The following is a 56690-nucleotide window of genomic DNA, read 5'->3' as shown; positions in this document are numbered from 1 at the left end:
TGTTGCCTGGGGTTATCGATGCTGATTACACAGGGGAAGTTCACATTATAGTATACACTCCGTTTCCTCCATTACACATTACCAAGGGCCAAAGGATTGCTCAGTTAATTCCGCTGGAGCAATTAACAAAAGCCCTGCCTCCGCGTTGTCAGCAAGCGCGTGGAAACCAAGGATTTGGCTCCACGGGGGGGCTTACACTATTACTGTGGATCTAAGTAACCAACCCAGACATGACATTACATTGGAGTTTTGGGGAGAAACAATAACTTTCCGAGGTCTCCTGGACACGGGGGCTGATGCCAGTATAATCTCTCCAGAGTGCTGGCCAGAGACCTGGCCCCTACAATCAACTATGACTACAGTAACAGGTGTAGGAGGTCTGACACTGGTGCAAAAGTCGCCATCCCTATTGGTCACTATAAACGGCAAATCACTACAAAGTGTCTTTTCTGTGGTACCACTGCCTCCCACCGTGCAGTGCCTAATAGGTCGTGACATACTTTCACAACTGGGGGTTGTACTTACCAATTAACACCCTTTGGGCTAACCGCCATTGCTTGGGCTTTCCCTATCCCACTCACTTGGACTACTACATCTCCAGTGTGGGTTAAGCAATGGCCTTTGAAAAGGGAAAGTCTCGCACAAGCCCATAGGTTGGTTCAAGAACAGTACAACGAGGGGAACTTAAAGCTTTCTACCAGCCCATGGAACACCCCCATATTTGTTATAAAGAATAAGTCAGGTAAATACCGGTTATTACACAACCTAAGGGCGGTTAATAATCAGATGGAGCCCATGGGGGCTCTGCAACCAGGTTTGCCCTATCCCGCAAAGTTGCCACGTAACTGGCCCTTGCTGGTGTTAGATCTGAGGGATTGCTTTTTTACCATCAAGTTACATCCACGGGACACTAAGAGATTTGCGTTCACACTACCAGCCCTCAACAGGGAAGCACCTGACCAGYGCTTTGAGTGGGTAGTCCTGCCACAGGGGATGCGCAATAGTCCAACTCTGTGTCAACTTTATGTTGATAATGCGCTACATCCCATTTGCAAGGCCTGGCCAGATATGGTAGTGTACCATTATATGGACRATGTCCTGTTTGCTCAGGAACAGCCATTTTCCGATGCCYAAATAYAGACCATCCATGAGGTATTAAAAGCACAGGGTTTAGTAACTGCCCCGGAAAAGGTCCAGCTTACGCAGCCATGGCAGTACCTGGGATGGTCCCTGACCAACAGTATAGTCACACCACAGAAACTGTGCCTAAAGACCRAAATAACTACTTTACATGAGGCCCAGARGMTACTTGGGGACCTGCAGTGGCTAAGGCCAATGGTAGGGATCCCTAATGAATTATTGGATAAGCTGMGGCCTCTTCTMAAAGGTACAGACCCTACTGCACCAATAACTATTACTAAGGACCAACAGGTGGTCTTAAGCCAGGTTGTGGACTGCGTTATAACTGGAAGGGTACACAGAAGGGACCCTGACTTGCCTATAAGCCTCACCRTATGGTGTGGGGAAAAGTATCTATTAGGGGCATTAACGCAACATCATGAGAAAACAGAAAAAACATGGGTATTGGAATGGTTGTTCCCACCATTACAGCAAAGTAAAACACTGCTCCAGAAAATTGAGATGTTAGCAGAGCTCATTAAAAAGGGCAGAGAAAGAACACTGCAGATAACAGGTGCGGAACCGTACAACATCTGGGTTCCTATGAAAAAAGACACGTTAACCTGGTACCTTAATAACAGCATGGAGCTGCAAGAAGCTCTACTAGGAGCAGGATGTGTCTTAACTACGAATAGAATTCCGGATCCACCACTGCAGTGGATGGGGCAGTGGGAGTGGATGGTTGCTAGTCCCACTGCCAAATGCGACTACAGTATTTACAGATGCGGGAAGAAAATCAAGAACTGCTGCAGTGACGTGGAAACAACAGGGACAAAGGGAACAACATATCATCGCTGCCACCGCAGAAGACTCCCTACAGACCATGGAATTAGCAGCTATGGTATGGGCTATACTCCATATAGCTGAGCCCATCAACGTTGTTACTGACTCTTTGTATGTCGCCAGTGTGTGTGAGAGAATAGAGGATGCTGCCATCCGAGAGGTGCAGAATAAAAGGTTGCAAGAACTGTTCATAATTCTGCAAAGGACRATCAGACTAYGGGAACAGGCTTTCTCCATCATTCCCATAAGAAGCCATAAATGGGACTTAGGACTGGGAGAGGGTAATGCTAGGGCCGACAGTTTGGTTTCGGCRGCCCAGGTGACGCCCATACCCCAGCAGATGCAAGCCAAGGAAGCACACTCTRTATTACATCAGAACGCCAAAGGACTACACCGAGAATTTCAGATTCCCATCAGTGARGCCAGAGCCATTATCAGAGCGTGTCCTATCTGCAGCCACCACAACGGGGGCTGTGGATTAGGACTAGGAGTCAATCCTCGCGGTCTAAAGAGCAACGAGCTCTGGCAAATGGATGTCACTCACGTGTCCAAGTTTGGAAAGATCAAATATGTTCATGTAACTATTGACACATACAGTCACTTTGTATGGGCCACAGCGCAAGCTGGTGAGAAGGCTGTCCATGTCGAGCGACATCTGTACAGTTGTTTCGCAGTCATGGAAACACCCAAGAAAATCAAGACTGACAATGGACCAGCCTATACCAGCAGGAGATTGGAGCAATTCTTGTGCCGTTGGGGGATAGAACACACGACGGGTATCCCTCACTCTCCAACCGGACAAGCCATCATCAAGAGGGCTCATGGCACCCTAAAGAAATACCTGAGGAAGTATTCCRACGTGGGAGACCCTCAGGGAAGACTATYGAAATGTCTCTTCRTTTTAAATTACTTGTGCATCTTCGGTGACAAYGAGATGCCTGCTGTCMTTAAGCACCATYGTTGGACTGATAAAGAGRAGACACYGGAAGTTTGGGTRAGATACCRAGACCCTAAGACAGGCCTTTGGCAGGAACCAGCAAAGGTGYTGTACTGGGGTCGAGGGTACCTTTGTGTTTCCTCACCCGCAGGACCCCTTTGGGTGCCTGTGAGATGGACTAGAGTAGCGATCCCCAAAGTGACTGCGCCTACATCTGCCGATAAGGAAAAGGATAAGGAARWGGATGCCACTGGTATTCCCATTTGCCCACAAGATCTACCGGATTTGTTAAAGGACTAGCAGAAGAGAYAGATGAAGAAAAGGCTGTCGACAAACCCGATAAAGTGTTGAACTGTCTTGTTAAGCTGTTTTGTTGTTCTGTTCTTGTTGCTTATCTTGCTGTTTTATTCCTGTTGTTGTTGTTGTTATATATATGTATATAGGATTTTTACTGTTGTTATATATAGAGTTTGCCTTCTGATGTGTTTCACAGTTTTGCTCTCGCAGGTTTTCGGGCTGACTTGACCCTTCCTTCCCTTTCTTTTTAAGAAAAAACAGGGGAAATGCCGTAGGCCTATGTAAGGCCTAGGCCTGGTAAGGGGAGAGAAGACCCGTGAAGGTTCTGGAACAGTCTGCACCGTTGGCCATCGTTGGCCAGCAGCCAGCAGATGCAGTAACGGTTCCAGTAGGGCCTGTCTCGAGTTCCCTCGTGGCCATGAGAACCACCAATGTAACTGTATGGCAAGGGGAGTCAGCACACGCCTCCTGCAACGGCAGAACTGCCATGTAAGGAATTATACATCGTTAGTAGAAGCCTATGAATGTTAAATTACTGTTATTCCCGTTAGAAAAAGCGTTAAGCCTAACTGCCGTCACCGTTAGGAACCGGGGGTATAAAAACTCTCCAAAGTGCGCAATAAAGTTTGAGAGCGTGCACGTTCTACCACGTCTACGAGGTCATTTCTGTGTCTCTCCCGTCTCTCGGCAAATGGTCGCTCCGACATTTACCTACTTCTTATCCTCACTTTTTTATMCTGTATTAAACAATTTTTGGTTTGTTCCTACTATAATTTATATTTTTATAGACTATGTAATTCTGCTAAGCCACCACCAAATCAACTTCAGCATAATCTGTGGTGACAGTACATTTTCCATTTAACCTATTGATTCACCAGACTCTCAAACAGAATTTGGAAACAATCCAAACACTCCAATGAGCCATCACAGTCTTCTTCTACTCTTCAAGGATCACAGACGGTCATTTGAATTTGCAGATAAAGCATTGSTTACTATATCCAGCATATTTCTCTTACTAATGCTTAATTTTATTCTCCTTGTTATTTATGATGGGTGTAAAGAAAATTACATGTCTTGTTTGGAAAATGTTGAACAACTAATGGTATCAATAGCTTGTTACTGAAATCTCAACCACCAGAATTATATTGCACATGAAACTCAGTGTTCTTATTTTTCTACATTTTCCCCTTAGATTTCATGGTCCAAATGCTTACTAATTTTAAGGCAAACTTAAAAACTAACAACTGGACCACATATTCCTAAAAGTTTTGTTGGTTTTAACTGTGCTTTTGAATTTCTCCAGTTTGCTATGACTGCAGAAATTAGTTTCCACTGGTATGGCAATTTTCAAGGATTCAGTTTCTAGGAACAGCACGGTGCCTTTTGAAAGGCTGATTTCAAGAGCAAAACACTGTAATATCAAAAGATGAAGAACAGCAAAGGTGCAAGCTGAAATCTGGCCTAAAAGATTTGAAAGCCACACTCTAATGTATGTTCAAGGATATATGAAAAAGGAATTATTCATTAACTTCTTCAGCTTGCAACCACTTCAGGCTATTTTGTTCTTCCAGTATCTGCTGTTTCAAAGGAAAGTAGAGCTGATGGGGGAGAAAAGATCCTCACATGCCCAGCACAAACACATTCATCAGAAACAGACTAGCTCCTGAGATGAAAATATGGTACGTAGCTGGCTGCAAAGAAAGGAATACCTTGTGCACTGACAGGCTGCACATGGTTTTTCAGCCTGTGGGTGCTATTTAATAGTAGATGCTTAGTTGCTATAGCAACTGTCATAGCCTATGGTATTTATGCTTAGATACAGAACACATATTTTAAGCAGCACCAGATAACATGGCACTCCAGTGTCCAAAATGTATGCTTAAAAATCCCTACTAAGAAGCAGGTGTGCTCCTGTAGTTGTTAAAAATCCTTYCTAAAGGCAACACTTGCAACAACAAAAAAAAATCTTGTCCCTCACAAATGTAAACCACAACTATTGTGATGAGCTACCTTAAAATAAAACCCCAAACAACATTCAGCACTTTAAAATCCATCTTTGCTGATGCTGGTGCATCATCTGGAGACTTTTGCTGTTTAGTCCAGTRCTTTGTCACTAGAGGTTCCTGTTGTCATTAACTTGGTATCATCCAGGCTTTGTTTCTCCCTGCTGATGTCCACAACAACACACTTCTCACCTGCCGTGGAGAACAGCTTCTCTGAATTGGCTGGAAATTGTAAATCTTCCTGAAAACACTACTTTTGCTAAATCCTGCTGGTTGAAGAGCATTAACAAATATTGTAGTGAGGGCTTTATTTTGGGGCCTTTTCTTTAAGAGGAAACTGATGGTCWCTGACTTCAACAGCTACCTGCCTGAGAAGGGTCTTTAATTCCAACAAAACCACTTCAACCAGGCAAGCTAAGAGAGTTATTGGACTAGTGAAAGCCTAGCTGCTTCCCTGTGTCCTGTTTCCACTCTATTTCCTGCAGTCAAAACATACTAATACCTCCTCTTAGCAATTTATTATTGGTTCCATAAAGCCACTAGCTAGCTTGGGTAAACACTGCAGTACTGCTTTAAGCTCATAGAGTATCTCAGTTTGTACAAGTTCTTACAAAGAACTCATTTCTTGGCTCATGTCACTCCTAATCCCCATGGCCTCCTAGTAGATAGATCAGATACCCACAGCCATAAAACCTAAGGCCTGAGGCTTGGTGGCCTGAGGCAGACAGATTTCTGCCTAAGAACAGAATGCTTTGCCATTGTTGTGCTGACAGCCACACCCCCCCCCCCCCCCATCACCTGCCTGCTCCCACTGTTCAGATTTTCAAAGCCACAGCTGAGCCAACACTGCCATATTCAGACAAGTATTAGCTGGTGCTTGGATTAGYTGGGGTGATGAGTGCTCTGACTGTGCTAATTCCCATTTTGTAAGCCGCTAACATTTGGTGCCAGCATCATTATCATCCAAAATCAAGCTACAGTTAGTCTGCAAACTTCATTCACTTACTACAAGCATTTTGGTTTGTTTTACAGGCACCAGTTGCCCTCTGTTCTTTGTCTAACCCCTCCTACAGATAGGAGCAACATCCAGGCTCAGAGCAGTGAAGGAGAAGCTTACCCACACTGTAGGCTGAGCAGAACTTCCAGCGACCTTTGGTGATCCACAAATCAACATATTGCAACAATACAAACACACTTTCTCTTACATTCAGTGCAYTGTGACTGCAGACTGCACACAATGAAGTTGTATCCTGTACCTGGCTTATGGGGCCTAGCTGAGCTGCTACTACAGGCTTWTTTCTTAAGGAACAGCCACATTTAATTATTCTTCAGCTTTTTTTCCATCCGCCTCAGGATTTTTCAGGCAAGCTCTGCTGCAGGAATGTGCCTGWCTGCAGAACGACTCAGGATTGATTCATAATAGTGCCTATCTCAGAGGTAATCAGAATTTTCCWGGTTGGGTTTAAGGGAAACAGTATACTAGGTAGGAGTGGGCCTCCTGCCCTACTCTAGAGCCAAATTAAAAAGACARACATATCTTAAATGCTTTAATCAAACAGTAATTATGAGAGAAACAATACAGACTCAGAACAAGTCCACGTTGTCTTTAGCAGGCTGAGGCAAGCAAGCTCTGTCCCCGTCCTGAACCAGTGGGATCACAGCCAAAAACTCTTCCAAACCACAGGCAGTTGTGCTGGAAAAGCAGAGCTTGAGCTAACACACCTTGTCTCTCAAAAAGACTGGCTAACCAGAGCCCAGCACTGCATTGGCGACAGCTCACAGCTTCCAGTTCAGGGCTGAGTAATGTCTGGTTTTGTTGGCGTTGTTTTGTGGTGTTTTTTTTTAATTTTTGTCTTTCAAAAGGGTAGTTTCAGCCCTGCTCCTGGACACTGAGTTTCTCTTAATTTCTGCGGGTTTATAAATATTATCCAGCTCTAAACAGCCTTCCCGTCGCAGCCAATGTGTGAAAGTCTGGCCAGCACAGCAGGGGCTGAGCAGCTTTGAGAAAGSAGCAGCAAAGCTCCCGAGGCATCAAGCACAGCCCAGCACAGGCTTGCTCCAGAAGGGAAGGAAGGGGGCTGGGCGGGAGGGAGCAGTGGCTGCTTTCCAACGCCCGTGGCACGCAGGTCACACACCAGCCGGTACCAGCCACCGCCGGAGGAAGAGGCAGGCCGGGCTCCCGGCAGAGCAGGCGGGCGGTGCGATGGCGAGAGCCGGAGCACAGCTCCCGCAGCCGCGGGTGCTCCGCYCGGGGAGGCGGCACGGCTGGAGCACACGCAGCTCGCAGGGACTGAAGCCAAGCCCGTCCTTCCACCGAGCCCAAGGCAGCTGCTTCCTAACCAAGGGAAAGGGCTCAGGGCAGGAGCTCCCCTCGACCCGGCCCTCCTGCTCTGGAGCTGGGGCTGCAGCTCAGATAACTCCCTCCATGTGCTAAGGATGGATCTGCACCTCGAGCCTGCTTGGAAAGGTCGAGACAATGCCTTCTCCTGTTAAACCAGCTCGGTGYCTCCTGTTTCAGACAAAGAGAGCATCCCATTCTTATTTTATACAGGCTGCCAGTGCTTTTAAATCCCTTCAGAACTTCCACTCGTTCTGAAGATCTTGCTGCGTGTCAGTGGGGACCCGGCTTYCCAGGAGAGATCTGCTGAGCTGATTTGCACCATTCTCCGTGTCACCCATGTTATTCATSTCCTCAGCAGGCAAGCTGCTCTGCGGTGTCTTACTAGGGGCAATGCTTCCCCATTGTCTAGGAGCTTTGGGTACATACTCTGAATTATCTTTTGATTTAAAGCTCTCCTGACGATCCTGTCCYGTAATTCCCTCACATTTTTCCTTATTTTTGTATGCAGTTACTTTCTTCTTTTCCATTTCCTTGTAAGGTTGTTTTGTAGACATCTCTTTCCAGCTCTCTTGTAAATACTTTGGGCTGTATTGTTTTGCAAAGATCTGTCCAGATTTTTGCATTTTGACTTTTCAAATTTTGTTTCTCACATATGTGAGGTGTGAGAGTTGTTTTCTGCTGAAAACAATCAAATGATGAGACATTACTAGTTTCTCAAATTTTCAAAGATCTATATAGATGATGCTATCATTAGAAAGAGCAATGCAAATGAACCTTTCGAGCTGTGATCCTCGAGGGAACAGCCTCCACAGTGTCTGGAAAGGGGCCTCCACGGTGGCTCAAGGGTTCTTGCAGGATTTGTTGTGGGAATACCTATTTGAATTCCTGCCGAGCTGGGGCTGCCGCCGGGGAGGGGCCCGGGCATGGGCTGACGGTCRGGCTCTGCTGCCTCCAGCTGTGACAGATGGAGGCCTGCGGGAACAGCAGAGGTGGCCGAGCCCAGATCTGCTCCAGGAAGATGCTGAGTGTCTGGAGTGACGGCTCCTGGAGTGACTCTGGCAGTTGTGATAAACCAGGCACTGCTTTAGGACTGTGCCCAATGAAAATGTACGTTTTCCGGATACTTTTCACACCAATCATCTTTTGTTTCATGAGCAATTTGGAGATTACCAGGATTACATCTTGGCTGACTGCATGTTAGGGATTACATTACATTTACTTATAGAATATTAGAAATTAATTGTMTAGGGTTAAGTTTAATTGTAACTTGCTTACAGTTTAGCATGAGTGGGGTCCTGCTCAAAGCTTGATGTAAGGGAACTTTAAATGAACTGTTTGTTTGCCTGGACAGCTACGCAGGGGAGTAAACAAAGACTGGGTATCTTCAGAATAAGGGTTGAGATCCTGAAGGGCCCCAGGATGGGAGAAAGGAGAAAATTAATGGCCTGTCCATGTGGACATGAGAAAGAATCCCATGAGGTGTTAGAAGGCTCCTGACCGTAGAACACTACGGGGCACAGGAAGAACGCATGAAGATCAAGTGCACAGACTATGAGGATATAAAGGCCCAGGGATTTTTTTGTTTGGGATCCCTCTCCAGAGGCACCAGCTTGAGCTGAAATAAATCTACCCTGCATCAGAAATCTTCCTTAATACTGCAGAGCTTCTAAGGTGACACAATTCACAGCTGAGTGCCTGGACAAGGTCCTTGTACCATGTGGAGGCATTTGTATGTGTGGCATACAAATGTGTTTGAGGTTCGTGTTGGGGTGGTTGGTATGGAGTACTCAGCTCTGAAAAGCAGTTGTACAACTCAGAGTCTTTTCCATGTGAGTCATGGGACAGCAGGAACCCTTGAAGCTTAAGGGACACCAGATAGCACTGTGGGAGCTATGGGTCACACATAATGAATCAGGACAATTCCACCAGACAGCACAAACTGTAGAGCATGTCAGTGCACCTGGAGGACTGGGACAGGGGGAAGGAGAAGGATGACTTGAATTACTTTGTGTAATGTGTTGAGCCTTGACTGAGGTTGCATTCTGAGAGCTGAGAGCATGTTGTGATTCTGGGCTTGTAGCTAATTGTGGTGCCGTGACTCGGATTGAGAAAAATCAGGTTTTAAAACCACGACAGGTCCGTTGTGGGGAAACCACCCTGGAGAATTGTTTGTTTCAGTGTGAAAGCAGAGGCATAACAGCACAGACATCACCCAAGCTGTTAATGAAAAACTCAGATCTATGTGATGCCAATGGTGCTGGTGTGGAAATATATCCAGGTAGCGCATGCACTCTGTTGAACAATGGCATGCACTGCTGCAAGGAGGGAATACTTTTTAAATAACTTCTTAGATGAAGATCATGATACTCCCAAAGTAACCATGGTCAATAATGTGATTCATAATAATGAAAGATGTGGTGTGGTCCTGGTTTGACCAGCGATGCTCTCTGATGTAAAGGATGCTTCAGCAGCCAGAACAAAAGGGAACATACAAGCCACCCAGTCAGGGGATGACCAGCCTGTGTAGAGGCTTCAGGCATGAACTACCTGAATGCACAGCTTCATGAGTGAGCTGAGATTTCTGAGCAAACTGAAGGCAACTATGAAATTGCAAATGAGCTTGGGGCTACTTCTACATAGAAGAGCCAGATGAAGTGACAAGAAATGACTGAGTGAACTGGAGTTACAGAAGCTGAGACAACACCACATCAAATGTTTGTCTGCTGAGGGCACCTAGTTCAAATGGAATGAGAAAGGAAGTTTTGGTACCTTTCTTTTGTGACTCCTGACTCCTACTGACATTGCAGTAACAGATTTGCACAAGATGTTCATTTCACTGCTGCTTTCCAAGGACTTAACATGTTCCAGCAGCTTTCCAAAATGTTACTAAAATGTGACAAATATATATTAACGGGATATATATTGCACGTGAAAACTTGGCTGCCTTGCTGCAAGTGTGCGTAATATAGTAGAGAACACCTAAATGCTTGCCACACAGGGACTTTTAAAGAAAAGCCTGTCAAGTGAAAGCCTAATGCTAAGACTAGTTGCAGTTGAGTCCCAAGTTATTTATCAGATCCCAAATATTGTAGTTTGATATTATGCCTTTATTTCTCAAGTGAAATACTTAATAAAGACTGGAGTTTAAATATATATATATGTATATATAAAAGAAAAAAACAATAACAAAAAGATCAGCACCAGGATCGACAGAGTTCAAGGAGCATTTGGATAATGCTTTCAAACACACGGCTGATTCTTGGGAGTCGTCCTCTGCAGGGCCAGGAGTTGAGACCTCCATAATTCTTGAGRATCGCTTCCAATTCTGGACTTTTAATGTTAAGCTGAATAGAGAAAAACATCTCTGTAGCATCATTCTTGCACAGCTTTAACTTGTGGTTTTGATCACGATGCCATGAGACTAGTAAAAAAAAAACTGTAAACGAGGAGAAATACTGCGCTTGGCAACCTGTCTTGTCCCAAAATCACATCTTGCTTTGCTATGGAAGTATTATTTCCTCCTGCTTTACTGTATGACGCCACAGCTCTGCCGTTTCCCAGCTTTTCCAACATAACTTCAGCCGCAAGCCTCGCCGATCTTCCAGCTCCAGCTGCCTATCCCGCCCTTTCTCCATTTCCTTCCCCTCCCGTTCCCGCCGCGCCCCGGTGGCGGGAGGCAGCAGCTGCCGCCTCTGCGGCTCTCGGGGAGCCCGGAGCAGCCGCCCCTCCTTCCCTCGGGCTGCTCGGAGCAGCCGGCACGTAGCTGCACGGCCGGGAGAGCGCCCGWCAGACGCTGGGGCGGCCTAAGTGGTTGCAGATGTGCGGCTGCATCGGGCTGGGGTCACAGCGGCGAGGCTTGGRGAGGGGGCTTGGCTCAGCGGGGCGGCAGCAGCTTTAGGACAGAATCAATTAGGTTGGAAAAGTCTTCTGAGATCATCGAGTCCAAATTGTGACCAAACAGGCCTTTTTCTTCAACCTTCAGTGACGGTGACTACAAGCCCATTCTCGTGCCTGATCACTTTTTCTTTGGGAAGAAATTGAATTGAGGGGCCCAGAACTGACGCAGCATTTCRAGGTGGGGCCTCACCAGTGCCCAGTATAGGGGGACKATCACTCCTCTGGTYCTGCTGGCCACACTATTTTCGGTAAGAGGCCAGGATGCCACTGGCCTACTTGCCCACCCGGGCACTCACTACTGACCCGTGTTCAGACAGCGGCGCCCTGCGGGGTGTGMGCCATCACCTCCGCCCCAAGCATGCGGCCGGGCTCGAACAGGAAATGCCACAGGCCTTGCTAATGGAGTCCTGAGGACTCCTGCCACTCCCGGGCAGCRGAGCGCCGGGGCTCCCTAGCCCTGAGGGAAGTGGCGCCTGACGGCATGGAGCACCCGAGCCGGGGMGGCCAACACTCCCTCTCCTCTCCYCTCCCCYCCCWCRCTGCAGCTGCCCGCGGGCTGCAGCGCGGCCAGGTCTAAACATGCTCCCGCCCGAGCTCGTGGCCGGGAGCCCAGATGCGCCGCAGGGCCTTGGCTGCCGTTTAAAATCGGGGCGGCCCCGCCCCGTCCCCGCCCCCGCCTCCCTCAGCCTCTCACAGCCGAGGGGAAGGGCCCGGCCGCCTTGGCAACCCCACAGCCTCCGGGGGCGGAGCCCGGGGGCGGGACAGGCTGAAGTCATGGCCAATCGCAGTGGCGAGCGACGCCTGCAAGGCTTGGAAACAGCCAATAGGAGCGATCGCCGCTCACTGGTGGGCGTGGTCTCCGGAGAAGGCCCGCCCCCGGTGGACGCCGGTCCCTTTGTGGGGTTTGACAATAAAATGGCGGGCGGGGGGAGGTGGGGCCGCTTGGCCCCGCCCGTCCCTCAGGCGCGGAGCGGGAGGTGAGGCGGGAGCGGAGCGGGCGTTCCTGTGCGGGCGACCGGCGGCGACAGCAGCGGCAAGACGGTGAGTGCAGTGGGCTGGGTCGGGTTGGGCTGGGTCGGACCGCGGGAAGCCCGTGCCGGCGGTACCCGTGGAGGGGACGGAGTCGATTCAAAATGGCGGCGGGAGCGTGTGGCGATGAGTAACCGCCGGGAACTCAGAGCGCACCGGGGCGGGCGGGACAGGGGGCCCGTTCCGCACTCCTTCTCCTCTCGGACCCTTCCGCAGCCGTGCTCAGTCATTGTCCGCGCCTCCCCCGGGCACCTCGCTGCCCTCCCACCGCCGGGGAGCTCCCCCTCGCTCCCCGCCCCGGTCCCGCCTCTCCCCCCGGCTCTGCGGGCTCCCCCCGCTCAGCGTTCCCGGCCCCCGTCTGCGTTTCCACGAGTTCTGTCCCAGCTGCCCAGCCAGCCCTTCTCCGGCTTTTGGAACCCCTTCGCAAATCCCTCGAGTCCCGGAGAGGTGCCTGCCAGMCCCTACACCCCGGGGGTGGGCAGACCCTGGTGCTTTATAGGGGCCTTTGTTCCGGTCAGAACAGCGATGTTTCTAGCCCCACCAGCCCTCTGCTGAGTCTGAATCCCACCTTGTACCTCGACACCACCATATGCGCACACGTGCGTTGGCTAAAGAGGAGTAGCTCTCTTTCCGTCTTTTTCTACTCTGTTACACAGAGCTTTGGTTTCTTCCCACGGTTCTTAGAAAAGCCAGTGTTGGAGTGGAGAGGATTAGAGTGGTAGAGTGGAGATACGGCTCCTTCTTGCCTTCCCCTGCTAACCATCATCATTGTAATTACGGCTGTACAAAAAGTAGCACTGTGCTTCATTGAACCTCCAGCACTGGCCTAGGTAGGTCTTGTCTGCTTTCTCCTAAAGATAAGCACTGCTTTAATTCCCAATCTTCTCTGTTACCCCAAATAATGGGAAGCAGCTTTTTTTCCTTAAGTACTTAACTATATCTTTGGCAGCGCATCACTGTATGAGTCTGAATTGAGTGTGAATCTGGAATGTGTGAAGTTGATGCTCTAATAAGAATTGGATTAAATTTCAAGAACCTTATTTGTAAAGTAGACTGGGAATTCGTCTATCCTAAAAGCAAAACTTGTAATGAACTACATAATACTGTGTTTCTATTAAAAAAAAAAMMMMAMAAAAAMMCACCAAAAGCATAAAAAATCTATGTCCTAGTGCATTAGGTTGCAGCTCGCTGTTGTCTCCTTGACAGCATTTTCTTTTTTTTTATGGCTGTTTCAAGTAGCAGTTTAGTTGAACACACAAAGTTTGGGCTCATGACACTGGAACAGCAGTGGAAGAAAGGARATGATGTAGTTAGTCCAGGTACTGCCGCTTGGACTGAGAAAGATATGGCTTGAAATTACCTGGGGGTTGTTGAGCAYCTTGGCTCTGAAGCAGCAGCAGTCGTGCTCTGATGTACCAAAAGGTTTTACACAATGGCTAATGCATTGTTGAGTATGTTAATATGTAAATCACTAGGAGAAGGTACTTAGATACTAATTAATTGCGTTTCAAATTTAGCATTCTCTTGAGATGAGTGCTTGTTGGTGATAGTGCAGAGAAGTCTGCGGGAGGTCATTTGTTTGCAAGGTTTTAATTGAGTTTGATAATGGCTATGAAGTAAATATGCTTTTTCTGAGAACTTGGTTTCTGAGGTGCACATGTATTCCAGTTCATAGAACCCGAAGAAATGGCTGCTGTGATGGATGTATTCTTCAAGTTTATACTAACAGAGGTCCACGTGGTTTGGTTATTGCCCTAGGGAAGAGCCTGGAATCACATGCAGCAGGTTTTACATGTTATTATATTGCATGGGAAAACTTGCCTTCTGTAGTATTTAAAATAGATCACAGACTGGACTGGTCTGCCAGCATCCCCTGACATTTAGTTTGTGGATGTGATAATGGCTCTTTTACCAAGAGCTCACAGCAACGGTCAACTCCTGTATTGTCCCCTGTTTTGGGAGGCAAATGGCCACAGCCTCTTCCTCTAAAATTGTCAGATATACCAAATAGCATCAGAAAAGATTTCTATTTGTTTTTCGCATGACTGCACCATATTTACCTGTAGTTATGGGGAGTGGGGATATGTTTGGTAGGTTTTTCCTTGATTGGGTTTTTTTAAGTTAAGTTTATGGACTTGTCACTTGGCCTCCAAWAAAGTAGAAATTCTGGGATTCAAATAATTACCAAACACAGGCTCTCAAAGAGATCACGTTTCATTTACAGAATGTTTTGAAAGTATACCTGGGGAGCAAAAACTTCTGACTTTCATAGTGTCATGAAGTGTTTCTTCAAAAGAGGAACTAGTTCATTGACTTGATATGGTGTCTGACTAAAATTGTAGTTCAGATGCCTTAAGATACTGTTTTTAAAGTTGCTGTGAGTGCAATTCATAAAATAAAATGAGACTATGAGTTGGTTGAAGAACAGTTTCCATGACATAACAGCATTTAGTCTGCATATCTGCRATCAAGTAAAAAGATTTTGGCTTGAGAATGCTAAAGGTGGTTTTTTTTTTCCCATTGTGATATTATAACAAGTATGCAGCTTCTTGAGGAAAAACACGTTTTCTGCACTTCCACATGAAGTCCTTTGCCAGCTGTCTTCACCCCACATTTGAGAGCAGACAATCTTGAAAAATGKTTTATTACGACACAAAACAGAAAACAAGAATAGATGCTCATGTGCATCCTCATAGTGCATTTCTTTTCTAGATATGCACTTCAGTTGCAGACAAGGAACTGTCTTGTACTGCACAGACATGTCTAGAAAAGTAKCTGAATTGTTTTCATAGTTTGTTATAAAGGTTTCTGTAGCCTGTTAAAACAGCATTCTTTTTAGTTTCATAAATTAAGGGAATTGTTGCATGTGATGGAAAGTTGTATTTGATATATCAAATCTTACTTTGCTTTAAATGTGTTTTAAAAATTCAGCTATTTTAGTTAAAGCAGTKTAATTGCTGTTGTTACTTTTGTTATTGTCATCTTACAGAGTAAATCTTAGTCACAAAGATTTTGTACTGGTAAAGGAAAATTCTCTCATGTTTTGCTATGTTTCAGTTTTGTGTTTGTGCCAGCTCATTTTCTCTAGATGCTACAGAGATATGGKTTGTACAGCAAATGTGTAAAGTAGTAGTTTTGTAATAGAAGTAAGGGAGAGCTTCTTTCATTAACTTTTGTTTGTGCACACTTAATCTTTGATRCTCATATGAAAAATTTCTATTTGTTCTTTAAATGGCAAAGGTGTAGGCATAAGGGAGAGGCTGGTCCAAAGGTCAGGGCAATAGCCTAGGACTTGGAATTAAACTGGCATTTTCCTTCTGCTGCAGTTTTTGGATGTATTGTTGGGCAAATCACATTTGTGCTTTAGTTGTGCATTGGGTTTAACAGTACTATTCATGTTTGTGGCAATGATGCTCACATCATGCAAGATAGAGATACTGAAGCAAAACTATTTTGTTCTGAATCTCCTGTCTTTACCTGACATCCTGCTTCCCTGTGCTTGGTAGGTGGTGCTGTCACTTTTACTGTATGGACTCTTGCTCAGTAGCATGGGAGAAGAGGAAGGACTGCATCAAACACAATTACTGGTAAGTCACTCTTTGCTTCTTAAATGGATCTGTAACCTGGTACTTTGTACAGTCATGAGAACAGGATGACAAAGAACTGGCTTTAAGGTGTAAGATACTAGTTGAAAGCATGTTTTAGAAAAAAAATYCAGTGAATGATGTGAAAGGTTTACCTTTAAGAATCCATAAGTGTTCTTCCTCTGCTTCTAGGAGCCCAAATGTGTGTGATGTACTGAGGTTTTCAGGTTTTCTCTTGTGTTCTATTGATGTGCCTTAGAAGGCATTTAAATGCCAAATTATAGATGTATGAAAACCAGGTTAAGATTCAATTGAAGTTTTAATTACTCTTCACCAGAATGTAAGTTGAAATAAAAGAAGCTTCAAACTCTGCACAGTGTTTAATATTTGATGATGTAATCATCCATGGTTTGTACACAGTCCCAAAAGATGTTTCTAGAGGTCATTTCACATGGCGAGGAGGGTCTGTTCAGAAATACTGTAAATACCAGTGTAGGGAAAATTAAATAGGCTATACAAAGTTTGCAGGGATATCTAAAAATTTGGAAAAGGAACTATCAARCAACAATGTGCTTTGTATGTAGTAGGAATAATGCAAATATGTTATGTTTCAGGATAAAATTTTAAAAGAAACATCCAAAATACTTAATAGATTGCTAATCCATGGATCRCTTTTAAGAAGTTATAAAAAATGACCATAGGACCAAATTAATTCTATATTGTAGTCTTTGCACATTATTATTTCTAAAGAGCTTTGTGCCTTCAGTGGAAAGAAATCTTTTAAGAGTCGGCAAATCCCAAAAAAGGTTATTTCATGGATATATACAGCAATGTAACAAGTGTTACACAGAGTCAGACCAAATGTTTAACTAGCTAGTGTGCTATCCCCAGGTTTTCACAGTAGATAAGCATGTAATATATTTTGAAAGGAACACTGTTGTTGCCCTTTGATGGATTTTTAGTGACTCTGAAAAAGCTGAGAGAGAATTCATTGAAAATATGTGGAATGTACCATAGCAATCAGAAAAGCAAGTCAGAGTTTAGGGCTTATCGAGGAAAATGGGAAATGATATAGAAAGACACTGCAATAGTATTTTGGTTTTATCAGCTTTTAGTTGAAAAACTGTTTTGTTTGAGTCACTACTCTGAAAAAAAATACCCAAGTAATGGGCAAACAGGAATTCTAAGGACGGAATACTTAGAAGGGAAATAAGAAGAATWAATGTGAAGATCAGGTACTAATTTTTATTTGCAGCCCATTTTTTATTAGACTAAAAGAAGTGATATATACTGCATTTTAAAAATAAAGTTTCTTTGTATTTCAAGGGATCATCTGAAATATTTGCCAGTGCACTGTTGTCAAAATTAGTGCAATTCAGAAGATGAGCGGAGGGTGGTACTTGAGAGGCATGCCTTGGAAAATTCAGCAAGGGATTTTAGGTGTGAATACTGAAAAMGTTCATGCAATCCATGTACTTTTAGCTGGTGAACCTAATAGGAATATGGGAATTTTGCTATCTTACAGTCAACTGGGAAAGGAGTACAGAAGGTCCATACAGAGGATGACTGTGACTATCCTTACTGGACTTGCCCAGTTCTTATTGGAATTACGCAGTTCACTTACGCAAGGAAGGGAACCAGAAGGACTGCTTTGGGCACCTCCACTGACTATTTCAAGTCACATGGAACAAATCTAGATATCATTCTCTTCGTAGCCAAAATAAGCTATCTTTTCACATATGCTGCCCATGATTTTTTTTCTTAATTTTACTCTGTTTGGCACTTTAATGTTCTGGAGGGGTCAAATCTTTTAAAGATGGTGTGCCAGGTTATATTTTTATTTCCAAAATTAGAAGTTAAGCATGCCTGTAGAAACTCGGGAGGAGCGAGGAGAAACTGCCTCTCCAATAGGTGAAATACAGCCGCTGAGATGTTTGCTTCTGTGCGAAGCAATGGCTCCTGGCTTTCCATCAAGTGTGGAATTTAATGGGAGCCAGGAGCTGGGAGCCCSTGCCTCTCTCCGATGCCATGCCTTGTGGACCTGCTCACCCCTGGTTCCCGAATGTCGCCTTTGGGACCCGGTCCATATGTTCCTGACCCCTGTTGTACCACACTGGCCATTCTAGAACATGGTATGACAATTCTGATGTTTCTATCTTAAAAGAATTTGCTTTTTAATAAAAGATTAAAGTTTGCTGTTCTGTTTTTTAGTCTCCTTTTTTTCCCCCCCTCCCTCTTGAGATGTTTATGTTGTACATGATTTTCGTTTATTTGGATTTTTTGTTAACAGGACACAATGTTTGTGCGAGGATTAAAGAGAAAATGTTTTGATGGTGAAGAAGATATTGAAGGGACTCTGGCTGGCATTAAGGCTGTTCCTTCCTATAATCTCCAGCGGCAGTCGCTTTTAGATATGTCCTTGGTTAAACTGCAGCTGTGTCACATGCTGGTTGAACCCAACCTTTGTCGTTCGGTACTTATAGCCAACACGGTACGGCAGATCCAAGAGGAAATGACTCAAGATGGGACTTGGCAGATGATAAATGCACAGAATACAGGGCAGGCATCCCTGGATCGTCTTGTTTCAACAGATATCCTCTGCCGTTCATCTAGGGATCAAGCTGAGGGAAAGCATGTTCCAGCCTATGGTACTTTCAATAAAGAYTTTGAGAGTGACCAGGCACAAGATGGTTCAGAAACTATGTCAACAGCCTCTTCAGTGCAAGCGCCAAGAAACCTGCAGAGCAATATGTGGGAAGAAATGGAGAATCCACAAGAAAATAAAGGAAACTTTCAAAAATCTTTAGATCAAATATTTGAGACACTGGAGAATAAAAGTCCTAATTCTGTTGAAGATCTGTTTTCAGAAGTTGACAATTCTTACTATGAYCTTGATACTATGTTAACAGGCATGATGACCAACACAAAAATGGGACATTGTGATAGTCTTGAAACATTTTCTTCTCCAACAAATACAGCTTCTAACTCCAATTGTAAATCTGATCTGAATGACCTCGATCATATTGTGGAAATCCTTGTTGAATCCTGAACCTCCTTGTGTAGGAGGTAAAGATCTGCTAATGGCAAGAAAAKACTTGAGAAAGGAATTTCCAGTTTGTTCTATCAAATCTGCACGAGTATTTTACAAATATCTATATGTTATATAGATAAATATATTAAGAAGCACTTCATATTGCAAAATAGTGTTAACTCTTAAAGTTAACCTGCAACTTGTAGTGTAATAATCTGATTTATTGTCCACTGAACTGTAAGTACATACGGTAAATGTTCCCGTGTTTAGGGTCCAAGGCTGTTGAAATTGGGTTCCTTATACCAATTTGTTTTAGCCTTTGATGGATATCCTCAGTGAGAGGGATTCTCTCACCTCACACTTCTCCCATAAAAATGGTAATAAACAGAGAGAGAAGTTGGATAACTGGTTTCCTATTTTTCTCCGGTTTCCACTTTGTTACACCACAAAACTCCTACCATATCTGCTGCTTCTGTTTTAAGTCGCTACATGGCTCTTAAAGAGCAGTATGCAATAGTTCTTGTTATCCTTGCTAGCTTCCTCTGGGTTTTGCTACAATTTTTACTTCAAAAATAGTTTTAAAGTGTTTATTGGTGTTTAGATTTTTCCAGGTATTTTCCTAAAATATATTTTTTACTACAGATGCTGTGTCAGCTGCTAACTTCATAACTTTTGATCATATTTGCAGTTGATGTATTTTTTGCAAGATTTTCAAAAAGGGATGTTTTTTTACCATGAGCTAYTCAATGTAGTTCAGTAAAGTGTATGTAAATGTAAATATACAATTTTATACTTTGCATTAAAATGTAAGAGCTGTTTTCATGATTCTGTTTTATAGAGTAGTACTTTACTAAATTGAGAATTGTACATTTATGCTTTTCATGCCCCACATACTTGAGTATCATTATAGGAAGAGCTTTGATCCAACTAGATAAAATTACATTTAATTCATTTCAGACCATACCTTTTGTTAACTACAAACCTACGTGATGTAGGTTTTTATTTATGTGTATTTATATGTAAATGTCATCAACTGAATTGTTTATCATTGAAGTCTACCATCAAATATTTGTTTATATGGGATAACTATCTTGCACTAATTACTACAAAAGTGTTATTATAGCGGCCTTTAAATCTCATTGGTTGGTGTTTCATGATGTCTTGTCATAATTAATATGCTCCACTCTTACCAAGAGTTTCCTCTTGGCTTTTTTTTAATAACAAAAAATAATACAACATGGGATGGTGGTCTTTTTCTTCCAGCACATGCGGTTTAGAGTGTATGTAACTAAGCTTCTTCCTATGAAACCTTTTTKGGGGAAAGGGATAATTCAAGTATAGCATATTATTTTATAAAATAACAAATGTTTACCATCAGAAATGCTATTGGGAAAAAAGCCCCAAGTTGGCAGGGAGTAGGGAAGGGGGAAAATTTGAATTGGTTTCTGGAATGTGTTGGCCGTGGCTGAGCCAGGGTCAACATCTGTCAATTGATTGTTTTCTGTGGATCTGAACCAAGCATGCTGAACATGAAAAGAGAACCTTGCTGTGTCTGACAGAGTCTGCCTTCCCTTGAGTGACCTTACCTATGATGCAGATTCTCAAACCTGGAAAGGGAATGGAAGGTGGGGGTTCCAAGAGGGTGTTGAAAACATTTGAGTATCACCTCAAGAATAAGGAGACCACTGAGCTTAGGTGCTTTAGAATCATTTGCTTTGAGGAAAAAATTACATAATTTTGTGAAATTTTTCAGACTCCACAGTTGAATGCGTATTGACTCCATCTTACAGAGCCACACATTTGGTATGAATCTAAAGTGAATTGGAAAATGTTTCTTTGTATTAAACTTGGCATAAGATAATATGTAGTTGCTGTAGTAGTTAAACTTTGCTTTCTCACTTAAACCTTCATTAATAACTTCATGTTAAAGGACAAAATAGCACATAGGCACTTGAAAGTTCAGTCCRTGGGATATATCCAGACCAAAGAGAAGCCAATACTACATGTTGTAATTGAAAAATCACTCAAAGGTAWTGCAGTAATAAATGCGGATTCAGGAGGATCCAAATATAAATAYAAACTCTCACATCTCACAGTGAAATAACTCTGGCTTATTCGGTAGTGTTTGATGGAGTATCAGAGATTCCTTCAAAAATAAATCCACAGGTAATTTTTCTTGATGTTTTTCTGTGTGTGCACCACTGAATTGGACAGCAGATGCCTTAGAGTAAAACAGAAATGTTTTCAGAGTTTTGTAAAGGCAACATCAGCATTGATTTGAATGACTAATATCTTCTGTTCCTCTGGGAAACTTACCCAAAACTGCTCTGAAATGTAGTTTAAAACCCACAGGTTTGAGCAATTGTGGGTATTCTCYTCTGCCCCCACACCTTCCATTTTCATTAAATGAGCAATTTCATGTCAAGATATTTTAAAAGTGGTCTTCTCCACCTCCTTAGTGTGCATCAGTCTGCATGTTACAGATAGGAATCAGTATAAATTGTTCATAACTGTTAAACTGTGTATGCCAAATGCACATGTGTGTATTTTTAACTCTATACTTTATTACTTTAGTACAAAGCATCTAGCAGGGTGCGTTCCCTTACTGAGGAAGCTGTGTCTATTTTAAAACAATTTATAGACACTACTTGGCTTAACAGGAAAGGTGTTAGGTAAGCATGCATTTATCGAGTTAAGCATTTAAACAGAAATACATATATATATATATGTATATATATCCTGTTTTATTACATTTTTAAAACTTACACCAAATCTTAATGCTTTTACAAGCCTAGTACCKTGGCTCAGCACATGTAAGACTTGGTATTGCTGAAACTTGCAGTCACCATGTGTGCTTGCAACTGGTTTGACTTTGCAGAGACCAGTTTGTAACAGCAGCTTGTCTCCTTATAGCTTTAATAACATGTTTCAGTCTAATTCATTTTTTCATGCTTCACTTCTGGTGAAAAAAGAAAAATAAGAAGAAAGGAATAATTAAAAAAGCTTTCTTTTCTAACTGCCATTGCTATTTTTTGTTACTCTAAAGAGAGATTGGTTAAATATGCATCACTTAAAGGTTAAGACAGTATGTTTCGCCTCTATGTGATCCTCTAAAATACTGAGAGACAYCAGAAATTAAAGGATGCCTGTATGGTGAATTCTGAATGACTTAGTGAGCCTTTACTACAAATGGTAAGAAATGATACTTGCTGGTGGGGATTTTTTAAATTTCTACATGTAAATGGAAAATTAAAAAAAAACTTAGCCTCTTAAATTAGGAAAGGCTTCTGACAGATTCTGTTGCCACTTCTAACAGGCTTTTTTTCAGTTTTTGCTCCTAGGGAAGARTTGTGGAGCCTGCATGGCATCAATGCCGTGTGTGAAATAAGGCTGTTGGTCTGCCTAGTTTCACTGGGCTCTAGACCTGTGCAAAAGAAAGCACTGTCAAGCACATAGCTAATATCCAATCTGCTTCCTTTACAGCTAACATTGAGTATCTGTCCCCCTCTACCTCTGTGCCTATGGTTTTATTTCTCCTTTYCCCCTGCCTGAAAATCAGAGCTTCTGGAGCTCAGGCATTCAGCAAAGGCAAGAAGTGCAAGGATCCAGGCTGCTGTAACAAGGGTTTGTCTGCTTATTGCTTCTCTGTTTGTGTGGTGTTTGTTGATTTCCTTTAACCCCCTCTTTCTSCCACAGCTCTGGGACTTTGTCTAGCAAAACACATTGCCTGTCTCTATGAATATAGCTATATTTGCCTAAGGGACAAATTTGGTCAGTGAAGAGAGAATCAGGTCTTTGAAAAGCACCTTTCCTGACCAGGCTTTCTTGCAGGCCAGCAGTGAAGGGTTTCAGCCTGGAGCAGGTTAGGGATTCACACGTGAGCTGAGCCCTCAGAGTGACCAGGAATTACCTGTTTTTGAACCCGTCATTAGTTTTTTGAAGTCTTGGGAACGTCTGGGTTGCTTTAGTAAGCATTTTAAAAGGCATTATTGCAGATTGACTGAGAGTATAGTTTAATATTGTAACTAGCAGACTGTTACGGATTTTTTGTGTCTCAGAATATTGATATGTGTGACTGTTTTACAGTCCTGTCTTATAAGTAAACAAACTGTCAAAAGCTAGAATGAAAAATATCTGACCCATTTGTTTTCTGACATCTATGACAAGACAAATAAAAATTACTTCTGTTCAAAGTGAAAGTATGCTTGTGTCTCAGGCCTAGGATGTATAAACCCATGTGCAAAAAAACCCAAGACGGATGATGACAAATTTCGTTTGCTCACCAGTTCTTAAATGAGTGTGTGTGATTTCACACTGACTAATACTRAGAGTACAAAGCCACCAGGTTTCAAAGAAATGAAATAAACATCTTGGGAACATACRTATATTTTGTCAATCTGGCTTATCAAATACAAGCTTTTGCAAGGATTGTCTGAACTTCTTTTGGTGTCTCTTGCAAAGCTGACAGTTTACATAAATTTTCCTAATTTTTTCCAAGGAATTTTCTCAGAGGTGAAATCCCATTGAATGATTTGTCAGGAAAGAGACTTCAGATGTTTGTAGTGTCTTAAAAAAAAAAAAAAAGCTAGTGAAAAATACTAGATTTTCATTATCTGACATGATTTTCATAAATTTGTATGGTAGCTCTTTCTTAAAAAAAAAAACCGAAACAATTACTCATTTGCTTAACCAACATTCCCCCCAAATGAGTGGTTGATGACCTGACGAATTATAGTGGTAAATGTTTATGCATGACAAACGTGTCAACAGGAAAACCTAATGCTAGAGGCCACTTGGCATTGCCAGGGAAACATTTCAGTAATTTCAATTGTCATCTTTTTAGGGAACAGTAATTGAAGATACAGGTGATTACATGACTTCTTGCAAAAACAGAATTAAACAGAAATTGTATCTATCTCCATGTATGCTGTATTTGAAAGTCCCCTAGGAGCTTGTGGGAAGTGTAGGTATGTATTGCAATAGTAAAATGCTGCAGCAAAGGAATATACTGTATATAATATTTTTTAGTTTACAGACAAGATTTGGAGAGGAAATCAAGAAAAATACTAAACTTCAGCCTGGGATTGTGCAAGCTTAYGAAACAGGACTTCTAAAGGGAAGACGGTATGTTGATAAAAAACTCAAAAACCAAGAGTTTAATACTTAAAGGAAAAACAAAACCCAGTATTTGTAACAAATTCACTTTTCTGTGTTTGAAATCATTACTGAGAGAGGCTAAATGTTAAAGTACTGGGTGTTAGGATTATTTTGTCCATTGAGCTGACTGAAGTTTAAGACACAATTGTTGAGTGGTTAATTGTTTAAATTGAAGCTTGGTGCCATGGTTTACTTTAGGGACTGTGCTTTRTTTGAAAGGTATAGGGGGAAAGTGCTTTTCTCCTGTAAATTGTGATTCTTTTGACAAAAGAGAACAATGGATAATTTCCTACCCTGGATAATTTCCTATTCTGAGAAATATTCAGTAAGGTGGTTTTAGGTTTTGTAATAACCATCTTGTGTCAGCTTTTTCAAATTAACTTGAGTAGGTGTAGGATTAGTTTGTTCACAGAGGCTTTACCACCAAAAAGAGGTGGTAAAGCTAGCTGGGCTTTAGTGCTGTGTGCTCTGCATTTCTCACTTCCCTATGGAAATATGGCATATGGGGTCATTCTGCCATTTGGCTTTAGAATAGCGAATTCATTTCAATCAAATCTGGCAGATCTCAGAGTCACTACATTTTTASAATTTTTCTAAGTGTGGAGATATCAGAAGAAAACAGCATTCTGTACTGATATCCAGTAATCCAGATAAGGGAGAGACAAAAGTTTCCAGGCATGAGACCAGCTTCAATTAGAGCTCGTACCTTAGATACAGAGGTAATTAATCACAGGCATAAATCCATAGGAGAGCAGTCTTCATTAGTTCTGTGTTCCTGGAACCAGTTTTTTGAATAGATGCCTAGTATGAAGGTAAGAAGAAGTAGCAAACCTCCAGTGTTCCTTTCAGATGAGTTATACAGAGACCTTGATTGGTTGGGGGTTGGGTTTTTTCACGGTTTATGTGAAATTCGCTGCAAAAGCAAATTCACTGCTCTTGAGAATGGCATCCTGGCCTGTTGCAGTGGCTATAGTCATACTGAAAGGCCATGTTTAAATSATTAAAAAATCATATGCCATCCTCTGTTTGCCTCAAACTTAGTTCAAGTCAAAATGGGAGAGCATTAGCCTCCTAGAACATTATCTCATTTGAGAATATAAGGGCCTTTTTTAAAGGAAGTTTTTCCCAAGAAAGACCTTGTATGTGAGCTKAGCCCTCTGAATTCTTCACTGAGTGAGACAAGTATGGCTCCTCTAGCACATGAGATTGAATATTGCCAAGCTAAATGAAGTTCCAGTTCTTTTATGTGAATCCCACTGTTAATACAAGCAAAAAAGTGACCAAACCCTTTGTGAATAATCACCATATTTTGTGTCATTTCTGTTATTTTTTTCCTGTTAAGCCATGAATCCAAAGTTCTGATGCATGTATTTAAACAACTCCAGGTTCTTTTTTTTTTTCTGTAGCTCTCATCAGCACATGCTTTAAACAACTGACCTTTCTAGAAACACTCGCTACAGAAAGCACGTTCACCCTTTTCTATTGCACAGAACAAAAAGTGGTTACAGAATAGCTGAGCACCTTGGGTCAATCCCTCAAGAAAGAGTGAGGAGAGCAGGGTGAGTGGTGTTGGTGTCTTTCTGGGAGCTCTGCTGGACTGGGGGACAATGGCTGCACAAGAGGCTCAAGTATTGCCTTGAGCTGTAGAGGGAATTGTCCAGGTCTGTACTGGTGCTGCAGGGCTGCCCAGAGGTCACAGACTTTTGGCCAACAGGGCTCCAATCTGCAAAGCCTAATCTTTGCTCAAGCTACGAGGATGCTTTAGTAGWACTGCTAGTTAAACTACCCCTTTATATTCTGTATTAGACATAATGATTCCAGATTGTCCCTTCTGCTCCAGCTACCTTTGCATGCCTATCCTGTGTCTATTCCTTGGAGATAATCCCTGGCATATGGCAGGGGTCGGTCCTGGTGCAATTCCCCTGGTTGTCCCTGGCTGACTTTAGCAGACAGAAGAATTTTGAACATCTCAGAGTSAGTCCTTCACTTAACCACAGTGTGTGGTGGGAAGGGAAGGGGTACAGGGCAKATCTTTAGTCCACTCCTCCCCCTCAGTGCTGACCCTCATCCTGCGCTTACACTTGGTGCAGCAGATGGACCATGGGGGTCGGGGTGTCACCCCGCAGCCATTCGGGGAGGTGACACAGCTCCGGCAGCGTGTCAAAAARGATTCATTAGTGCTTCTCGCAGCAACACTCGCTCCCCTTCTGTGCTCTGTGACCCCCGGCAGTGAGGTCAGAGCACAGCTGTGGCCGAGGAATTGGGGGCACCACGCTGCAGGAGAGAGGTGCCTTGGAGAGATGGTCCCCTCGYCCTCAGCGATGGACCCGCGGGCATCAGCTCTGGCTTTCTGTYTCTCTGCCCTTCACCCCTGCATTTGGGTCAAGCCTTGCACGCTCCCACCCCTTCACAAGTGCCCATTCGGAGACACAAGGGTTAAAATCTGTTAGTACTGAGGATTTAAAAAAAAACCAGCTCTCCTTTGCTGAATAATCACAAAAAGCAGCTGATCTTTCACTGAAGTTGTAGTGTTTCTCCACCAGACAATTGCCAATGTTTCTGCAGTATTTATGAGACGGACATCGAACATGTCTGTGAATTTGGTATGTGCTCACCTTCAATGCAATAACCCGTCTGTGCAAATATCTTCGAGTTTTGGTTTTATTGTCCTAGAGATTGGCTCTTTCAGAGATGGGTTTAGATCAAGCAGCTTTTTGGGGATGCCTCAGGTAAACCAACCCATGACAGGGTTCGACAAAGGCTCAAAATCAATCTTTACAAATACTTCTATGTCAGATTTTGAAATCTGGTTTGTACAAACACGTGTGCCCATGTAACTTGATTACGCAAATGCCCGTGAAAAGCAAATACGAGGTTTGAGCATGGATAAAACCATCTCATCTTTGAAGGAAAAAAAAAAAAATCAAGTGAATATTCATGGGTGCATTGTGCAATGTTTGACGTAGCTATAGGGCTGGTCGGGAGACGTGTGCGCCTCGTTTCCCAACAGCCCTGGCACCGGGCGTTGTAGGAGCGCTGCTGTGTGGAGGCCCTGGGCGTGCCTTTTACTGAAATTTGGCAGTTTTGGTCACAGGCGGACTGCGAGTTCATACAAAAAAAAACGGGGAGTGGTGGTTCTGGGCTTTGGACCGGGCTGGCCAGTGACTCCACGGGGGTTCCGAAGCGCAAGGCGCGGCAGCAGCAGCGGCCGGAGCGGCGCGGAACAGGGGAGCACAGAGCCCGGCCCGGCCGCTCCGCCACCCTCACGGCCGCGGGCGGGGCCGCCCCCGGAGCGCCGCGCCGGGGGACGCGGGACTCGGCGGCGCCCGTGTCCCATTGGGCGAGGCCCGCGCGCGGCCCCGCCCACCCCGGCTCTCCTGGCTCTCTCATTGGGCGATGCCGCGGGTCCAGCCGTAGCCCCGCCCCTCCGGCTCGCCGACCAGTCAGAAAATGGTTGCCGGGCAGGTTGAAAGGGCCGCGGACCAATGGGAGGGCGGGCAGCTGGCGCGCGCGGYGCACGCAGAGCACGCAGCGCCCCCCCGCGCCCCGCCGCGGGAGCCGCGGGCGGAGGGAAGGGCGGAGCGGAGGCTGCCGGGGCCCGGCGGGGGTGGCGCTGCCTCCGCCTCCTCCCGGCCCGAGTCCCAGCCCCGCCGAAGGGAGGGAGCTCGACCGGCTGCGAAGGAACGGGGGTTCCTCTGCTCCCAGGTGGGGCGCCGGGCGGGAGGCGGCGGGAAGCGGAGGGAGGCGCGGGGCTGGGAGCCGGGGGCAGGGGGAGGACAGCGGCGGCGGCGGGGAGACGAGCGGGCACGCCGGGAGGCCGAGGCGGTGGCGGCAGGAGCCCCGATGGGGCGGGGGGGCCCTGCCGGTGAGGTGTGGGGGGGGCACCCGGCGGGGCGATGGGAGAGGAGGGGACAGCGGGGACAGGTGGAGCGGACGGCGGGCCCCGGGCTGCTGCGGTGCGGTGCGATGCGGTGCGGTGCGGAGCGGAGGGACGGCGGCCCCGGGAAGCTGCGCCGGGTGCGAGGGGCACAGCGGGACCGGGGTGCGGGCACGGCAGCCTCGGGGAGCCAGGCTGGGTGTGGGGGGAGCGCCCGGAGCGCGGCCGGCGGTGGAAGTTGTTCGCGCAGTTATAATTAGCCCGGCCGGGGTCTGAGCGAGCCGGGCGGAGGAAGGGGGAGGAGTGTAACTTTTCGCAGCTCGGGAAGCCCAAGGTTGTCTCTGGTTACCGCTGCCCACGGCCGCGGAGCGGGGGGGCGGGACGCCCGCAGGAAGCACYGACACTCCTTCCACAAAGGCCAAATGGTGGCAGGAGCCGCGGGAGCGGCTGCGGGAGGGCGGCAGGAAAGGGCTTTCCCTGAATCCCAGTGTTTCCATCCTGGCACTCCTGATCGCTGCCGCTTGGTAGTTGCGATTTATGTATTTGCTGCAGTTACATTTTTAATAGCGGGTTTTGTTTGGCTCAGTAAATGTGTGTTAGTCTGGGCCACGAGCAGGTGGATAGGACTGGAGGAGCGTAAGATTGGTCTCTTTTATGCATATTGCAGATTAAGCTGGCAAATAGGTGCAGTTAATAATTTCTGCCCTAGTTAGGCCTGGAATTTTTCAAACTGCGTTGGAATGCTCGTTTTCAAAAGCATAGGTAGGAGCCTTATGCGGTAGTTTTCCACTTTATTTTTGATGTGGCTAAAATTCTGTAGTTCAGGCAGCTAACTCCAATGTGGGAAATACCATTAACATTGAAATGATGCTTYAGTCTCAAAATTCTAAAGTGACCCCTAAACAGGTACTGGGAAGACARTGAAACAAGAATTAATTCACTGGAGATATAATTCATAGTAATTTACAACTATTCTGTGTCTTCGATAGTTGTTCTTTTTTTCCTAACAGATTGTAAAAACTAAACATAATATCGTTACTGCTGTACTTCTTCCTGACACTCATCCCAGTGTGAAATCATACAGGGCAAAAGTCACAGCCTCCACAGTTACTTCTGCCGGAATCTTTTGAAGTATATAATAAAGAAATTAAATTTGAAAACTTCTTGACTTCATCTCCTTCTAGCAAAATATTGGACTTCTAAAATACAAGTAACAGTATTATTTTTTATAAAGTGCATCTAGGTTTGTTGGGTTTTGGGTCTTTTTTTGCTAAAGTTTAAAACTTTTCAACATGCTTGTTAGCTTTGTGAAGTTGTGTTAGTATTAGAGAATCCCAAAATTCTAAAACAAATTCTTTTATATTCAGTGTATAGAAATGCAGTGGCTGCACACTTCGTCCTGTGACCTAGCAAATACACTTTAATGAACCTCAATAGTGACCATTTGAAGTCCTGCTTTTTCAGAGCAGATAGGTTATGAATCTTCATTTGTCTCTTTGGGTTTGGTTTTGGGGTTTTTTTTTGGTGGTTTTGTTTTTTTTTTTAAATTACAGATAGCATGGATTTCCTTATACTGGGAAGAAGTCACCTTCTAGAAGGAGGAGGAGGAGGGAGATGATAATGTGTTTGTTGCTGTGGGTTAGATTTGGCTTGCTTAGGTCATGGGCATTTTACTGCTGTTTTACTGCATCTTTACAGTTCCGAGGTTCTGTAAGCGGAGGAGCCCTTTGGTAGCATCAGGCTATGAGTTGCTATATAAGATGAACTGTAGGCGTTTACTTGCCCGTCTGTCTGAATGTAAGACTGCCTTTCACTATGTATTATTTTAAGATTCGTGAAATAATGTATGAACTCTTGATTTTTGATCATGAAGGATTGTGTTTATGTGGATAGTACTGATCCTTGCTCCTGCGGTCATTTGTGAGATTTACCGTAGCTGGGTCAGGTGTCTGTGTGTGTGATGTGCACAAGCATGTCACATCCAGTCCTGGCTGCAGGCTGCTAGCCCCTGCAAGGGCTATAATTCTTGGAGTTCATAGCTGTTTGATTCTTCAGGAGGAGGTGAGACCTCAGGAGCATGGATCATGCGATTCYCTCCACATCGCCTAGCCTAGTCCATGGTTTATTGTCACTTCAGCCTTTTCATATTTCTCAGTTTCCAGTGCCTTGAGCTAATCCATGATTTAATCYATGTGGTCTCTAGGCATACTGCAGATTTGCTATATCAGGGTTTTGATGGAAATGGTGCCACATTGAATATTAGACACAATCATAGGACACCTTGTCAGCTATCTTGTATTGGTTTTGTGTATGGTGAAAAGGAGGAAAGTTAGGGAATTTAATAAAAATCTAACTGCTTTTGCAGCCTATAAGCTTTAGGGGATAATTCTGAAACGTAGTTCTTTACCAGTACATGGTATTCTCTCTCTTGATTATGTGATTTTAGAGATGATTACAATTGTAAATTGGTGTTCAATAATCTCAAGAAGTATGAGTGCAAGTCCTTTTCCAAAAGCCTACAGAGAATCAGTATTCTGTAATACTCATTAATGAAAGATAATTTCCACRTTTTATGTGTTCGCAGGTGAAACTGATAGGTCATCTTATTTCAGTGTATTCATGAACTTTAGGGGACTTTACCCGTATTTATCTGTTTTAAGAGAATTTGGCACAAATCATTTAAAAAGTTATATTGAATTGTGTACTTAATGCTTCTGATTAAAAAAAAAAATAAAAACTACCACATAGTAATTAAATACTCTGGTTTTGTTTTTCCTCTTAAGTCGCATCATCCTACCTCGGTGGATGGCTTGGCCCCTGGCATAGTTTGAGACTCTTGGATGACCACGCTTTATGCAAAATCCAGAATCTTCCTGCCTGGACTCCTTTCTGTTTTCTAAGGGTAACTATTTGTATGTTTTTATKAAATTGTATCTTATGTGCGTAGGGCATGTTCTGATAATGGGCTGCAGATGTTATTTGTGGATTAGAATGGCAAACTGAAAAATACCTTTTAAAAACAGGGTATATAATATAAAGGGAGGTGCTTAGACTTACTGGATAGTACARACTCTTCAGCTGAGTATTCTGAATTTCCATTACAATTTTTTTCTTTATAAGGGGGAATTATTACAATGCAACAAAGCATATTGCCATATGATCACATTTTTCTTGGAAATTGGTTAACGGCTTCAATCTTATGGTGAGATCCACTGTTCAGCTGCTAAAATTGAGTGTTACAGTATAATCTTGTGAGAAGGTGGCACTTTGGGTGCTGAAGTAAAGTTGTGTGCTACCAGAGAAAATTYAGTAATCTTTGATTTGGTTACTGAAAGAATAAGTGCACAGTCCTCTTATCAGGAACAGAGCTTTTTTTCTAGTTTGCTTTTACTGTTACTGGGCCAAACATTTTTAAATGCCAATTTTTAATATTTTAAGAAGCTGTGACTTCCTTTATTAGTGGACCTTTTCGATCACTGTAACCCTAAAATGTGTATCAGTGTTGTGTGGGTGAATGCATTCGGTATCTCTATTTGAAGCAAATAAAGTGAGGAAAATAGATTGAGACTGTAAAGAGGTTTGTCATTGCATGTGCAGATCTAATGGTCCTTTGTCTCTCCAGTGAGATACTTTGATGGAACTGTGGTGGTTTGGTTCTTGTTGTTTCCTTCATGTGTCCTTTATGGTCTCATTTAATTATAGTTTAATTTTACTMTGCGAGTTTCTAGGTTTAGTAACTCTTCATCATGTATTAGCTTTTGCCAGCTACTGTTGATCCTTAGTTTAAATGATTACAGGCCCTTCTTCCACTAAAAAAAAAAAAATAACCCACCCAAAATCCCTGACAAAAAYCTTGCTAAACACACTCATTAAAAATATACATGTAAGCTTTTTAGTAAATGTGGTATGACATACACAAGTGACAGGCAAGAGTGATAGAGGTTTARTTTGGGTTTTTTTAAGGGTGGAAGTTTCTCTCTGTTGAGCTCTGGAACACTGGAGCTCCCTCAGCAGCTCTCCCTTATGCTCTAGTGTTAGATATCAGCTGCTGAGAATGTGGTCCATTTACTCTTGGGAACAGCCTGGATCAGCTTGTTTTAGCTGTGGAAGGTACAGATCCTAACAGAGGAGTTCCTTCTCCAGAGTGAAATGTCCTGCTCTGAAACTTAGCTGCCATAGTTTGTAAAACAAAGTTCTTATCAGTGCTTTGTGAAATAAAAYGGGAGTAAGGAATTTAGGAAGATGTCCTTAAATGCAGGAATTTTCCAGATCCCGTTAGACATAACATAAACAGGTTCTTAGTGGGAGGGTTCAAACTAACTTCTAAATTGAGATAAAACTTATTTCCAAGTGCTTCCTAAACATCATTTCAGCTCCTAAAATATTTGTGTATGATACAGGTTTATTCTCTATTTCCACACGTAGTTAATGACAGTGGGAAGGTTATTAATGCCAGAATAATTCTGTGTTAAACTCAGTCTTCCTCTCATTTCTTTCCTATACCTAATGAATGCTATTCAGGCTAGTCTTACTTTCACCCTTAAGTGTGGGGTTTTTTTTTTCTGTTTTGTTTTCAGGTTGGTGTGTGTGTGTGCATTTTTGGGTTTGTTTGTTGTTTTTATTGGGGTTCCTTGAGTCTGAACAGTAGCATATCTTGGTTCTGTGTTCCAGTTGCTTTGTACCAGATTTGGGTGTGTTATAGGTCAGGATTTGTTGACCAGAAAGTTGACATTAAGTTTCCTTTCTTTGAGCAGCTATTTTCTGATAATTTCTGACTCCCGAGAAGAAGTTGTTTATAGGAGTTTAGGTATGGGAGTAAGCTGGTAGGACTGYACTCCTCCCTGTATGCACACTTTTAGTCACTTGTGCCTTCTCCAGCAGTTACTCATCTTGGCTAAACTGGGGCAGGGCTGTGGAGGGGGTGGGGAGACAATGGACTTAAACACATTTTTATATATTTGGAAGAGTCTTCAGGTCCCAATTTTTTTTTTACTTTGGTGTTTTCTAAAGCATTTAGTCCTTCCCTCACTTGCTCTTGGTTTTTGGTAACAGCTGAGATGTGATGTGGTGATCTCCAGCACTTGCTGGGGACCCCAGATCAGAGACCCTGTTCTGTGTAGTCTGACAGCTTACKGGGTTATATAAGTCATGTCCAAGTGATCAGCACTAAGCCTGGATGGGAGGAAGGGATTTGTGCTCTGTCTGTTAACTGCACCTTCAGCCTTTCCATTTTCTTGTGCACTTTCTTCTGCATGAAATACAAGCCAATAGCCAGTCCAGCACTTAWGTAAAACTGTTCATGAGGTTGTGTTGCTTAAGCTAAAATGTATGTCRGGTAGGGGAAGGATTATCATTAAAAATAGTGTGCAGCATACATCAAATAATTCTGGGAAACAGCCACAACTKTTGGGATGTTTGTCTTCCTTTGCACTTCCTGCAGATAGACATGTGCTTGTGAGATGTGTCCATGGAAAGGAGGGGAGAGCAGGACACCAGGTTATCAGYCATGGTCAAGCACTAACACAAGTCTGCAGCCCAGAGAGAGTTYTGTCTGTACTCTTAAATGGTTTCTGCAGTTACGAGTCAAAGGAGGCTTTGAAAGGGAATTGCCCAAATTAAACTAGCAAGGAGTCTTTAATTTTGATTTTAATACATAAGTTGCATGTTACTGAAAACGGGACAGGCAGCTTTCACTCATGAGGTGCTTACACGTCTGCAAAGCTGGTATTTTTGTCCTGTAAGAAAAAGTAATATTTCACTTTGAGACAGTCTTGGGCTGAAAAATGCAACAGTGTGGCTGTATAGAAAGGGTCAAGCAAGTCTGAATGTAATAATACTCTAAGAGGAAAAGCCAGAAGGAACCACTATGAATTAAATTATTTTTACCTGCATGGTGAAGGCCAGGTACTTTATTGATGGTCTTGCTATTTAAACATATCTAATGGTAAATAAATAAGTGTTGTGTAGTTGACTCCATGCTTGTTTTGTGCATGAAAAGTTTGTGTTTCGACAATATTAACTGTGGCAGTTGTGTTTGATAACTCACAAAGCTCTTCTCTGCTGAAAATTAAAGTTCTGTGAGGTTCTGAGTTCTAAATGTTTAACTTTGCTCTTTAGTTCTTTTCTCTCATCTTCCAAAAAAGTTTTTAAGTACTAGTTTGCTCAGATAGAAGTAATTGAAGGTTTTTACATGTTKCATTATTCCTTGAGAGTGTTCCCAGCTGTACTTCCCAGCCATGTGTCAGTGGCAGCTGCACGGTGACAGATGGAGCTGAAATGGTGGCATGGGCGCTGTATTGTCCACAACACGTCGCAATGTGAATTTTTCTTGGTAGCYTGGAATGTTTCTTCTGAGTAGCTGCACCCTGACCAGGCCTGTTTGTTTGGTATTGTGTGGATTTGCCAACCAGGGACGTGCCTCTTCCCTCCCAAGTTTTTTCAAACCCTGGTATGGTGTAGGATTACAGTGCTTGGATGCTTCTTCCCATGTTAGCAGGGAGGAGTTGCTGTGAAATGTCCTCCATGGAAGGAGGACTGGAAGGAACTCAGGAACATGCTGTCAGAGCAGAATTTCTGTGTAGACTCCATTGCAGTGATGTGAACAGAGCTTGGTACTCCCAGATACTGAGTTCACTTTSCTTTCTTTTCTCTATATCTGAAGAATTACTTTAATTAAAAAAGCGTTCTGCCATAAACAGCCTGTGGCTCAGTTTGTGTTACTTTAGTGAGAGAGGTTGAGAAAGTGCCAGAAAAAAAAAGTTGAGATGTGTTGTTCCTCATTGTTCCTTTTTTTCATGACAGAGGACTCTAAAATAGATCATCTGAACAGAAAAAAAAATTTGTTGTGAAACTTTTTCAAGTTTGAGAAAAGGGTGACAGRGCTTGCTGCTTTTATAATTGAACAGATATGTATGGACCTCACATTTGAAGTTGGCATAAACTTTAATTTTTGTTCAGTTTATTTACTTGCAAATTACAGAATTATCAGATTGGCACTTCCCAAAATCCTGTCTCTTGATCCATTTTTTTTGAGATCTGAGTTGGTTCCTGGAATTAGGCTGATGTGAAGGAAAGTGCAGTTTCTGGACACTCATTGCTTTGGGGTGCCCAGGTTGTGCCCTGAGCTGGCTGTGCCCCGGTGTGAGCTGATGGAAGGGCTGACACTGAGCAGCAGSCACTGGGGTTTGTGTGTGCACGGCTGCTTGTTTGCCCTACTACCAAAAATTGAAGTGGGGTAAGCATTGCATAATTAAATAATGCCATCAGCATCTTCTGCTGCAAAGTAATGCTGTAAAAGCGAGCATCTGACTCTCTTTTGAGAGAGTGAATTTTGGGTTTGAGTGAGAGGGCAATAAGCAGCGCTACAGAAGAACAAGCTACTTAGAAAATACAGGGTAGTTTGTTAAGGATCTGATCCCGTCAGAAATTCTTGTGTTAGAAAGTAAAGCAAAAGGCCTGATAAAATGTAGATTAGCTGGTAACAAAGGGGCTTTGTGTCTTTTGTAGGTCAGCAGCTGAGTGTGTTTGACAAGAACTGAAATTTAATGTCTCCTGTAGCAACCATGACACTAGTCATTTTTAAATCCACTGTACCAATGGTWCTCTGTTTTTTATTAGCCTTTTCCAAATTTTTGTGTAACCTCTGAAGTTGTCTGGCTCCTAGAGGGAGAGTTAGGGATCCTTCCTGTTAGGAAAAAAATCAGTGTTAAACAGACAGAATTTCTAAAATGTAAGGTAGTATTGTGTTTGTGTATTTAAAAAAAAAAAACATCTTGAGAGTGGGGAGTACGTTAAGTAGAAATATTTTGAAGCTGGAGCAAATAGTGTTTCTTGTACTTCATTTTTATAGTCAAGTGTTGTCATGCTTGAGCATTTTTACATATTTCTAAAATGCTCTGGGACAAATTTTATKAAGGAAATTTGAGGAATGAAAAGAAGGGTGTCTGCCTATATGAGCATGAAATACTTAGTCTAACTAGACTACTGTTTGAATTGAAAAGTAAAACATGTCATTTTAAGTTGTTTTTGTGAAATTATACATCCTTGCATGTCATAGTCTGCTTGCTCTTTGAGCTTATTTGCAGAATTATATACTAGCATATTCTTGAGATGTTAGGAATTAATGTGATTTATATAATTTAAAGAGATAGGAATAGTATGTCCTGTGTGTGTAACAAAGTGTAAATGTATATTTTAAAAAAATGTTAAAAGCAGTAAATTATCAAAACCAAGCATTCTGAATGTAGGAAATGTCACAATTACTTTCTCTGGTATGGTCATAACTTCATTCCCTTATAGGTRTAAATTTTGGTGTGTGTAATTAATTGAGAGGAAAAAAAAAACAAACCCCAAAACAWACAAACCCCACTWATGTGCAGTGTATGGGAATGATGGTGTTTGGTGAAGAAACAGCCATTCTGATGCATAACTTTTGTTCTTATAGTGATGCTGTGAGGTGATGCCTTAAGTCGTATACAATATACACACTACTTAAAATGGAGAGTTAGCAATTTTATTGTGAGTTTYTTATGATTTGCAGATACCAATTGTCTTCATGATGAGAGTGGGTATATTTAGCAACAGTCTACTTGTCCTGCAATTCTCCATAGGTTGTGACAAAAATTATCAGTTACTGACAGTATTGTCAGTAGTTTGGCTGAGGTGCCTGACCCACACACTGCCTCCCCAGAATACTTTGTTATTATATTTTGTGCCTGAGCTTTGTGTCCAGATTTGTCCTGATTTTGTTGGAGTGCTCGGTACTGGCTGGGTCTGTTTGCTCTTAATAGGGTGCTGGAGTGAGGGAGYGATACATGATCAGTGTGGGAAGATRACCCAGGTGAACAGGCAGACCACATCCAGACACCTTCTCATTTTTAAAGATTCAGCTGGTGCTCTGGCAGTACAGCAGAAAACTTCAGAGGAAAAGAGAGTTCCAGAAGTAAATAATTGCCACACTGGTACAATTGCAAGTAATTAAAGTTTGTTGTTGTTTCAAGAGGGACTTATTGGCAAACTGAAGATAGGCCAGACTACTCCCTGATAAGTAAAAAGTGTACAGTTGAGAAGTCTGACACCTAAACTCCTGCAGCAGCTGTCTGTTTTCTCTTGTGTGTCTTACTGAGGATGCAGTGCTTGCTTGCTTTCTGTTTCTCCAGAGGAGCTGAGTTCTCTAACAGCCTTGTCAGGGCAGATGGATGTAGCYATGGAGCCCTGCCATGCTTCCTGCAAATCTGGAGAAATCCTGAMAGTAAAAGAGGCTTTATCCTGCTGCCTTCTCCTTGTCCCCAAAAGTCTAGCAACAGGCTAGCAGCTGGCAGCTGCAGCCATCAGCTGAGCTATTGCTGGCAGTATCCAGTGCTCACATGAAAAGGAAGTTGGGAGGCCCTCGGCAGCATGCAGGGTCTGGATCATTGTGCGTGAARGATCTGTCCTTAATCTGCCACGGGGTGTCTAATTTATGATTGCTTAATTTTTTTTAATTGTTTGGGAGCAAGATATCTGGATTCACGGGCACTTTAAAATGAGTGTAACTGAGATTTTACCAGTGTTTTCTGTGCACAGTATACCCCTTTTCTGTGTTTATACAAGTGATTGCATAGGGCTTGTTGTCCCTAATAAAACACTTTAGATTTGGGATGGTAATTGCAAAGTGCCCAAGCAGTATTTGTTTGGATCATTTATGTTTTAGATGTGTATGCGCACAGGTTTTTGTACCACATTGTTCTAGACCTGCTGTATTTCAATGCAAGAGCACATTAGGCAGACTGAAAGCAACTAAACTCTTTTTTTTTCCTTCTAAATATTTACCAAAATTGGTCACTTTAAAAAGGCCATTTTATAGCTTGCCTGATGTTCTTAGTCTGAAGTCAGTGGCAGATTGTGAACCAGCAGCCATGAGCATTGAYTGTGTCTTTGTGAGCTCAGTGGCCCAAACCAGATTTCCTCCCACTGTTTAACCAAACTACCAAGCTATGGGATGGATATAGGGTCCCATGGGAGGCCCTGCTGTGGGTCTTGCTGTAAAACAATTCTGGGTCACTGAATAAAAAGGAGAAAAATGAGTCCTAAAGAGAGTTCTCAGAGACACKGAGCCAGACATTAGAATGCCTTAATGAGATCAAAATGGGTGTTGAAAACTATCTTTGAAATCTTACCTGCTGTACCTAAGAATGTTAAAATRGAAATGGTGAAATATTCACTGTAGTTGTTTGATCCTTAATGTAAGCACCTATTTTATTTCATGTGGACAGTCAGATATACTTAGAAGTATACAGGTTTTTTAAAAAAAGAGTTAGTATAGCTCTTCCACAGTTTCTGTCTAAAAAAAAAAAAAGTTTCTGTGAAACAATATAGCTTTTCAATGGAAGTGCATCTTTTCAATGGAAGTATTACTGTGTAAGATTTCATTCTGTCTCTTGATGTTCTAGGACATCAGAAGTCTAAGTTAGCCAATGCATTGTACACTACAGGGTTTTCAGCATTGTGTGTTGCACCTGCCCAAGGCTAATTGATAATTTCTGCCTTCCAGGTTCATGTTGGGGAGAGGTCTAAAGCGCAAGCTGAGTGACTATGAGGAGAACATGGCTGGTCTCTCGAGTGCCTTTGATTCCAGTCGAAGTCTGCCATACCCACTCAAGAGGCAGCTGGTGCTCAACATGTGCCTCACCAAGTTACAGACGTACAAAATGCTGGTGGAGCCCAACCTGCACCGCTCCGTCCTCATCGCCAACACCGTGCGGCAGATTCAGGAGGAGATGAGACAGGAGAGTAACCAGCAGCCAGTGAATATCTGCCCTGGCATCGCTCCTGCTTCTCACAGCTACACAGGGATGGAGTCTCCTGGCATCTCTCTTCAGTTGCCTTCAGGTATCAGTCAGCAAGAGTCTCACTGTTGTGACCTGCGGTCTGTAGAAGACCCGATTGAAAACAGCCTGCTGATCGTTTCAGACGATGACATGTCATCTGCTATTTCATCTATTCTGAAGGATTTGGACTTTGTAGAAGATATAAGCCCACCTACTTGTCTGGTTCCTACTGGAGATGACCAGCCAAAGTTTCCAGAAAATACCGGTCTGAAACTAGAAGATGATAGACAGGATTTGAAGGGGGCTGARTGTGTGTTTGGTTCCTTTGAGATTTCGAATTCAACTAGTTACTTGAAGGATTTGGCAATAGATGACATTTTTGAAGATATTGACACTTCAATGTATGATTCAGACTTCTGTTGCCCTCCACTAATGCCACCCAGATCACCATCTCTTGCTGCAGAAGAACCATTGAAAACCTTTCCATCTTGTAATTCTTCTTCAGCGAACAACATTCAGATATGTAGAACAGATCTGAGTGAGTTGGACCACATCATGGAAATTCTCGTYGGATCCTGATACTTGTTTTACCCAAAGATACTTTTAAACTGCCACTTTCATTTGGTTTCAGGATAAAAGCCACTGGAAAAGCTGTAAAGAGTTCTTTGAAAAGCAAACTAAATAATTATTTGTCCATAGTAGGTTTTTCTAAATAATTCCAAAACTTACAAACCAAAAAAGTGGCAGATTTTCTTTTTTTAAAATTTATTTATCAGAACTGTGCAATCATCATTTTCCTTCCAGGGTGTATGTGGAACAATGGGCGCATACCCTCATCACCCCTCACGCCTCTTTCAATAAASTTTTTTATGTGCAATTTTTAATTTGACAGAAGAATTTACATGCAAAGCAAATTTCATATGAGGTGATCTTTTACAAAGCCTCCACTTTATTTTTAATATCAGAGTCTATGCCAAGCTGGCATCTGTCAAGTKGCAGAGTTAGATTGTGTGGATTGCAGACATGTTACTAGAGATGGGTATATTTTGAAAATGAGACACGCTTTGCTTTCTTTTGGTCAGAAAAGCAGATCAAGACACTTACCAACAAAGTCTCTTGCATTTTCTAAAGCATTCAGAACTATTTATTTTTGTAAATTTTATAGTCTTTCTACATTTTACTACGTTACTTCATCATAGTTCAAATATAATGGACTTCTAGTTGGATGTGTTTAGCACTACCTCTGAGCTGAAATGCTTTAACTCTTTCCAGTGCTTCATCTGAGACTGCAAATCTTTTTGTTTCTGTTTTTTTTTTTCTGGGGGAAAGTACTTCTAACCCATTAAGTTGATCCTTTGACAGTGACCTAGCTGATTTGTGAAATCAAGGGTATTCAATGTTTAAAAACTTTTTAAGTATTTACAAATTAATTTATATGTAGATTGTGCAATTTAACATTTTTCTGTCAGTATTATGTGCTTAGATTTTAAATAATCTTGGCGTTCTTTAAATTAAAACTTACTATGTACAGGTAGCTTTTTATTCTCTTTTGGAAAACACTGTCCTTCAACCCTGCTTTCACTACAGATTTTAAGATGATTTTTATGTGCAATATTATTTAAAAAAGAATACACATTTGTATACCTGGCATTGTGGGAAGAAATGCTTCAAACTTAAAACCTCTAGCACCTTTGGAGGATACTCAGAGAGCCAACATTTCTGYGTCCTTTCAGAAGCCAAGCTGAGAACTCTTGTTGCTGCAGCAGTGCCACTGCTGTGACAGCCCCTGGAGCACCGTGGGGCTGTGRTGAGTCAATGCCAGTGGCTCTGTCCCTCCCAGACAGGGCTTTGGAACCCTGGRGCTGCTGCCCAGGCTGTCCTGGGTGAGGCAGGCGTGTTTTTAAACAGATACACAAGCACCCTCCTCAGCTGGAGATGAGGTTTGCAGTGGGAACTGTTTTTCCATAATGCAGTTTGGGTTCTGTGTTTCAGCCTGAACCGAGGTCTGGATTGATCCCTGCTATCGTCTTCTGAGTTTCACACTTGCACATTGCTTTTTGGTTTGGGTTTTGTTATGTTTTTTTTYTYTYYYYKTKTTTTTTAATTATAAAGCTTTTACTTTGTTCTTGAAAGCTGCAGCATCTGTCTTGGAAATTTGCAGCTGTAAAACCTTTGCTTTGGTTTGTTGTATTTTTTGGTGTTTTGTTGTTCTGCTGAGGCTTTTTATGAACGGAATGTCGGCAGAGGGAAAAAAATGTTGCCTGTGTGTTGCATCTCACAGAAATTGAAATCCTGGCCCTGTTGAAGGGGCCAGGGTGTCATCTGGTATTTCTAGTCTTAACTGATGCTGTGGCACACCTACCTTGTGCAGAGATCTCCATTTTTTACTGTGACTCTTGGTTAACAGTTAGCTGCCGACATAATTTGGTATCCCAAGCCAATGGAGAACCATTTCAGGTCACATCCTCGCAGCCATCTGGGTTGTTTAGCAACCGAARGGTATAAATGTATTTATATGCATATATTGTATTGATTCTAATATAAAACTTCTGATCTAAAGTATTTTGAATTGCTGGATAAAGGGATTTGTTTGAAGAGTGTATAACTAGTTCTTGAAGAGGTACAGCTTCAGAATGTACACAGATTGTGCATTGTGTATAGACTACTCTGGCTTTTCCTCAGCCTCTACTTTTGTATTAAAAATAYGACTGAATAAATCCTTGAAATATTAAGGGCCTTCTGCACTGTGATGAAACAGAGATGCGGTTAAAAATGTCTTTAAATTCAGCAATGAGGGATAAAATAAAAAGACTGCATCTAATCTCTTTTTGCATTTGAAAACATGGAATGTTACTATGCAGTAAAGATATTTTGGTATGAAAATTGTATCATATAGCAAATAGTGAACACTTAATAAATCCACTTACCTTGCAGTCTCTACAGAAACAGAAGACAACTTGCTTTTCAACATTTACATACTAAAGTTTTTTGTATACTGCAGAAAAAGATGAAATTGTTGGTAGATCTTTTATCAACAATTCAAAATGCAATTTTTGTTCAAGTCCTGGCTACAAAGCTCTGTTTCTAATTGRTTGCTTGTGTCACAGTGCCAAGACCATGAGCTGGTGTGTAATGCAGTTCGGTTATGTTTGGAATTATGTGCAAAGGGAAGTTTAATTTTTAAATATGCACAAACTAATTTTAAAATCCTTCCRTGTAAAATGAAGTTAGAGGCTAGTCGTGGTGGACCTATTTATTGTATGTTTGGAAATAAAAGCCACAGTTTTGCATTTAAACCAGTATATTTTGGAGCCTTCAGTATTTCTTTTAAAAACAATGCTTAAAAAAAACTTAYGGCACCTTGCCGCCTTTCCTTTGATCTTTTACTAACAAAGATAAACATTTTCTCTAGGGTTTTGTACCTTCTTTCCCTCTCCCCCCTCTTTTGTCCCAAGAAACAGTAAKTACCTTACAAACCTTCACAGAACTCACATAGGCCAGGCACCATTGTGGGATTCCAGATCAGGTTTCCACATATTCTGAAGGATGAGTTCCTTGAGGGAAGCATCACAGCTTGATCTGGGTGCATCCAGAGAGGGACTGTGAACACTGACATTCCTGAGCTATTATTATACAATAATTAGATAATACTAAGGTCTGGGATCTTCATGGTCTTTGCACCTCCACTGCTCAGTTGTCCTTGTCTTACACAGYATTGCATCCTCCCAGCTTGGCAGTCCAAGTCTGCAGTTTGGAATCCTCTAACGACACTGTTAAATTAATTTATCACAATCCATAGGCTTTGTCTCCTTCAKCTATTAATCCTATCTAATATTTGCTCTGGCTCTAAGTTTTCACTAAAAAACACTCCACCATCGCATCCCCTCTGTAACCAAAGGATGGCCCACAGAGCATCTTTTCCACCTGGTGGGGTTGGGGGGATTCTTGCTGGGAACAAGTGCCRTGGTTTTGGCCCTGAGCTCTCCTCTGGTGTCTCCAGTGCCCTGTGTAGCACTCCYAGCCCCTGCAGTTTTTGCTGTGCCTGAAAGCAAGTGTCACATCCAAGTGTCCTCARCACACCTCGTGTGCTTGTCAGGCTGGGCAAAAGCCCTGCCACTCTGGGCTAGTTGAAGACTGCTTGTAGAAATTGAACTGGCAGCTTCAGGTTTAGAGGTTTGCATCCTCTTCTTGTGGACCTCTACAACGAGATCCTGACCCTTCTGCAGTGAACTTCAAAGTTTAAATTGAGGCAGAATCGCCATTTCCCCTAATTTTGAAGTTGTTAAGTAGAAAGGAACCTCTTTATGTGCTGTTTTGACAGTTACATCAAGTTCCCTCCATTTTAAGGGAAAAACATACATATATTGAGGCATAACAGCACTTTGCAACAACTGACTGGTGAGACTGCTGGCTGCTGCTTACACTTCTTCCTCCCTTTGTCCTGAAGCCTGCTGTCCACAGTGTGAAAAGCACAGATCTGAAGGAACTGCACAGAAACGTGGTGGTGTGAGCATCGTGCCATCAGCTCTKGGCCTGACTCATTGCTGAGGAAGCTGCAGTGTTTGCTGCAGCACAGAGCTGAGCCTGTGCCCCTGGCAGCAGAAAACACTGCCTTACGAGGGTGTGCTGCACTTCAGTGTTGAGAAAATATTCTTGAAGCTTTCAGATCGAGTGAGATTGTTTTAAGGTTGTCTAGGTTTTCATATGCACTGATTTTAGCCATGCTGAAAGATCTGAACGGGTCAGTGCATTGTTCTTTCAAACTGGCTGGGGAGGTCTGGTTGCTCGGGATGCTCGGGATGCTCTGTCCAGCTCTGTGATCTGGAAATGACACTTAAAAAGACTCATTTTTCCAGCACAAGCAACAGTAAAATACACAAAATTAAATAACATATCCATTAGTTCAGTAAGGAAGATGAGTTACAATTAGTTGCAAAACTAATTCTGAGTTATTCAAAATCAATATTTGGAAATGAGGTGTTAAGCTCTGGAGATGCAGAAGTGTGTCTGTAGAAGCRTGTGTTAACAAAGCAGATGTTCGGGGAAGCTGGAGGATTTTTGGCATTTCAGGATTTGCCCAGCRTTCACAGGCATCTCGCCTTGACTGAAAAAAAGCAAAAAATGTTGCAACTTCATTCCATACATTTTTGCCTCATTAGGGCCTGCTTATCCCACCCAGCAGAGCACTAAGCCAAGCTGGCTGCTCTTTCGCACCCAGGCTGTGCTGAGGGAGGCAATTTAGGAGGATCTCAGACATATTTCAATAGAAGGAGCAGAAACTTCTTCTCTTTGAATCTTCCAGAGTGGATCTGCAAAGTTCAACTCGGATCCACAGGAAAGTTTGGGGGTTAACAATTAATTTCAAGATAGCTCAGTTTTAGCCAAATTCCCTCTGCTGTCTTAACTGGAGTAGGAGTACTCCAGGAAGTCCCATTTTTTAAACTGTTAAAACTGATACTCATAATTAAAAAATATCAGAGTGCTTTTAAATCGTGTAATGACCCTGCAGTAAAAAACAAAACAAAACAAAACAAAACTGTTAAGCTTTTACAAGATTCCTTTTGTTTGTTTTTCCCTCTATCTTCTTCATGTGCAACCAGTGGTGAGCTTATAGTACAATTAGAAATCGTCCTGGAATCTGACTGTCCCCCACTCCTTTTCTTTRCTCTTTTAAAAATTATTGTAATTAATTAAATTCCACATTTTACAAAACGCATTGAAAAAAATTTCAGTCTTTCACAATGAGCTTGGTTTTGGGTTTTTGTTTTTGCATAGCTGTTTACAGCATTCCTTCCACAAAGAAATTTCAGTAATTACTTTGCTGATTGGAACTCTGTAAAACTTTGTTCTCTGAGTATATTTTCCCTATAATCCCAGCAGAAGCAAGATGCATTCCTGTCTAGCTCTGCTGTCCAGAACTCCTGCCTTTCTCTAATTTTTACCTTTTCCAAATCCTAAGCAAATGTCACAAGCCTGTGGTATTTGCTTTCCGCAAACACGGAGCACAGTGACATGTTCAGTTCATCAAAACTCAGAATTTCACAGCTGAGAGCTCGCAACTGAGATGAGAAACGTTGAAATCCAGAGCTTAGAACACAGCGAGGTACAAAATGTTATTTTTTACGCTTGGAGGGCACGGACTGGCACCCTGGGCTGGCTGCCAGGGCCAGCAGGAACGAGGAAATGACTCAAGGAAATGACTCAAGGAAATGAGCAGCCACGACTTGAGCAGGACACGTCAGAGGGGCTTCCGGCACCCCTCGGCTCCCAGGAGAACCGCGGAAGGCGAGGCCACGTTTTTACTACGAACTGTGCCAGGAAATGACTGGCTGCACTTTGGTTTGTCCCCCTGATCTCTTGTCACTTGAGAGAGTGTGGCTTTCTCTTTGTGGGTACCCCCAAAAGTGCCGGTTGTGTACAAATTCTGATGGGGGCTGGAAAGTTGCCAGAACTCCCCAACCTTGAGGCTGAATTGAATTACTTTGTCATTCCAATTTTGCTATTTTTTTCCCTCTGGAAAGGTGAATTTGCTCATCTCAGACTGGAAAGGGAGTTACAAGGTCTCTCAGCTGTCTTTTTCAGCCCATTTTAAAGGCAGTGAGGGCTCAGGTGGCCCAAAGCATCCATCCAAAAGAGAARGACCTGAAAGGTGGAGCCCATCACCTTTGGAACCCCGGGAGTTTCCYTGCTGAATCATAAGGGCTGAACCTTTCTTTCTTTCCATTCTGTACCTTGGACAGGGCTGTAAAATCCACTAATATGAGGGAAAGATGACGTATTCATCCTTCTCCCAGAGGAACACTTTTTCCATACATTTTTTAAACACTTTTTCCATACATTCATCCAATGTTAGCAAAAAGCAAACTCGAAAGCCCAGAGGAAAGGAGGGTCTCTGGCTCTGATGCATCAGTGAGTGTTACACACACTACAGGCCCCTCTGCAGGYCCCTGCTTGCCAGAAAGCATAAAAATGGGATTTTAATCTTATGATCGATTCTATTAATGTTTATTACCAACCTCAACAACTCATTCACCGTTTACTGGCAATTTGATATTTTGTGAGCTTATGACTACAACCTATTTAATGAGTGTTCAATATGCTCTGAAAGAGTATGAGCGAAATTGAAAATTAATTCAAATCTAGGGTTAACTGAAAAAGTTAACCCTGCTCATGTATCCACATGGAGTTTCCAGTTTGGCATTGCAGGAGTCCCTCCAGGGCCAGGAAAGCTGCAGGGCCACTTTCAGACAGGACTTTTGCAAATGCCCTTCTCCATGTGCTGAGTAACCAGTGCACAGTTCATCCCTAATAGCACTGAGGTATCAYAAGCATTACTGAAGTTATTACAGCAATTGTAATGTCACTGCTGAACAGTTTACTGGATTAAGGGTGGAAGTCTGACAGTGCTTTGTAGTATTTTTAATTCTAAGAACAGAATAGGCACATCATTAAATAATTAACTGACTTAGTTTTGGAACACCCAGCTTTGTTCCCTGCTTTCAACACATAAAATACCAGTTGCAGTGCTTAGCAATTCTTTAAAAAAATAAAGCCATATAAAATTTTCATATTCAGAATGGCCAGAGCAACAGATAGATAAGTAACTTGTGTAAAGGTTACTTCTAATGAATAAATTAAGCTGTTGCAGTTGGCAGGGAACCAACACGGGCTCTCTGAATGACAGTGAAGTGCATCCCCTATGGCACTCAAGCATGCAGGACAATGGGCAACAGTGGATAGTTTCTACAAAATTTTAAAAGGGCAGGAATTGTGAAGCACAAGTCCTGAACTACAAAACGGCTCAGCTTTCACAAGCCTGGTGTAAGCATGGCTGAATGAACCCCACAAGTCCTGTGACAATCAGCTTCAACGAGGTGATTTATTTCAGTCAGAAACCAACACCAGAACAAAGCATTCTGCTGCCTCCACCCCTATCACCACAGCAGGCTTCACCAGACATAAATTACACCACTTTCATTCTGCTAAACCCCAGTGAAAGCCCCCARATGAAGAAGGCTTCTCTCATTACACACTTAGCAGTGGCAAAGTAACAAATCTCAGCTGATCCAGCCTGGAGCAAGTAGGAGAGATGGTGGCAAGGCACATGTTACAACACACCTGAGACTTGTGTAGATTTTGGCAGGGAAAGCAGGTTTTTGATTGAAGAGGAATTAAGGCCTGAAAGGTCAGTTGAGGAGAGTCCACCAGAGTTATCTTTAAGCTTTTAAGTTATCTCTTATTTACCATAAGAGACACAACTCTGCAGCAAAACTTTGCAGGGAAAAATTACAAAATTTGACTTCACAACTAAACATGAGAAATATCTTCTAATAACATGGCTTTAGGTCCCTCATATACAGTAAAATGTCACTTTCCTAAAGAAAATCCATACTCTATAGTACCAAATCAGTAACAAAATGAAGGTAAACTGCATTCAGTTCAAAAACAAAACAAAAAAAAAATCTAAAAAGTGCATTTAGTTCAACAAACATCACTAYTGAAAAATTTCATTTTTAGGTTGTGTGTAGGGAAAATCTGCTTCTTCCTTGGGATTGTTATACACTGTGCATTTTCATTTGATGATGAGGTCTTCAAAAAGAGGTTACAGCTGAAAAGGTGACCATGTCTGGAGCCYGGTGACACAGAAAGCTGAGTGAAAAAGAAAACCTCAATTAATTTTTTCCATCCTAYGGGAAGTTAATCACTTTGCAAATTACAACCTAATTTTAAAAAAGTTTAATAATTTTTTAAATTTCAGAGAAAAAGAAGAGACATAACTAGGAAGATAAATGGAAAACATCCCATTACATGATTTGATTAACTTTAAATTAAAAAAAAGCAACATATGTTTTGTAATGCACTTTTCTTTGAGACACCAAGTTTCAGGGTTTTTTCTTTTCCTTATGAGGCTATTCCAGAAAAATATTGTCCATTTATCTTAYCTTTGTATCACAATTCTTCTTACCTTTATTGCTTCTTCATCTACCTCAAACCACTTCTCTTTTGTCTAAAYTGTCCCTGTATTTTACACATTTCCAAATGTGATTCAGCCACTGTGATCCCTCCCTCACACACTCACTGACGAAAGCAGAACTGAATAATGAAGGAATAAGCTGGACAGTCTTTGAAAGTTTTTATTTCTGAATTCTCTACCCTATCATCTCTTGTATACAGGGCTCCAGAACATTTGTACACCTTCACTGTCCAAGGCAGTAGATAAAATAAAAGTGAGCAATGAAAGTGTGCCTGAAACTGACTCCACAGTGACAACAGCTGCTCAAGTTTATTCTCCACTGAGGAAGGGAGACCTTGGATTCAGAATATTCCCCCAAAATACCTTGTTAAAGCAGAATATGATTGAGCTGTTTTACAGCAATGGACTATGACACAATTTTCCTTCCAACCTGCACTGCTGTCACAAGAAACGAGCAGGTGCCAAGGTACCTTTTCTGAAGCTGTCAGAGAAGTTTCAAAGAGCAAAAGCCAACTCCACACCCAAAAGTCATAGAGGACCAAACCATTACATGTGCTGGAACAGCTGAGAGGAGCATGYTAAATATGCTCTGTGGTTCTCTGARTTGCTCACTTCCAGAGCAATCCTTACCTTGGTCTGGATCAATGTTTTGCAATCATTAACACTGAATCCATCAAATCCAAAGTGCTCATTATCTTTGGCATTTGATTCCTCAAAAATGTCAGCCTGGCTCTCTGGAATGTCCTGAAAACACATAATTTACATTTTATTTATGAACTCATTCATGCATTTCTATCTGGTATCAATGCATATAACCTGAAGAGAAGTTTCCCTCAAATAACAACCATTACATTKTRCTTTCTGAAGCTGTATTTTATCATRTRTCCCCCTTTGCATTAAAGCAGTTTTGTGCCAGAACCAGTTCTACCTACACACATGAATCTAACTGTGACTTCAATTAACAAAAAAAAGCCATTTCCAATTAGAATTTCCCTTAATTAATRCCAAAGCATTGCTGAGAAATGCATCCTAATCAGTGCTCTTACAAGCAATACAATCTTCCAGAAAAAGACAAGAAGTAATGATATAAATTAAGGCTGCCTGGGTATTGATTTAATGCTGGGAAGCAAGAAAGGAACAGAATGGGAGTTTAACTATGTTGGAGAAATATCTCCCATTCTCTCTCTGTTAAATGACAATTCTATAAAAGTGACTTTCAAGTGCAGAATAGGTTTCTACCTTCAGCAGTGTCCTGTTCATATATAACTYGCAAGAAAAGTCAAATATGCCCATAATATCAGTATCTTGCCAACTCCATGCTTCAGCATTCAAATAATCAATTGAAACAGTTACTTCTGAAAATTACATGTGACTAATTAATCCCAACTAAATAACTGAATTCTAAACCATCCCTGACACCTCTATCTTCTCAAAGCAAGAGATTAAACTGAGACATTTCTATTTCAGTTTATTCAACACTTCTRGTTTGGTCTCAATCCAATTTAAAAGATACTCTCCCTCAAGCCTTGCAAAAGCAGACAGAGGAATAATGTGATGAAAGGARAAGCTGAACACTTTCAGTTTCTATACAGTAAATATCCAATAATTACTGTAACAGCCTCTCTGATTCAGATCTGATTTTCACTTAACAGAAGCATAATGAGGGTAACAATTTTCTTGCACTCTGAGCAAAATAAGTAAACAATCCTACTGCACACATACCAGGGAGCTGACTCTTCATCTCTACCACCCGAAAGTTAATTCTCCAACTATACCAAAGCTGAATGTACCAYCTAACAACAGGCAACTGTGCAGGACAGACTTCAATGTAAAGATAATCAAAGTGTGATCCTGCACAATTTCAGTTTCTTACACATAAAGATGGGAAAACACTAAGCAATCATCTTAAAAAGCTCTCTGTAAAAAAAAACAAAAAAAAACAAAAAAACCCTTGTGACTCAACCAGATCTAGACCCTCAAGCATCTGCATGTGCAGCACAGAGATCAGATTCCCAACCCAGTGTTTATGCTGGCAGAATGGAAAGTGTTCAATTACCTTTTGATTTGCATCTATTCCGAGAACTCTCAAGAGGTTTTCTTGGCAATGAGATTTACTCCAGGGATGTCTTAAGCTGGGGGTATTATCAAAGTCTCTGAGCGTTCTCCACACGTTTCCAGAATCCATGCTAGGAAAGAAAACACAATTTGAGGTTTTGAGCTGTACGAGGCTTCCAGTGAATGTATCCAACAGTTATTTTCACTCCACTTAGATCTTTACTACAAGCAAGGTGTCTTAAACCTCTTTCTACACTTGTCCAGACTATCAGCCCAATGCACTAATTAGCTGGCACAACAATTAGTGGAAGCAATAAGTCAACATAACTGTATGTTTGTGCCCCTCAGATAGGRAGGGCATGAGAAGCACATTTCAGASACTGCTRCATGCCACCAGCTCGTGTTATTCAGTTGCTTCTGTGAAATGTGGGCAGAGCTCAGCCCTGTTCGTTCTGCACTTTGCATTTTCTGTCTCCAGGGTCTTTCTCCATCCCGTAGGTCACACCTGACCTCTGCAGCACCYGACCTACAAAACAAGCCAAAGGCACTCACTGCTGAAACAGTGAGAAGTAGAGAATTCCCTCRATGAGATACTTTGGATTCTTACTGCATTCATCACATACAAAAATTCACTTGGACTTAGTTATGAGCTGTCACTGACCTTAGTTACTGACCACAGTGGATCAGGGCTTTTTTGTCTTTACTGGGTACCCTGCTATAATAGTGCAGTCCCCTTTACAATCCTATTTATCCACAAGTTTGATGCTGATTAAAATATAACACAGAYGTAGGGAACTCGGCCGAAAGGGTGCCCACATTAAAAGTTATAACTGCATTTCTTATGAGTCTTAGGACATTTCTCAAGCATGGTCTGACACAGCTTTCTAGACACAAAGCTTCAGAGTMATGAGAAAATAACTGCACCGCTGTTCAGGATCTACAGTACTGCTCAGAAGCTGCTGATCCTTAAAAAACGTGTAACAAAACTAGAAATGTTCCAGCTGTCCTGAGAGAAAGCTTAGTTAATTATACTAATTGCTATTAACATATCCCAGGAAAGAAGTCAGATGMACCACAGATTCTGAAGCACATCTGGTTAAACATGAAGTTACCAACTGGGAAAACTGGGGGGAGGAAAAAAGAAAAAGCAAGTAACTGTCAGTAGAAGCAGCAGCCTCCSATGATGAAGAAATAAGTGGGATGTGCTGTAAAGAAAGGACAAGCAAACAGGAAGAACAGGCTGCCTGTTGGGTTCTGGCATTCCAGAGGCTTAGTCATAAGAAGRCACACCAACAGCAGGAAAAAGCCTAAGCAGGAATTTGTAATTTTGATATATTCCCTTCATTATTTTMCAATGGCTGAAACACCATCCATTTCCTCTTACAACGGGCTACAAAACTGGTAAGATCTGAAAAATCTAATTACTTAAAAGAATAGTACTAAAAAGATTTGTAAGTGTACCACTGATTTTTAAATTATGAAATAAATAGTGTAATTGCTGAGGAACTTTTTCTTTTTTTTTATTGTTTGTTTGTTTTTAAAATGTAAATCTAAACTCATTACCAACATTGATTCTTCGAAAGTTCAGGAATCCCAGCATCTTCATTATTTGTATCAAGTAYTTGCTCTAAGCTTATGATGCTTTCTCTGGATTGTGCTACAATGACTTCTGGAAAGCTCAACTTAAATATCTCCTCATAGCTGTGGTCCATCTAGAAAAAAAAAAGAGTTTTATTACACACACTTTACGTGCCATCCCCATAGTTCATGAAGGACCTAGTCCAAAGAGTCTACAATATTTCTAGAGATTGTCTATCGTATTTGTTTTAGAATTTATATTTATATTAATATTAATAGCAGAGGGACTGCATTTATATTTCAATGTTTTGACTATTTACCTAGAATTAGAGGAAGCAAGAGCCCCAGAGCTTCTGATGAAGTTTACTATTTAACTTCCCACCTTCTCACTTACAGATTGGTTTGCATATTTAGCACTTATGACTCCTTCTGCTCAATGAATTCAGTCCAGGTCCAATCTGATGCACACATCACTTCAAAAGCTTGTTTTGCTAACTCAGGATTCAAGCACTCCTAATTCAAMCAAATTTAGCACACCTGCTAAATGCTACAGTTACCAAAAAACACTTGTACTGTGTAAGTCTGAAAAAAAGCTGGTGTGAGGATGTTTCTATATCCTCATATTTGTACCATTTTTTTCCAGCCTATGTTAAAAATTAGAGCCAGATTTATGCCATTGCAGTGACAAGGAGCAGGTTTGGAGGACTGGCCACAGGCACAGGAGTGCTACTGGAAGTAACAAAGTTATCTGACAACTAAGAAATACATATACAAGGGAAAACATGCATAATTTACATCCCATCCTAGAGGGATATTAGCATGCCATCTGGTTCAGAAGTTGTATCCTTTCATGCCTTCAAAGGAGTCACTGCAATTTTCCAAATAAAGGTGATTAATTGACTCCACCACCCTGCCCAGGGACTGCAATCCAGGAGCAGGAACACTGAGTGAAAACTGAAGAATGGAGTTGGTCAGTTTGGAGTTTTTGCCCAGCAGTCAACAATTCAGTCTGAAAACCCTAAGCAGGGATACTCCATTTTTTGACAGTTTCATTTAATTGTAATTCAAGCAGCTGAAATATTTCCACAGTCTCATTACACTGAACTCAGAGAAGCGTGGTGAATATTCAGAGAGTATGRATTTAATCGAAGGATAAGTGGGCAAAACCAACAGAGCTGGTAGAAGGTTTCTGCACTTCCAACCATGCTTCAAGGAACAGAATTAGTGCCCCACGCTGCTCCCTCCTGAAGAAAGGCCTTGCTGAAATGCTTATCCTGATGATTCACTGCTGGGGCATTTGAAGACTCCTGGGTAAATTCCTTTGAATCTTTCCTGAAGTGTTACAATGCTTGCAATGAATTTGTAAATTATTTCAACAGGGATACAACGTGGAGGATCCTGACAGATGCCTGAGAAGCAGAATTCTGTGAAGTAACACTTGCTAAAGCATGCATGGGCAGGGAAAAAAGACAACTTCCAGGCAGGCACCAAAACTGGAATGGGATGGGAGTCAAGAAAAAGCCAGGGAGCTGCTCTGGGTTTTGGGATGAGGGGAAAAGCCCCAGGGAGGGCATCGAGGGAAGCACAGCTCTGCTTCAGTTGCAGCATCTCCTTAGAGCCTTGCTGCTGCTCCAACACACACACAGGTCACTGACTTACAGTTTRGCCAAGACACATAAAAAGTAAGAGATTTTTAACTATTACTGTCGACTTCAGTGAGTGTTTCTAAAGCTAAGTTTGGGTATATTTCCRTTTATCTTCTAGCTTTGTACTAATTATAAAAGTATCAATGTACAAAGTTCACATCAGTACTTTCTGAATAAATCCTCTATATCCTATTATATCAAAATACCCCATGGCTTAAACACATGCACCAGTCCCTCTCTCAGAGGCCAGTGTTAAAGAGCACATGAAAAATCCCTGTAGCATTCAACCATGCAGGCAAAATACCCAGCCACTGCAAGGAAATTAATGATTATTTCCATCTTAAAAGACATGATTCTGATCCCAACTGACATAATTTAATTAATTTAAGCAATAAATATTGAAGATCAGACCTCTGACCTGAGATGATTTCTAGGGGTCCCTTCCAACCCACCTGGTCTTTTTAAATTTTGACCATATAGAAGACAGGTCCCCAGTCCAAAGAGTTTATGATCCAAAACTAACAACAYAAAAAGCACAGGATAAAGGRYAAGCTACACATATATTCCACCCTCYAAGAAATCTCCAGAAGCTCTGTTGCTGTCTCTCTGCCTTGAGAAGAAAAAAGACAACTTGAAACTCAAAGCGTGGTTAACTTACTTAGCTCTTACTGGACATTTCCTTTCGCCTTTAATAAATGCAAAATAAAGAAAAGGCTTCAGTAAGATTAAGATCTATTGCTTTTGGAAAGAAACCAAGCAACCTGCTATATTCCATTTCAGTTTCAGTCTTTAAAACAATCTCTTTTTCCAACGAAAGACTTCTTCATTGGGGAAGACTTCTTCCATGTTTCCAGCATTACAAAAAATTCAAATTCTTTGTGCATCAATAACCAGGTATTTTGTGTATCTACACTCAGTATGGGCAGCTCATCACACCTGCATCTTGGTGCTTTCACTAGCAATAACTCTGCAACAAGTAAAATKTCTAGGCAAGGGCAAAAAATCCTGTCTCCAGAAAGTCCTTGGTTCCCTAAAAACACCAAAATCCCCCTAACAGACTAYAAACAGTAAGTTATTACTGCTACAGATTAAAGCCATGGAAGTCTTAGCCGATTGTTCTCTTTTTTTCAAAAGCTGTAATTTGGGAAAGTGGTAAGAACAAGGGGGTTTTGTTCTGCATTTCCATGTTTTCTTCCCTTTTGTTACTTTACTTACTAACAAAATGGTGATGCATGTTTGGTCCACATGGAAACACATTCATCTCAACAAGGTATGACCCTTAAATGGAACTTTTTTTTGTGCTGATAAGGATTCATTTCATTATTTACTCAGAATTTTAGCTTAAACATTGTAAAAGAGAATGTAATATCCRATGCTAAAAATTAATTGTATTAAATAATTTCTATTAATTTATTGTATGGCACCATCAGTCTAAAATTCTACAAGAACTGTTGATATTATTCAGAAAGGATACTAAATAATAAAAGTCATTGCTTTTGCCAATTTCTAACTCAGTGGGTTTACTTCAGTAAATTTGCAGGCAATTCACAGAATTTCTGTCCCCTCCTCTTTTGCCACCCACCTTCCCAGTTTGCTGTTTCCTATGCTCTTTCTTGTCTAGCTTTTAAACTGCAATGTGCTTCAGGGCAAGGTTCACGGTGCCTACGTGCTCACTCATTCCTAGTGCCTAGAAGCAAAGTAGTGCATTACCTTCTCTAAAGCCTTCCAGCAGGATAACTCAAGTATTTGTCAAACACTGTAAAGAAGTTGCTTTTGTTCACTTGAGTTRGCTGCAAAGTAACTGGGCAGTTTCTCCCCACGCACAGCATTACCCTCTATAGAGATGACAGATGCAAGTCCTGAGGTGCGGGAAGCAGTCACGCAAACATTTCTGATCCTTGGTTTGCTGTCAGCACGTACCTCATTCCCAGAGCCCAAACATTTCTGATCCTCGGTTTGCTGTCAGCACGTACCTCATTCCCAGAGCCCGAATCCTCCTGCATCCCACAGGACAGAGGTGGCTCAGCACTCAGGCGGGCAGCAGAAGCGCTGCAGCCTCCGCTGCTCGGGTCCGGATCAGCTCCAGAAGTTTCTGTTGACTTCACCAAAACTTCAAGGCTATGACTGAGTCTCTCGGATTTGTCTGCGGGCTCCTTGAAGCCTTCAAAATCGCCCCAGGAACCGCTGGGTTCTGAGGTAMTAAAGCTGCTCTCAGAAAGCCCCTCGCAGCTTCTCCCTTTGCTGYTCATTACAGGGAGGCTTTGCTGCATTACTCCAAGATTAACAATTTCTTCTTTACTCGTCCTTTCATTCCGGTTACAGCCACTTTCCCCGAGAGACACATCACCTGCTTCAGCTGCCACGTCTTTTAGAGACCCACGGTGTGATTTGTCTGTATTAGCAAGACTTTCTACCACCGACAGGTTCTGCATCTTTGTTCAAGAGAAAAAAAAAAAAAAAGTTGAAATCTGTGCTGCAAAAAGGTTACTGAAGTTCAGTTGCATCAGAAATATGAGTGTTTCCAAAACAAAATCAAATTCTTCATTTCACCCCAAAGAATAACAAGACTGCTGAAACAAAACAGGATGTCCTTCAGCCTCTCCTCCAGTACTCGGCATGTGCACGTTATTCGKCCTCGCTTTCTGTGTGGAGTATTAATCCTGCAAAGTAAGGATTATAAATAAATACCTCTGTGATAAGGGCCGTGTAGGAATAAAGATAGCTGATAAGGTAGGAGAAAGAATGCTTGGGTTAAAATAAACACATTCCAGCATTATCCACTGAAAATTGCTGTAGGCAAAACTATTTAAAATTTACACTGAACTATCTGCCCACACCACAAGAAAGCCATTAAATTAGTGAACAATACTCAGCAAATACATAACAGAAGTTGCTGGATTATTAACTCAGTACTGACTGAATATACTGGAGACAAACCAAAATAACTATAGACAACATCCAACASTTTAAAAATGTGTKCTGTAACTACTTCACTCAAATAATTCTCTTTCTGCCCTATGGGCTGCCCCATCCCGACTAGAATCCTGTAAAAAATATAGTATTTCCAGCTATTTAAGTAATTGAGGCAGATCTAATAAGTCCAGTTTGGCATCTSTAAATGACACCGGCACTGCTGCATGTATCATATTAGACCAGCCCCATCTCCTCAAGGGTTTTCTGGAGSTGTTTTGGGGGACGGGTTAAAAAACACTCACTGAACGCGCTTCTCACCCAGCTGCCGCGGGGCTTAACAGAACAAATGTTGCGTGTTTTTCCCCTAAATTTCCTTCGTGGGCGGGCCGGGCACAGGCCAAGGGTGCGCAGGTCCCTCGCCCGCCCCCAGGGACATGGCGGGGACACCCGGGACAGCGAGTGGGACAGGAGGGGACAGCTTCACCCGGGACAGGGGCGGGACAGGCGGGGACAGCTTCACCCGGGACAGGGGCGGGACAGGAGGGGACAGCTTCACCCGGGACAGGGGCGGGACAGGAGGGGACAGCTTCACCCGGGACAG

The 56690-nt window shown here is 42.3% G+C and overlaps 3 protein-coding genes and 1 pseudogene across 7 annotated transcripts; 3 read left to right on the top strand and 1 right to left on the bottom strand.

The window, feature by feature from the left end:
- The first annotated feature begins 9587 nt into the window (after positions 1 to 9587).
- LOC130585527 (SHC SH2 domain-binding protein 1-like) lies at positions 9588 to 10267 on the top strand (annotated as a pseudogene).
- Positions 10268 to 12341: 2074 nt separating this feature from the next.
- On the top strand, positions 12342 to 23500 carry CDCA4 (cell division cycle associated 4). Of its 2 annotated transcripts, XM_057386064.1 has the most exons (5): positions 12342 to 12478; positions 13123 to 13296; positions 15973 to 16053; positions 18001 to 18182; positions 18341 to 23500. In XM_057386064.1, exons 4-5 carry the CDS (start codon positions 18180 to 18182, stop codon positions 19097 to 19099), a joined length of 762 nt encoding a protein of 253 aa, XP_057242047.1. In that variant the 5' UTR covers positions 12342 to 12478; positions 13123 to 13296; positions 15973 to 16053; positions 18001 to 18179; the 3' UTR covers positions 19100 to 23500. The 2 variants fall into 2 exon arrangements, with proteins under 2 accessions (XP_057242047.1, XP_057242046.1); XM_057386063.1 differs by lacking the exons at positions 13123 to 13296; positions 18001 to 18182 and having other exon boundaries at positions 12343 to 12478; positions 18341 to 23493.
- Positions 23501 to 27829: 4329 nt separating this feature from the next.
- On the top strand, positions 27830 to 41006 carry LOC130585526 (SERTA domain-containing protein 2-like). 3 transcript variants are annotated; one of them, XM_057386066.1, is made up of 4 exons: positions 27830 to 27943; positions 29814 to 29912; positions 30899 to 31017; positions 38647 to 41006. In XM_057386066.1, exon 4 carries the CDS (start codon positions 38651 to 38653, stop codon positions 39500 to 39502), a length of 852 nt encoding a protein of 283 aa, XP_057242049.1. In that variant the 5' UTR covers positions 27830 to 27943; positions 29814 to 29912; positions 30899 to 31017; positions 38647 to 38650; the 3' UTR covers positions 39503 to 41006. The 3 variants fall into 3 exon arrangements, with proteins under 3 accessions (XP_057242049.1, XP_057242050.1, XP_057242048.1); XM_057386067.1 differs by having other exon boundaries at positions 29126 to 29912; XM_057386065.1 differs by lacking the exon at positions 29814 to 29912.
- Positions 41007 to 46713: 5707 nt separating this feature from the next.
- Positions 46714 to 56684, bottom strand: CLBA1 (clathrin binding box of aftiphilin containing 1). 2 transcript variants are annotated; one of them, XM_057386069.1, is made up of 6 exons: positions 56392 to 56684; positions 55150 to 55836; positions 51516 to 51664; positions 49954 to 50083; positions 48528 to 48641; positions 46714 to 47572 (listed from the first exon to the last, which is right to left on the bottom strand). In XM_057386069.1, exons 2-6 carry the CDS (start codon positions 55606 to 55608, stop codon positions 47405 to 47407), a joined length of 1020 nt encoding a protein of 339 aa, XP_057242052.1. In that variant the 5' UTR covers positions 55609 to 55836; positions 56392 to 56684; the 3' UTR covers positions 46714 to 47404. The 2 variants fall into 2 exon arrangements, with proteins under 2 accessions (XP_057242052.1, XP_057242054.1); XM_057386071.1 differs by having other exon boundaries at positions 56408 to 56684.
- Between the last annotated feature and the right edge of the window lie 6 nt (positions 56685 to 56690).

Source organism: Malurus melanocephalus, unplaced genomic scaffold, assembly GCF_030028575.1.
Source record: "Malurus melanocephalus ecotype Western Australia unplaced genomic scaffold, MMel_1.1 scaffold_905, whole genome shotgun sequence".
Taxonomy (NCBI): Eukaryota; Metazoa; Chordata; class Aves; order Passeriformes; family Maluridae; genus Malurus; species Malurus melanocephalus.
This window is presented reverse-complemented; position numbering and strand designations above follow the sequence as displayed.